General features: G+C 39.0%; 1 protein-coding gene and 1 non-coding gene across 3 annotated transcripts; both read left to right on the forward strand.

The window, feature by feature from the left end:
* The first annotated feature begins 3804 nt into the window (after positions 1 to 3804).
* Positions 3805 to 37020, forward strand: LOC131243069 (ornithine aminotransferase, mitochondrial). Of its 2 annotated transcripts, XM_058242150.1 has the most exons (10): positions 3805 to 4180; positions 10358 to 10466; positions 10889 to 11119; positions 13442 to 13601; positions 13741 to 13796; positions 15164 to 15316; positions 17709 to 17806; positions 21173 to 21253; positions 34885 to 35118; positions 36641 to 37020. In XM_058242150.1, the coding sequence occupies exons 1-10, from the start codon at positions 4029 to 4031 to the stop codon at positions 36801 to 36803; spliced, it is 1437 nt and encodes a 478-aa protein (XP_058098133.1). In that variant the 5' UTR covers positions 3805 to 4028; the 3' UTR covers positions 36804 to 37020. The 2 variants fall into 2 exon arrangements, with proteins under 2 accessions (XP_058098133.1, XP_058098138.1); XM_058242155.1 differs by lacking the exon at positions 10358 to 10466 and having other exon boundaries at positions 4044 to 4180.
* LOC131221747 (U2 spliceosomal RNA) lies at positions 4999 to 5188 on the forward strand. The gene has a single exon (XR_009159564.1). It is a non-coding gene; the product is annotated as a U2 spliceosomal RNA (small nuclear RNA).
* Positions 37021 to 72089: the final 35069 nt, after the last annotated feature.

Genomic DNA, 72089 nt, shown 5'->3' on the forward strand with positions numbered 1-72089 from the left:
TCTCAGATATGGCACACCATACATGTGTTTGTTACAATCCATGCCGACTAGTATTTCCATAAGAAAGATTAAGTCGTTCAATCCAAAAATGAAGCTTCCACCAGTACAAAGTGGATCACAACATAGAAAAGCCCATTATACGCCACTCCTACATCGCGAAACCGTCTAGGGTCAATCCATAAAATCAAAACATCTAGTGTGATGGAGGGTGCGGATCTCCTGTGTTGATCATGGTGGACCTCACGTGGAGCTTCGGAATACCCCAGGCAATATCAACGCGTGCACCGAGCCATTACATATGTGATTTACTTCAAGTGCGGATAACCACCACATCACTTCTTCAGGAAATCCCCCTTTAAATTTAAACAGCAGAAAATCCCTGACAGGGGTAATTTCGAGAATTTCACTCGTGCATTGTGAAATCAAACAGCCCCCACGTGAGTACATCTTGTACTTGCTTGTCAAGTGTCACCAACATATTTCATACCTACTTGTTATGTATCACCAGTAAAATGACCGACTCCAGAGCTTCTATCATGTGAATGTCTTTGATTTCCTAGCATTGCATGTCTCTAAGAGAGACATTTGGAATCCTCGCGATTCTCTATTTGAATTACTTAAGTAATTTGATATGCTTCAGCATAATTGTGTCAACACATGGTGACATCATATTAACTATAAAATGTCAACAATTACGAAATTATAATCAGCCCATCCATAACTTGGTAAATAGATGACGGTAGAAAATCATGTCAAAGAAAGAATGGATTGGATCATCCAATCAGCAAACTTTTTATCCGGTGGTGCAATGAATGTGTCCTGGACTTAATGAACAGTCCAGATGAACCAATTGACCTTTCAAAATGAAATGATACAAATAGGAGCATTGGCGCATCTCCTTCCTATATATATATATATATATATATATATATATATATATATATATATATATATATATAATGTTCTTAGAAAATTAATAATATCCGAACATTATAATATAATATCTCAATGACACGTTGGAATTTGGATAAGAAATATCCTTATCTTGCTCTGGCCCGGACTTGTTTGTTTAGACGTATTTATAATGTTTATGCTTTCAAGCACTGTAAGTTGCGGTGCTCCTAGTTGCATTGGCCCACTTGGACATTCTGATCGATCAATCTGAACCATCCATTAAGTTTGGAAGACATTTTGTGATGCAACCATTACAATGATAAGATGATCCAATCAATCCTTAATTTGCCCTTATTTTCCATGGCTATTATTTTTCCAAGCTAATGATGTGATAATTGTAATTGTGTAGAAAAAAAGTGATGCTTTAAAATCATAAGCAATCAGATGGATCATGGATCCTAACAAACAGATGGATCAAATGGTTGATTGCACCTAATTTTGTAAATGATCTCCACCGTCTATATTAAAATCCATTGATCCAATTGTTGATATTTATCATATTAGTGTAATGTTCATATGGTAGCACATGAACCACGTGTTGGACCTAATGAACAGCTTGGATCAATTCATTAGACTGTCTAACTCTTCCAGTACACTGAGAGCACTATAAGTTATAATGCTCCTAGTTGCATCCTAATGTGTGGACAGTCCACCCAATCGATCTGAGCTGTCCATTGCGTCTAAATGAATTTCATAGGCCATCAGGTAAAAATCACACCAATGAAACAATTTTAACCATTTGATCGATAGCCTATAAAATGGACGGTCAAAGATAATTTGTGAAAGACAAGTTTAATATAAAGTTTCAGCTATCTATTATTCATTGGGATCCATCATGGGTTGCTTATTGGCAAATAGCAAATTGGTCTTTTGATAAATGGTCTGGGAAAGCGATGGATCGTACGTTGTGTAATGTGGACGTGACTAGTTCGTTTGATGCTCTGGCAGTGCTTGATGTCCGTACAATCAATCTAAACCGTCCAAGTGATCCAAACGAGTCTTCATTAAGCTTAGAAAGGAAATTGATTCAGAAAACCTGATCTCCTATTAATGGACAAAACTCGTCGAAATCAGACCATGAATTACTACCGATCCTAGCCGTACGTTAGACGTCCAATCTGGACGCGGACTGTGCAGAGAGGTAGTGAGGTGTTCACCACCCTTTACCGTGATGTGAAGTCTCTGTTGGGTCCACCGTGATGTAGGTTTTATATCCGTGCCGTTGACCCGTTTTTTCAGATCATTTCAGGGTATCTGAACAAAATTGGAGTAGGTCTAAAGTTCAGGTGGACCACACCATACTACAGTGGGAATTGAATGCTTACCGTTGAAAACTTTATGAGGCCATTGAAGTTTTGGATCAAGCCGATATTTATATTTTCCTCTCATCCAGATCTGTGTGACCTTATGAGTTATGAACAGGTTGGATGACAAAAAAATATTACGGTGGGCCCTGGGGAGGTTTTCAACGGTGGACATTATTGTCTCCCCTGTTTTCTGTGGTGTGGTCCACTTGAGCTTCAGATATGCTTCAATTTTGGCCTATTATCCTCAAATGATCTGAAAAAATAAATGGACGGCGTGGATAGAACACAGACATCACGGTGGATCCCACAGTCTCCATATCACGGTACAACAGTGTGGTGACTGAGCGCCTTGCCACCCAATCCGCATCGCATACATCTTTCTACTTCAATTTAATGAACCACCCCCAAGCGGGGCCCACCCTTTGTATGGCATGGACTTGCATACTTTTGTGGGCCCACCTTGATGTATGTGTCTTATCCATGCCGTTCATCCGTTTTACGGGATCATTTAAGGGCATGATCTCAATCAAAACTGAAGCAACCTCAAAGCTCAAGTGGACCACACCATAGGAAGAAAAAAGTGTGAAGTGAACGGCTACCATTGAAAGCTTCCTGGGAGCCACAGAAATTTTGAATCAAGCTGAATCAATGTTTTCCCTTAATCCATATATGTGTGATAGGGGTGCACATGGAACCGGTAAAACCGTGGAACCAGATCGAAACTGACCAAACGGTCTGGTTTGGTCCGGCTCTAGAGTGCACCGGTTCCGGTTTTAAAAATCAAAGAACCGATTATATCAGTTCGGTTTTCGATTTTGGGGCATGTAGAACCGAACTGAACCGTGAACGATCCATAGAACCGAACCGTGGTTCTGAACTGTGAAACCGAATTGTGGAACCGAACTTGGAATCGAACTAGGAATTCTTTGATTGTTTCCATATTTGACTTATGATTTATGGTTTACAATGCACCATTTTATTGTTTTCATAGATGTATTTTTGCATACTTTATATAATATTTAAACTATTCATCAAATTAATTACAATACGAATGAACATGAGCTAGATCGTAAAATAAAACATGTAATTGGACTGGATTATAAAAAGTCCAGGACCATGGAATCGATCCGGAACTGATTGGTTTGAATGGTTCGGTTCCGGTTCGGTTTTAGGGTGCTAACCGTCTGGTTCTGATTCGGAATATCCTAAAATCGTTAAGAAAGATTTGGTTCTAGTTTCACCTTAGAACTGGACCAGACCGACCTGTGTGCACCCCTACCGTGTGCCCTTGTGAACAAGTTCGATTGACAAATAAACATCACTGTGGCCCTAGGAAGGTTTTAATGGTGTAAATCATTATCCCCGCTATTTCCTGTGGTGTGACCCACTTGATATTTTGATATGCTTCAATTTTGATTTCGTACCCTAAAATAATATGGAAAAACGGATGAACGGCGTGGATAAGACACTAACATACACTGTGGGCCCCGCATAGTTTACTCAGTACGGAACTGCTTCATGGGACACCTACGCCATTATCTCTTCTCCTCCGATTCGTGCCTTCCTTTCTCGGTTCCAGAGTCAGGGGCAATTCCGTAAATTAGTACATAACTTACGCTTTCTTCTTTCTTTTCGTTGCCTTTTCGACTCCATTCTCAGACATGAATATCCATTGAGAACTTTTGAATCGAACTCCATCCACCGACTGATCCAATCCTCAATATCAGATTTCCTCTCTTTGAAGAATCTATAAATACATTGATATCAATGGCTACTAGTATTAGAAGGCCTCTTCAATCTCTGTTGAGGAGGATTTGTAGTACTAGTAGAAGGGAAATGAGTGCAATTCCTCAAGGCAGCCAACCATCTTCCTCTTCTGAGGAGCTCATGAAGATGGAATCTGAATACAGTGCCCACAAGCAAGTTCCTTCTTGTTCTATCTTTTTTATTTTTATTTTTTTTTCCCTTTCATTTTGGGCTGTCTGGTTATCTTTATAGGATTTCTTTCACACCCATTTGGATTTTCTTGTTTAATTGCTCGAATTATTTGTTTTAATCCAATTACTTTCTTTCATTTTGGACTGTTTGGATGCTTTTTAGATAATTTCTTTCACACCCATTTGGACTTCCTTGTTTGATTTCATGTTTGATTGCTGGAATTGTTTGTTCTAATCCAGTTTTATTTTACAATTTATTTATTATTATAATTTTATTTTATTTTTTGCATACATGAATATATACATATGCATCTATATAAACAGAAAAATGCTCACATCCAAAAGGTTCGATGAGAATTTACCGTCCAACCAGTCTAAAAGGTCCAACCTTTCATGAATTTGTGAAATCCAACGCATCCAGTGTGTTGGTCCAACCACAAGGATCGTCTAGTGCAAAAATCAGCCCATTTCACTCATTAGGTGGGCCACACTATAGAAAAAAAATGTATAGCCGTTGATATAAAAAAGAAATATTGGTGTGGCCCTCCTAATGGGTTGGGGTGGATTAGGCTGATTTTTACGTAAGGTGACCCTCATGGTGTGGCTAACATTATGGGCAGGTTGGATGTTGCACAAACACGAGATGATGAAAAATATCTATAGACTGGATGAAAAATTAACAGTCCTGATTGGTTGGATCTCTCATATAAACAAACATATACATGTATATAGACAAGTATATACGATACTCAGATATCTACCTTTGTAGATAGATGATATACATATACATACACATATATATCGTTCTCGGCCTTCCGGCTAAGTTCAAGTGTAGTATCTGTTCTTATCGGTCTAATATCTGATACATGGTCCATTGGATCACACGATATTAAATTTATTTCTTGTGGGGTATGGCCCACCAGTCACATATGGGGCCCTCAAGCGTTGCCCGTGCATTGCACTACTACACGGGCCTGGCACGCACCCCTTTAACACAGGCACACACAGGTACATGTACATGCAAAGAGAAATGAAATACATCCACATGAACATGAATGCGCTTTTCTTATTGATGTTTCTATATTAGTTTGCTTCAGTATTTGATTTTGTATTCTTTTCTAGTATTTCTTCTCCAAATGGTTTCTGTTCACTGCATGTGTAGCCTTTCGTCTTGGTAGATTTGGGGATCATCGGGCATACATACATACGTGTATAAAATATGTGTACATGACGAATGCAAATATAAAATATATATGCATGTGAGGAATGCTAATATGTTGTTCTCACCATAGAGGTTCATTCCATCTTTTTCCTAAAGCTACACATGGCAAACATGCGTGGTGATTGGGACCATTGATCTGGTGGGCCACCAAATGGATAATATGTAGCGGAAAAATCGTAGTGATTGGATGAATCTAACAGTCCAGTTGTTGTAATTTTGATGGTTGAAAGTGGGCCATGCCTCCAACTGTTCCTTTTTCTGGCCACTGGTCAGATGGCTACCCTTGTCCAATCCCATATCAATATGGGATATCGCCTATCTGCTTGTTGGTTCACCAGATAACCAATCCTGATAATTACAAATGTTTCTCAGTGTACCATGAGGATGAAGCTGCACAAACCTTCCATTACAAGAGCTGTATATTAGCATTCCTCATGTGCAGATATAGATATATGTATAGATGTAGTTTTCTTATGGATGTTTTACATGGTTTCATTCAATATCTGATTGGTTTTTTTAATGGTTATTTGCTATTTGGCTTAGTTCATTGTTTGGTTTTGTAACCTTTACTCATTGTGGATTTGATTATAACATAAAAAATAACTTTCTTCTGCTATGATTCACAATCTCTTTAAGATCTTCCAAGGCAGTTAACAAAGTCTTTTCACGGATTAATCGATATTACTGGCGGCTGGTTGTTGAGATTTGGTATGCGTTTGGATGAACAGGTGGATTGCATTATGAAGATTCAGTTTAATGGAGAGGAAATACTGAAAATGAATGATTTTGCTAGAATGCACAGTGAGGAAGTAGCCATTAAACTGCAGATACGTAACTTCAAAGTAACGTAATGGCAATTTGGAGGCTCGATCCTCTTTATGAATGCTAAGGAAATTACAATCTGGTTATCTGCACTTTATTAGATACAATTGCAATTCAGGGGATTTTGTATCCATATGCGCCTTTGGAGATTTCAATTCAATGGTCATATGCGATACCCATGAGAAATTTCTTCTGAAGCACCCAACTCAAAGAAGGGTTATCGCATCTCTACACATACTAAACACAAATAGTTCGTTCTCCTTAGGTTGTTATCCTTATTTGCAATTTGGCTATGTGACTGATGATGCTGGGGCAATGTTTTAAATAGCTTGTTCTATATAGTGTAGTTTAGCCTTAATACCATGTAGCTCATGAAAATAGCTTGGTCCTCTGTAACATATGCTATACGCTAATTTACAAATGCCACATGCTACATACCCTGCGCTAAGCTTTATATAACTCACGCTAAAATTATTTTCATTAAAACATTAAAATCAATTAATGTTTTCAATGATTTGTTATATTTTTCTACTTTCAATAAAATCTGGTTAATTTTTCAATGATTTTAGCAAAATAGTATAAGTAACAGTATTAAATCAGTTCCATTGCTCTTTTCTTTATCTTTGTTCTTAATTGTCCTATTTTTCCTATTATTTTAGGTTGCATTTGGTTGCACCAAATATCATGAAATTTCATGATTAAGCAGTCTAATTTGGTTCAACCAAGCACAACCTTAGTTAAAATTGGAGTAGCATGTAGCTTATGCTACACTCAATGTTGCTTACACATTTTATTTATTTATTTTTCTCAAAGGATAATGTAGCTTACACGTCACGCTTTAGAGGGGCGAACACAATGTTACACACTATTCGCTATTGAAAACACTGCTGGGGTTATGGCTTTTTCTGCTAGTCTTGTCATTTTAGGGGTTCTTTCTTTCTTTTCTTTTTTTTGAACAGACACTCACACCCACCCACACACACCACAATGGTACTTGAACCCATGGTCTCTGTGTTGAAACTCTTGTGAGTTTACCACTTAGCCATGAGTAGGGACCCATTGTCATTTTAGGGGTTGTATGACCAGTTTTGGGGAGGAATTATACAATTCTTCACTGAAGGATATTTGCAATGTACTCAGTTTTTCAGCATGTACAACGGGGCCCATCGTTCTGTCATTCAGACATTTGGCCCCTTAGGGTCAGGGCACACCATGATTTGATTGACCATGCCACAAAAATCTCCTAGATAGGATGATGCTAACGTTTCGTTTTGAGAAATACAGCAACAATCCATCTTCAGCTGAAAAAAAGGAACAAGATTGATGTAGACTGCTGAGTCATGGGTTCCACTTGCACGGACTGAGAACTCGAGTATACCGTGGATATCCTCAGGTTGAGGATCCATTGTCCTCTTCTTTTGTATAGATTTATATTGTTGGTAAATAGGATTGATGAGAATCACGAGCCCAAGTCAGAGTAGTCAGCATAAACTGTTTTGGATTTGATTCAGATGAGTTTTATAGCTACTTCTGCGATTGCACAGAGGTGGCCTGTTCGGTCTGGTCATTGTAAGTCAATCCAAAAATGTTGATGCCTATAAGTCTGTAACAGTTAAATCCTGGTGCAGATAAGAATTTTGGAATCATTTTTTACATTTGTCAGATGTAATTCTCTCTATGCCTTCTCCCTAAAGCCATCCTCATAAATTTCTCTGTATTTCTGGATAGTCGTATGTATTTAGGTAACTATGTAGTTTCCATTTCCCTTAAAGCATGCTTTTCTCTGAATTAAAGAATCTGTACATTATATGGTAGGAATGATAATTTGATGCTTACAAACATGAAATCCTTTAGAGAAGTGTTATCAATATACACTATGCAGTCACCATCTCTACTATATAACACCAGTAGTTCTGCACAATTTTGCCCTTGTAATTAGTCTTCACATTATCGGTTAAGGGATGGTAAATGAACGGTTGAGATTTTAAGCACAAGGGACTTCATAGGTTGCACCTGATTCCTTTCACTTCTTTTAATGCATGTAGCCAGTTCCGACCTCTCCTCTTGTCTGTGTGCAGACCACACAAAATGTTTAATTAGGGCCTGTTTGGCCAAGTGGATTGGAAGGGATTGAATGGTATTAGGGTGGATGGCATGGATTTCTAGGTAATGATGGTGTTGTCAGTGGATTGTCTTAAGATCCATGGGATTGCTATTCCTGGGATTGCTATATTGAGTCTGTTTGTCACGCCCGGCCAATCCCGGGATTAAACCTTCCCATCCCTTCCAATCCCTCGAACCAAACACGTCCCAGGCAAATTTGAATGGATTAGGGTGGATTGGATGGGATTTAAAGGTAATGATGGTGTTGTCAGTGGATTGTCTTAAGATCCATTGGATTGGGATCAGATCACCCAGTCTGTTTGGCACGCTCGGCCAATCCCGGGATTTAACTTCCAATCCCTTCCGATGCCATTCAATCCCTTCCAATCCGCCCGGCCAAACGAGCCCTTAAGGAGTGTGCGGAAAAGGCTCTTTGGAGCCCACCCTGACGAGTGTGTGACATCCACTCCGTACAACTCTTGCGTCGGCTCATGTTAAGACATCAGCCCAAAAATTAAGCAGATTAGGGACTTTAGTAGCCCACAACAACGGAAACAATGAGGATGATCCCTTCTCTCTTTCTCCGTGTTGCACGCACTTGCGTCTAGTGCCTACCTTGCCCTCTCTCTCTCTCTCTTTCCATTTTCTCCTCCCTCCAAATCTCTCCTTTTTCTCTCTCTCTATCCCCTCTTAGCTCCACGTGCCATACCCCTAGGTTGAATATATGAAAGTTGTCTGTTCTTTGGTCTGTTATATTTAGTTAGGTGAAGTTAAATGCATTGCTTTAGTTCATCGTATATCGTCAAAGTCTTTGGTGTTTATGTATTAATAATTTGTTCCAATTACTTGATACTCTTTCTAGCTTGACTAGTGTGGTAGATTTATTTATTTATTTTGCTTACATAACCGAGCTGTGTCTGACTTGTGGCACGGCAAAAATAATTCATGATTTTTGGGATTTCTACTTTTAATAGAACTTGAATAAATCATGAAATGATATTAGTAGGGTGGATAGGAAATATCTCTTTCTTTCTGTTACGTCATAATCGAGCCTCATTTTGTGATTTTTGGAAATTATACCTAGACTAGAAATTCCAAAATCACAAATAATTTTTGCCGCTCAGGAAATGACCATGAACCAAAAACACCCTTTGTTTTTCTTTTTTCATTCTGGATGTTGTTGCAAAAGTTGAGATTGACAATCTTCATTGGGTTTATTTCCATGTTTTAATGCTCTCAAACAAGTCTAGGAGATCCTCAAAAAACTTGTTACCCTCCATGGGATTTTGAATGCTTTATTATCCATTGAAGGAATCAACCCTCGTAATCCAAGTATCCAACCAGCTGCACTGTAACCTATGTCCTCCAAGTGTCTTATACACATCTTCAACAAAGTCATGGAAAAGCCTCTAAAATCCAGCCAACCGTCATAATATAGGAGAAATGCTAATAATTCATGCTTCATAGAAGTTAGTGAAGTGTAGATTCCACTGTACATGTGGAAAACATGCACGGAGAACAGTACAGTTGATATGGTGGACCATTAGCTGAATGGGTAATAGCCTGAAAGTCATGGTCAATGGAAGATCCTAATTACCCAGTGGTTCTGAGTTTTGCCCATTGGATTTGGATGGGTGCTCATCTTTTGCACAGTTTTTTCTTAGTATGACTGTGTCCCTTCACATCTCATTTATCTGATCGGTTGTCCAACTGCCTCGATTTTGGGATGACCAAATGATGGATGGACCCACCAGATCGACAGTCTTGATTACTATGCACATGCGCCACGTATTTAGTGGAGATGTCTTTGTTGATTTTCCATGAGACAGCATGAAGCGTGCATATGATAATACCCTTGTGTTTTAATATATAAGGTTTGATCATATGGTTCTCTTGCCTTGCATACACCACTATTACATTTGTGATATACCATTATTGCTCTGGCCTTGATATGGAATTTGAAAACCTCAGTCTGGACAGCCTATTGAGTCAGCTTCTATGGTTAAATGCAGTTACCACCCGATTCCGATGGTATTTTCTCATGCCAAGGGTACATGTGTATGGGATCCGGAAGGTCACAAATACTTAGATTTTCTTTCTGCTTACTCGGCAGTCAATCAGGTTGGCACTATCCATTTAAGATGCTGGATTTTCTTATCTGAAATAGAAATGTGGTGGCTATTCACTATAGTATTTTGAATCCTATTCTCCCAAGCAAGTTGGTGCTGCTTGTGTGTGCAACATCTAGCTGTTTCTCAGTTGGGCCCAAATGCATGTGTTATGGCTGAAAAGTCAGGTCAGTCCTGTCATCAAGCAGGCTATATTTTTATGAAAAATGAATGGTTAAAACAGATTTGACTTCACCTGATTACCTGATGAGCGATATTTCAGGCCACAGAGTATAAATGGTGGGGCACACCTGATGGACAGCCTGGATCTTCCACACGGGAGAGTAACCATAGTGGGACTCTTTGAAGTGTCATTTTGGCACATTTTTTCATTTTGTGTTGGACATCTGTTTTAACTGCACTCCCTTGCTGCAGGGACATTGCCATCCAAAAATAATGAAAGCCTTAGCTGAACAAGCAGAAAGACTCACTCTCAGCTCGAGGGCTTTCTATAATGATAAATTCCCAATCTTTGCAGAGCGTCTGACTTGCATGTTTGGCTATGAAACGATGCTACCAATGAATACTGGTGCTGAAGGTGTTGAAACTGCTCTGAAACTGGCAAGGAAATGGGGTTATGAAAAGAAAAAAATTCCTAAGGATGAGGTAAGAAGTGGTCATAAAAGCTGCATCTCAAAAAAATAAAATAAAAATGCTAACTATATATAATTGTCTATAAAGCAGAGAAATCGAAAAAAACATGTTCCTGGTTCCTTTCTCTATTTTATCTGGTTATGGGCTAGTTCGCATGGAGATTCTTGAAAAACAGGTTCACATATCTTGCAGGCCCACACCATTAGCTCTATCAATTCTTGTTATTTTGCAGGACTACTCCCCCCAAAATGCTAAAGATTGGATTCTGAAAAATACTTTGAAAATCAATTATTATCATTTTGTGGGAACGAACCCCCCAAATTGACAGGGATTTACAAAGCTTGTGCTGAGCTGGCAATTGGACCCCACAAGATTTTACCATCCCCATTTTTCAGTAGTCGCCATCCAAACGGGCCCTGAGTAAATTTTTGGAGTTAGAGGAGAGTAATAGTTGTTTTTTTTTTTTTCCTTTTAAGATGATGAGATTAGGTTGTAGTTCAAGCCATTCATAACTTTTAACTGATTTTGCTTTGTTCCTTGGACAAAGATTCAACACTTTGGCTTTTAAGTCCTAACATCTAAAATATTCTATATAAAGGCTTTAAAACTCAAGACATTGTACTCCACGAGGGCCTAAAAACTTGGTTGAGTCCTCAACCAAGTTGTGCGAGTACTTTTTTCATTATTCTGATTTTACTTATTTATATCTTTATTTTTGACTATTTGGTTGAGTTTTCTAGATTCTAATGACAATCAACTTATTTCCTTGATCCATTAAAATCAATCTCATGAGTTATTTGGTTGTTAAGAGGAATAATCATGTTGTGACGCATCACGATGTGAACGTTGAGAATACAATCTCAAATGTTATATATTGTCTTATGGAATTGCCTCTGTTGTTTTCTCCCACATTGATTAGTTGTGGTAATGTGAGTCCTAATAGCTTTCTATAAAAGGTGTCAAGTCCTCTAGTTCAAGTGGAGTGTGAAAGTAGCACATTGTGCACTTGGGAGCTCTAATTTACTAAGATTGCCCTAGCTCTTATCTTAATATAAATCTTGTGTTTTCTCTTTATTTAGTTTGATTAACAGTGAATAGTGTTGAGATGGTTGCCTGTTCAGTACTAGTGTAGTCGATGGCTAGGGATCTATAATGGCGATCTAATTGGCCCAACAGTGGGTGGAGGATCCCTAGAAGTGTAATCCTCGACCTTTTCTATTGACCATTGTTTGTACTTTGTAGTGACTTTTTTTCCCCTTTGGCTGTATATTCATTGGTCGCTGATGGTTAGGATCTTCCAATTTCGAGATTTTTGGGGCATCTCCCATCCGAGGTGGAGCCTATCATATCATGGAACTGTGGGTCCCACAGCCATACACAATCGGCTCATCAGGAAATCCTTCGTCCTTCACATCCTACCAATCAGACCCAATAAACCCTCGAGTTATAGGTCTTAAAAAATTAAATTTCTAAGAGCTATTTAATGCATTTTTAAAATATATTCCTGACTGGTAGGCTTTCTTTGTGTCCATATCTTTTTGCTCACTTTAGGTATATGTCAATTTTGGGCTCCTATAGGCTCTTTCAGTATCTTATATTGCCCTTGAGGAACTCGTGGTTGTTTTCGGAATATCTTCCATTGGCTGAAAATGTACTATTTTCACTGCCATGCTAATGATTTGGATCACCAAAACATGGTTTCCATGTACAGTCTATTGGACAAAACAAATACCTAACTGAACATTGTATTTTTACTTGGACAAACAGGCCTTACCATCTCTTGCCCATACTAAGAAGCTAAAGAGTGTACCTTGAATATCTGCTAAAGAAATGCTTGTGAAAATTGATTTTTTTTCCCATTTTGAAAAGAACTTATTTGAAGGGAGATACTTTTTAAATTGAGGAATGTCACCAAAACATCTCTAAGAACATGTGGACTTTTCCACAGTGATCAGGAATGTTGATTTGGTGGGCCACCATGTGCATGGTCATGGCCCAAAAAACAATAGTAATCCTCAGTGGGCTGAAAAAGGCTTTGGAAAAAACAAAAAATGGAAAAAAAGAGAGCAGAAGTCCTAATTCAATGGGCAAAATGTCAACAACTGCACGGGCAAAGTTATCCAATAACTATGATTTTGGCCTATAGCCCATCCAAGTAGTGTCCCACCAGTTTGACAGTCGTGGCTATCACATGGACAGTAGGGAGTACTGTGTAGGATATCTATGAAGCACATTGTACATTTGTAATAGCATCTCTTCTCTTCTAGCGTTCACATGTTGCTATCTCGAAAGGGCATGTTTTATTAGCTTGGTTAAGGAGCCGTTCTCTTGCAGGCTATCATAGTTTCTTGTTGTGGATGTTTTCATGGACGTACCTTGGGTGCCATTTCAATGAGCTGTGACAATGATGCTACGCGTGGTTTTGGGCCCTTATTACCAGGCCATCTAAAGGTTGATTTTGGTGACGCTGACGCACTTGAAAAAATCTTCAAAGGTTTGTTAGAATATAAAGGATGATATATATTCAACCATGGTTGATGTTATATACTGTATTTGTATTAGTATGCAATGATAAAATGCTGTTCTTCCAGATCTTCTGATGCATAATTGGTTGAATCTCTTTGGAATTTCAGAACATGGAGATCGGATAGCTGGGTTTCTGTTTGAACCAATTCAAGGAGAGGCAGGAGTGAGTATGCTTAGTACCTTGTCTAATTTGTTTGAATCAAACCTTGCCGAGTTGTTTGGGACTCCACCAGGTTTATTGTAATGAACCAAACTCTAATTCCTTTTGTAAAATTGGAAAATTTTCATTGGATTATCAAGTAGAATTGTTTTCAGAATCAAGGTTTTGAATGTTAACTTGAATCTATTTAATGAGGACACTTTGATTGGTGAAAAACTGACCTTGTTAGACATGCGCTGGTCAGAACTTGTTTTGACACACATCAACATAGATGTTGGTAAATAGCCTCAATTTTTATTCTTTGATTGTGATCTAATATAATTTATGTACTGTTTATATTGTAATAATGTATCTATATTCATCCAGTCAATCTTTTTCCACATTGTATGCTTTAATAAAGTAACATTTGTATAGTATGGTAAATGCATCTGGTAACTGTACATGCGTATTATATTGTCAGGCTTTCTATTGTCGTTGCATCTAAAACTGTGTACTTATTCAACACCGAAAATGTGTCAATGTCTGACCACTTCAACACCAATTCTTGTATTAAGTTTGAACTCTGCAACTAGGTCATCTTGGATTGCAACTCTGTTCAACTGGGTTCCTAACTTACTGGTCAAAGGCTAGAAGCATCATATGTATGGAACTAAGACCTTTAATCGATGTTGTAAATTGTATAGAAGGGGTTGGAACTAAGACCTTTAATCATTTCTATAGAAGGGGTTGGATCATATTGAGTTGTAAATTGTAAATTTTTTTTTTTCCTGATTTTGTAAAAATGAAAAAACTCTTAAGAACATAAATAAATAAGAAAAAGAAAAAAAAAAAAAGAAGAAAAACTCATCAATCATCCATTTCCCATCAATATGGACCAATAAAAATAATACATATCATGATAGTGTTAAAGGATCGCTGTCTTTCCTTTATTGTTTTGTCTTTCAAGAAATTTACTTGAAAAAACATACAAGAATCCTTTAACAATTTATATTCTTTTTACCTTTCTTAAGTGTAGAATCACATTGGAACAAGCAACATTCGATTTTGTTTTCTAAGAACAAAGATATTTTGATATCTTTGTTTTGGGTTTTTTAATATCAAAATTCCTATATCCTCTCTCTCTCTCTCTCCAAAAACACTTTAAAAAAGAAGAAGAAGATTTTTAATAGGTACGGGTGTTTTACATGTTTTAAATCGTAGGATTTTGGTAATTATGCCTATAATACATTGGAAACATTGTTTCTATAAAAGTGGCTTTGGCGCTTTTGTCATATACTTGATAGATTCAGTGTTTGGTATGTCCAAGGTATATTTTCATAACTTGGGTATGCTATATTTTATATGCTCTTTTGGTATTTGTTTCTTTCCAGGTAATACTTCCACCCGATGGCTACTTGATAGCCGTTAGAGACCTCTGCTCGAAATACAACATTCTGATGATCGCAGATGAAATACAAACTGGAATAGCACGCACAGGGAGAATGCTAGCTTGTGACTGGGAAAACATCCGGCCTGATGTTGTGGTAAAGCCTTTTCCTCTACCTCAATTGGGGGTTGGCAATCAGCCATGTTGGATTGGTCCAGGCCAAGGCCGGTTCCACCCAATCATGGGATGAGAAATGGAAGAGGGAGGGATGTTGGGGCCGTTGGGTGTTTTATGACTGTTCCAAAAAACTAAAATAGAGGGAGGGAAGTTCAGGTTGTTAGGTAATTTAGGTTTTATATGAGTGTCTAAAAGACTAAAAATACTCTCACAAGCTTATGCAAGGGTGGGTTAGGTCACTAGGTTTTGCATGATTGTGGTAAAGACTGAAATATTTATGCAAGCTTATCCTAGCACCACTATGCATGATGGGCTAGATGATTTGTGAACATACTAGGGGCCTGATGGGCCTAGGGCAGTTCCATGCCCATCCCACTTTCCATTTGGGCCTCAAAAGCTAAGCTTCGGCTTGTCCCTTGACCCATGGGCCTACTGAGCAGGGCATTACTCAACCCTGGCCAAGATGGGCCCATTAAGGGCATGTTTGGTGCAGAGTATTAGAATGTATTAAGATGGATTGGATTGCAAATCCCACGGTTCCAATCCTATCCCTCGTTTGGGACTTCATTCGTCGGTGATGGTTCAAGGCATTAGAAACCACACTGGTTACAACGTCAAATTGAGAGGGTTTTCCCAATCCTACTTCAGTTTTCTAGATCTACTTTTGTATCCAGAGAAGCTCTCGACGGATTCAAGAGAGACAAAATCGGGAGTGGAATGCCTGTGACTTGTGCTCGTGGTTGTGTGGAGCCCACAACAATGTTCGTGACAAATCCACTTCATCCATCTGTTTTAAAAGACCATAATAGGATAGGAACATAAAAATCAAGCAAATCCAAAACTCAGGTGGGCCATGCAACACGAAAAAATGAGAGCGGAAGCGTCCACCGTTGAAACTTTCCTAGAGTTGACCATAATGTATATATGCCATCCAAACTGTTCATGGGGTTATTACCACTTAGATAAAACTATAGGCACAAGTATCATCCTGATACAAAATTTTCTTCACCCTCAGACATTCAATCCCCACATTCGATCTCCATTGTCGTCCTATTTTTTGCAATTCCAGCAAATGGGTATTTTGACGTCGGCAAGTTCTGTGGGTCCCACCATGATGTATGGTCTATATCCACACCATCCATCCATTTTTTGAGATCAATTTAGGGTATGGGCCAAAAAATCAGGCAGATCCAATGCTCAGGTGGACCACACCACAAAAAGCATTGGGGATTGAATGCCTACCATTAAAAACTTCTTGGGGGCCACACAAGTTTTAGATCAAGTTGATATTTGTATTTTCTCTTCATCCAAGTCTGTGTGACCTTATGAACAGGTTGGATGACAAATAGACATTACAGTGGGCCTTAGGAAGGTTTCAACAGTGGGTGTCACTATACCCATTGCTTTCTATGGTGTGGTCCATGTAAGCTCAGGATCTGTTTCATTTTTTGGCCCATGCCATAAAATGATCTCGCCAAACGGATGGATAGTGCGGATATAACACATACATCATGGTGGGGTCCGCATAACTTGGTGATGTCGACATGCTTCAGAGGGCGGTGGTGCTTTGCAACATTTCCAAACATACTACAGAGGAGGATGAGTTTTCGCTGCTTCCACAATTCAATCCAAACGCATCTCAAAGTAAAACTAGGGATGTACATTATCACCACCTTCCTTTCAAACATGGGATAGGATGACCTCCAAGCTATGGGAGTCAACGACAAACTTGCCACCATATAATCATTACACTAAAATCAATTCCATCCCACCCAATCCGACTCAATCCCATGCACCAAACCTGGCCTAAGTTGGGTGGGTACCGGTCCACCACCACCATATGTGAGAAGGGGATGATTCTATATGTTTTCTAGCCATCTCACTATGCGTCAACATAGACATGGGTCATCAACATTGGCAAGCGTCCATGTCTTAGGAGGAATTCTAATACCAAATGCAGCCCCACACCTCTATTCTGACACATGGCATACTAGCATGACATTCAGGCAGCTCGTGGGCCATAGGTCAATAATCACTGCAACCAGGCCATCCTAACCATTTGTATTGAAGGATGATTTAGGGAAAAGGGGAGGTTACAAAAAAGTTGACCAACTGTTCACAATCAATGAGCAGATTTCCTCCATTTGTGCAATTAGAATTGCCCAACTGGTGTGGTTTTTAGGCCATGGCCCATCCATGTTGGCCCTTTGGATGAGTGGCTCGAGTGGCATACAAGTGGGCCATGTGTTCCCAATCCCGTTTAGGTATGTGTGATATTAGCATTTATCATGTCTTCATATATAGATGCTTGCAATTATTTTAGCTTCTGACTTTGTTTTCTAATAATTTTGTTTTATGTTTTTAAAAACCAGATACTAGGAAAGGCATTAGGGGCTGGTGTCATACCCATAAGTGCAGTGCTCGCTGACAAGGACATCATGCTATGCATTCGACCAGGAGAGCATGGAAGGTTCAAAATTTGCCAATGTCGTCTAATTTTCATGAACCACATCTCGTCTACGCATAAAAAATTGCTACACCAGGCACATGGTAGCCAAATGTTGAGATGGTTATAAGGAAATATAAAACATCAATTTATCTCTTCTTTTTGTTAGAATTGTTTGTAAGCTTCGACATTATTGTTAGTTATCAAGCATCTTGTATCCCATAAGATCGTGAACATGTGCAAAATCCCAACAATTCTTCTCTTGTTGCCTACCCTGGATGGTTCACACCCACAAAAATCACATATTTCCAATGATTCTAGCCACCGATTGGAGGACCTAATGATGCTTTCAAATGGATTATTAGAAAAGAGACCAACCAATGTTAACTTTCACTGCCAGAGTTCTCCAAACAGCGGCTGCAATTCATCCAAGTGGGGCGTTTGTTTTGCATATGGCCCATCCGCAATAGGGCCATATATATGAGAACTTTAAATCTCATTTGTGTTTGCCACGTCAATGGGCCATATATAACTAACTTGTTTTTTGTTTCTTTTTTATTATTCTCAACATGGTAGCAGAGTGCCTTCTCATTTGAAGGCAATCTGATACCATGTCAGAATATTAGTTATATTCCTCATTTACTTGATAAGTAACTTAATTACAAGTATCTAACACTGAATCCTTTCCTATTATCATTTATTTGATTCCTTTTATCTGAAAATATGTTTATTGTGAACTGATATTTTATGATCGTACATCTTTCGGTGTTCTCTTATTATTGTTGGTTGTATCTACCATGGGTCCAACTTGGGTTAGGTTCAACCCAAACGCCATTGTTCTAACCCAATCTTCAAGTCAGGTTTGGTTGAGTTGGGTTGAAGTTGGGTTGGGTTCAGCCTGACCCCAGGTCAGGTTGGCCTTGCATTAAGACCTCGGGCAACCTGACACAACCTGAATATGACCCTATAAGTTTCGAATATGCTACATGCATAATTGCGTTTTTTTTTTTTTTAATATAAAAATTTGTGTTGTCTACTACTGTGATCTTTGCAATCGATTAGATTTCCATCAATAGATAAGTTATGCTAATACTTTCATTATACATTTTGGGATATAATCCATCTAGGATGGGTCCTGCCATTTGGATAGTTTAGGTTTAGGTACATGCAGTTTTTAGAGGATCGGTATCGTTGCATGTATCGATGACCGGGGATACAGAAACATATGTTGTATCACTCGTACCTGGAAAAAATCACAACTTGAGGGAAACATTGAGGAAACGTTGAGAAAAAGATAAATTTTTTTAGTAAAACCCCAAGAGACGTTAAAAACACGGGTATAAAATTTGTAGGCAATCAATAGATGGTCAACACTCATTAATATATAAAATTTCCACATCATTTAACCGTAAAAAACACATATATTCCATTCTAAAAATGGAAAAAATTAGGATTTCCCAATTTCCTCAAATTTTCACTTAGATGTTAATTTTTTTGGCACAAATTTATGTCAATGCATGGGAGTTGTGCATATAAATAGATTTTCATTGCAATCCATGTTAACATTTGAAAAAAGAAGAAGAAGAGAAGAAGTTTCTATGGATTTTTCATCACCTTTGTGTTCCGGCCTATCTTCATTTCGAGTTGAGATTTCTCCCCAAATCCCAACTTTGATTCAATAAAAACCATGAGTGATTGAAATCATGTAAGGAACAAAATTCCAAAATTTTTTGGAGATCTTTTGGGTTTTTGAAATTTTTTCCAATTTCTGTCAAATTTTGCCGATTTACGGATGTTACCCTGGTATAAAATGCTGCTGATATTGACAATATCACCAAATATCACCAATATTTTTGAAAATATTGGTGGTATTTGGAGATTTTTAAAATGTCAGCAATGTCGGTATCACTGGGTTGGAGATATGTATAATATTGGCAAATATTAATATTGCCAATATTTGGAACACTGGGTACATGGCACATGTGCACAGCTGGTCTCATATGTATCCTAACTATAGCATACTCGTGTCCTATGTCATAGCATGTATTGGACCTTCCTTTTTTTTTTTTTTTTTTTCCGAATCTCCTCGCACAATACTGATCACCTATTGCGTGTTGCATATGCTAACGTGCAACCACGTTCATCTCACTGGCATGTCGCTTGTGTGAGACATTTGACCAGTGCAAAAGGTCAGCCCCGCCATGAATATCGCTTGTCCAGATAATTGGGGCAATCCAATCATTGGACGGAGCTCACTCTTGCCTTCACTGACAACATTGCCTTTTCATCGGTTAAGATGGTTTGGCCCACCTTGTAATCTTCATGGTGGGGCCCACCAATTTTGCATGGCTCGGATGTCTTCCACAAGTGACACAAACAACCAAAAGGGTATTTATGGAACACACACATGTATATATGTATAATTAGAATGGTTGTTTTGTTATCTTTCACACACTTCCTAGTTTCCCCCCTTTTCCTCAGCCGTCCTGTTGGGAACATAAGTGGACCCAATCTGAGTTGATTTTGGGTTGAGTATCCAATATCTTTGGTTGGACTCGTCTTGGGTAGGTCCAGTTGGATCTCTGGTTGTCTCAAGCCTCAGGCTGACGTCCCTCAAGTCCGGTTAGGCTTGTCCTATGAAAAAGGTTGGGAACACAAGCCAACCCAATCCGAGATAATTTTGGGTAGATAATTCAATTCCTTTGGTTGGACTCGTCTTGGGTAGGTCCAGTTGGGCCTCTGGTTGTCTCGGGCCTCAGGCTGACATCCCTCAAGTCCGATTGGGCTTGCGTTGACCCTCAACCTGACTCGACCTGCCAAAGTTGCCCCTAATATCCAGACACTGGGTTTTTTCATGGATACAATGTTTGGTACCTCATGTCTATCTATGACTTGCATCCATGTCTACATTCAATAGGCTCTAATCTATATTCAACTTTGTGTAGTAAAGCTCAGCCATGTCTGAGTTGACCTGGCTGAGTTTCCAGGACAATGCCAATATGATCTTCATGCAGTCAGGATCAAATCATGGAAATATAGAATAAGTTGAGATTAAAACACACATGGTTCGGAATGAATCTCGAAGGGAATCTATTGAAATTATTAAGAGAAGTCTTTAGAAGGAAATAAATATTTAAACCCTGTATTTTTATGCATAGGCACATTTTATCTGCTTCTGGTATTAGAACAGTAAAAAAACTGTGACACTATAAAAAGGGGTGTATGCATAAGGAGAGCAAGTAAATAACAGTTCTCTCGTTTTTGTTCATTTTTATTCATTTGTGGCTGGAAGTATGCCATATTCTTTCTTTTCACTTCTTTCCAGTCTTTGTTATATTGTGACTTAATGTTGCGGGAGCTAACCTCTCTTCTCATTTTGATGATAATCAGTACCTTCGGTGGAAATCCTTTGGCAAGCGCGGTTGCAATTGCCTCACTGGATGTCATTAGAGACGAGAGACTAGCAGAGAGGTATGATATCTTTCAACCCAATTTACGACACAAAATTCCACATCTTATTGTAATTTGAAGGTGTGTTTGCTAATTATCTATGTTAATTATGTAACCTAAGCCAGGCATGTGTTTAGGTGTTATAGATAGGGCTGCCAACAGGCTGGGCCGGGTTTGGCTTGGGCTTGTATTTCAACTGATCAGGTTGGCCTATTTGGATTTTTTGCAGCCTGGTCCCAGCCCATTGATAGTTCTTGGGTTAGACTTGGATAGAAGGTGTCCTAAACAATTTGAAATTTTGATAAGCTACAAGTCCATGTAGTTATCGTTATGGTAAGATATGATATGCTAAAATATACTCAATGTCCATTGGTAAATTAAAACTAACTCATGTACTTGTATCCAAAAAAATCCTAACAGGGTGTGTTTGGATGCTCAATGGAATTGAGTTGCAATTCCTCCAGCTTGTTATAGAGGAAATGACCAAAGTGTGGTGGCACCATTTAAACTCGTAATGATGACCAAAACTGTAATCGCAACTCCATGCATTACAGGTTGGACTTGAAACGACAGTAAGTGCAATTTGGGTGCTAGTGACTAAATATATTGGAGTGGCCCCACTCAGTCAGTTAACGCTTTTTTCATCATCATCATCATCATCATCATCATCATCATCATCGTCCTGTCTGATCTGTTTGTGTTGGCTTTCAAGATTGCTTGGCAAAAGTTCAGCAATTGGCTTCCCTTTGACATCAACCCTCCTTTACCCAGGCTGGAAATGGCTGGTATTTACTATCAATAGAATTGAGTTATTGGAATTCAATTCCATTGACCATCCAAATGTAGCCTGAAATAATGAATATATTTCAATATGAAAGCTAAGCTGCTGGACTTAGCATGCGAGATATGAAAAGCCTCTTGTACATCATGTTTGGAGCTATCTTGTCTATTATTCTTAAACGGTGCTTACAGTGTGCTTAGAAGTTTTGCACTATTCGTCCTTCTCATAATTGATGTGTATGAGAAGATAAGAGGTTGTTAATCATCTGCTGCAGGAGTGTGTATGAAATGCTGCTTTGTTATGGTGTAAGATATGATAAGATATGGATACATGATACGATTCATCATTAGATTAATCAGTTTTGCAGTGCAAATACCTTGAAACAAGTTTCTATTAACATGTTTGATCAGGCAATTAGCTGAATTATAATATGAACTTTGGAGCTCTATTATTCATCACCATTATCATCTGAGGCTTTAAGCCTTACACCAACTACTTGGAGTCAACCACACAAATTCTGTTTTGCTTTTCCACTCTATTCAAATGACAGATCATAGGATTCATGATAACAGTGGTGGCGGAAGTTTGATACTGGCTGCCAACCTGATGCAGCCCCCCTCCTTCATCCAAGCTTGTTATGACAATGAGAGCAAAAACTCTGGCAGATTTTGGAGCCCCTGTTATTACTTTTTATAAATTTTGCGTCCATTTTATTTATATATCAAAGAAAGAAAAAAGGTTCATGTTCATCAGTTTAAATGGATTTCACGAGTAGTGAGCTTGTTTCTTGTTTGCATGCTCTAGGCCTAAACTATGCGCAAATTTCCCTTTTTGGATAACACACAATAATTAGGCCGAAGTGAGTTTCGTGCATGATTGCATTGGCATGTATGTTACTGGTGTTCGATGAACTTGTGTTGGTGGTGTTCCAAATATGAGGTCCTATCAATTTTCTATGTGTATCAAAATTTTGCTTCAGATGGGGAGAGAGTGTCGAATAAATTTCAGTCATTCTTCAAAACAAAGGGATTATTTTTACCATGTTCATGTCCTTACACACCACAACAGAATGGTATAGCTAAGGAAAACATCGAAATTTTTTGTGACAGTTTAAGCCTTCATGATCGCATCACTTGTTCCAGAATCATTTTTGGTTGATGCATCCTAGTTATGATCTTCTCCACACCATTCGATGCTTGTGCTTTGTCTTACTCCGTCCAAATGAATGCAGAAAACTCTCTGATCAATCTAAACATTGTGTGTCTCCTACATGTGGGTAATGGGTAAAATGGTTTTCTTTGTTATGACCCTACTGTCAATGGAAATTTGTCTCTCATAATATTATCTTCCTTAAACATTGTTTCTTTTTTCAAAATCCTTCACAAAATCTCTCTGATATGTCCTTGATGCCAACCTTTTTGGACCCTTCTCTCTGAGTTCCTGCAGACCAATTTTTACGAGGCCTTATCTATCAAGGGAAGATGAAGAGAGACACCCACTCTTATCCCCCTTTGCTGAAGAAGTTTCACTCAGTCAGCATGCAAATTCCCCTTCCAAGTATATCGAACTCTACACTCACCGAGCTTACTCCCCTATGTCATTCTTCTTGAGCTATTCATATTCCTGATTGTCTATCCCTATTTTCTGTCCTAGACTCAATTTCTGTTCCTACATTAGCAGGCCACAACACATTAATGTTGACAAAAGGCAATGGCTGAAGGATTAAAAGCCTTAGCAGATAATCGACCTGGCAGATGGTCTCATGTCCTCCAGATACTACTACAGTTGGTTCAAATGGGTGTATTCTGTTAAATTGAAGTATGATAATTTGCTGGATATGTACAAGGCTTGGTTAGTCACCTTGGGCTACCGACAAGAAGATGGGACTGGTAGAATGAAACTTTTTCACCACTGGCTAAGACAATTACAATTCGTTCTTTCCTCACAATTATGACATTCAGATCACGGCCCATTCTGCAAATGGATGTTTTCCTGCATGGGGATCTTAAAAAGACTGTCTATATGACTGTTCCACCGGGTTACCGTAAAGAAGCTATCGATCCTGTCTGATGGTTACATTGATCCCCTTATGTCCCCAAACCAGCCCTTGTGCTTGGTTTGAAAATTCTCTCGACGATCCTCGAAACAAAATTCACTCGATGTCAGCATGATCCTCGAAACAAATTTCACTCGAAGTCAGTATGATCCCCAAAACAAATTTCACTCGTAGTCAGTATGATCCCCAAAACAAATTTCACTCGAAGTCGGTATGATCACCCCATGTTTCTTCGAGAATCTACTCAAAGAATTACTACACTAGTACACTACTAGTCTATGTTGATGACATTTTGATGTAGGACATGAAATTAAATATGACATGCAAGATTTCAAGCTTTAGATCATACCAATTTTAAATAATAACAAACTTCCACGTCCCACATTCGATCAAACATTCAACAAGGGGAATCTACGGGGGTCCAAGCCTCCACAAGTTTAGGGTTGGATCAAATAAAATTATAAATCAAACAATGCCCAAAGGAATGTAAGATTCATCCAATCTTGCAAAGGATTGTTCCCCAATTCAAGAGATTCACCATGTTTTAATTCGGGAGAAAATCTAGGGTTTGCAAAAGTTGAAAATACTGGGAATTTGGGATTGTCTAGGGTTAGGGTTGGAGTTTTAAGACGAGAAAGGAGAGAAATAGAAGAAACCCAGAACTTGAGGCGATCCACGCGTGTGGACAACCACCTGGCCCAGGCGCACGTGCGTGAAGCCCTGTCTGCACGTGTGTGGGGCCCACGAAACTGGAGAGCGCTACCTAGGGTGTGGTCGGCCAGGGGTGGCCCATTCTCACACCAAATTTCGTGTCGATCCGCCGCTCGGTGTGTGCGTGGTGCTCCGCCGAAGTTTCAGCTCCTCTGGTGGGCCAGAATCTGAAAATCTGTTGCAGAGGAGAGCTTGGGCACAAAAAAAAAGGTGAATCTGAAGATGAGAGGGCTTTGGAAGATGATGGAGGTGAGGAGTTGGAGGTGGGATGATTTGGGATAGTTGTGGCTTCGCACCATGGTAGTTTGCCCTTCGAGGAAGGGAGGGTTTCGCACCCAATTAGCTTCTTCAACTCAGAGGGAAAGAGAAGACAAAAAAAACGCAGAATTTTATTCATAAACTTCAATGAAAAATACCTACACGGGGTTGCCTATTTACAAGAAAACCCTAAACCCCAAAAGCCGCGCCATGTGCGCACACTAATATTTAGAGATGAAGTAACAAAAATAACAACTAGTCTACGCAATCAAAACCATTCATGATGTTTCTAATAATGATAATAATCAAAACTCAAAATCCTAGATCATCTAGGGTAGTGGGCCACGATCATGAGATCTAATGGTGGGATCCACATGATGATCGGGTCCACTCCAATGCTCCATAGCACAGCCCCCTAACTAAGAGGTCCTCCATAGATGTCGTCATCAATCCAGATTGATAGTGGAGCCTTCCTCCTCCTTGAATACGTGTAGGATAGGGGGCGTGCACGTGCACATGATGTTCCCATCAACTCTCACCGGCTGCGAAGGTTTCACCACTGGCGAAACAAAACTCTAGAACCGCTCCAAGATGTTAGGATCAAGTCTCTGAAGTTCTTCCTTAGTGAGCCACGTACTGTCTGAAGTTGGGCGTGACTTCCACTTGACCAGGAACTTTTAAAATCCGCCATCCGACGTCGATACTATCTGATGGTCCAGAATATCCTCTATCTCCTCTCTGGGTGTGGGAAGGGTCAGTATGAGAGATAGAGGCTGGGAAGATGGGTCGGGAAGGGGCCATGGATCAAGAGAAAGGTTTGGGGAATCAGGATGGTTAGGTGAAATGTTGGACAATATATTAATGGTCCCCTGAAATGCAACTAGATCCTCTACATTGAATGTGGAACTAATTCTCATGGAAGGTGGAAGATCTACCACATACGTATTGAGGCTGTTTCGTTTTATAATTTTGAATGGTCCAGCACTACGCGCGTGTAATTTACGAATAACTCCCTGAGGGTACCGCTCTGGCCTGATGCGGACCATCACAGAGTCCCCTACATTGAATTCCTTGAATTGTTTATATTGATCTGCAGAAATTTTGTAATGTTCATTACTAGTATTGATCTTTCATCTGATTTCTTGATGTAATGAATGAATGTGATGTGCAAAGGATTTTGCAGATTCTGATGGCACATGGAACAGGGACATAGGGACAAGATCAATAGGCTTCCTAAGTTTATAACCAATAACGACTTCAAAAGGACTTAAAACCTGTGGATCCATTGACAAAATTATTAAATGTAAACTCGACGATAGGTAGTGCAGTGTCCCACGTCCTGGTGTGTTCCCCTACTAAACATATGAGCAAATTTCCTAGGCTCCTATTGACCACCTCAGTCTGATCATCGGTTTAAGGGTGGTAGGCAGAAGAAAATTGGAGCCTAGTACTCATCATATGCCATAGTGTCTTCTAAAAATAACTCATGAATCGCATGTCACGGTCAGACGCTATGGTTTTGGGTAACCCATGAAGCTTGACAACCTCATTAAAGAACAACTTGGCAACATGAGATGCGTCAGAGGTCTTCGAACAAGGGATGAAGTGGGCCATTTTAGAAAAATAGTCCACGACAACAAATATGGAATTGTGTTTCCGAATAGTCTTGGGGAGCCCAAGCACGAAGTCCATACTGATGTCCTGTCAAAGAGCGAATGGAACTAGCAAAGGTGTGTATAGCCCCGTATTCTGTTTTTTCTGCTTTTCCAGTTGACAAGTACAACACTATCCTATAATTTTGGCCACGTCTCGTTTGAGACTTGGCCAATAAAATCTATCCTCCACTAGGGCAATGGTCTTGTCTCAACCAAAATAACCCACGACCCCTCCTAAATGTAACTCCCAGACAACAAAATCATGGAGGGAGGTGTGAGGTATGCAGAAACGGTCACTCCTAAACAAATATACGTCTACTATCAAGTACTCACTGCTAGCTCTTGACGGACTCTCTAACAACGACGCGTAGACAACTCCAAAATCTGGGCACGCAGAATAATCCTCTTTGACACGCTCAAGCCCCGTGACTTTGACACTCATTGAATTGAGTAACGCGATTCGACGACTCAATGCGTCGGCAGACTTATTCTCTACACAGGCCTTGTGCTTAAGCACAAAAGTGTACTCTTGAAGGAACTGAACCCACTTGGCGTGCCTAGGGTTTAATTTCTTCTGAGAGTTCAGATATCTCAAGGCCTTGTGATCTGAGAACAAGACGAATTTTTGTGGCAATAGATAATGACGCTAGTGGCGCAACGACTGCACTACCGCATAGAATTTTTTGTCATAGGTGGAGTATTTTTCCTTTGCCTCATTCAGTTTCTCACTAAAAAAGGCGACAGGGTGCCCTTCCTGACTAAGTACTCATCCTATGCCGACTCCTAACGCGTCACATGTGACTTTAAAAACTTTCGAAAAATTCGGAAGTTACGTGACTGGAGCTTCGGTCATTCTGACCTTTATCTCCTTGAAGGCCTTTGAAGTTGCCTTCGTTCATTGAAACTCTCCTTTTTTTATACAATCCGTGATGAGAGCCATAATGGAACTGAAGCCTCGAATGAACTGTCTATAGAAGGTGGCCAAGCCGTGAAAGTTACGCACCTTGTGAATATTGCGAGGTTCAAGCCAATTGACAATAACTTTGACCTTCTTGGGATCCGTCGACACACCCTTAGCTGACACAACAAAACCTAAGAAGATAACACTACTAGACATAAACGAACACTTCTTTAGGTTGGCGTACAATTTCTCGGCTCTAAAGATCCCACAAACCTGCCTCAAATGGTTGAGGTATTGTTCCTTGGTCATGCTATAAATCAGGATATCATCAAAGTAGACAACCAGGGACTTCCCCATGAAGGGCCTTAACACTTGGGTCATCACACGCATGAAGGTACTTGGGGCATTAGTCAGCCCAAAAGGCATGACTAGCCACTTGTATAACCCATCCTTCGTCTTGAAGGCCGTCTTCCACTCATCACCAGGGCGTACACGGATTTGGTGATAACCACTTTTGAGGTCAATTTTCGAGAAGATAGTAGCGTTGGCCATCATATCCAACATGTCATCAAGACGCGGTATGGGAAACTGATACTTAATTGTGATTTTGTTGATGGCCCTACTAGCAACACACATTTTCCATGTGGCATCCTTCTTAGGTGTAAGAAGGGCAGGCATGACACATGGGCTCATGCTCTCTCGAATGAAACCCTTTTCTAGGAGCTCATCAATCTGTCTTTTCAATTCTACGTGCTCCTTTAGATTCATTCTGTAATGAGGTAGGTTTGGTAGAGTCACCCCAGGAACTAAATCAATGGTATACTGTATATCCCTCATAGGGGGAAGCTCATTCGGTAGATCATCAGGAAAGACATCACAAAACTCATCCACTACCGAAATGACCTCAGTGGGTAACTCTACACTAGCCTCTGGTGCACTTTCCCTAGCCACAAGGGCGTACACCATCGAATCCGACTCAGTCTCTCGCTCAAAGTCTTTGACATTTAGAATATGGAGAAGCTTAGACTTAGATTTCGATTCCTTCAATTCTTTTGAGCTGCTCACACCACTCTTTGTGGTGGACTCTTTTCCGGTCGTGTTCTTGGGTGGAAGTGGATTTAGCTTGACTTTCTTGCCCTCGAACCAGAATGTACACACATTCAAACGACCAAATATGGTGACATCCCTGTCATAGAGCCAGGGCCTACCCAAAATGATATGGCTAACATCCATGGAAACAACATCACACCAAAGTGTCTTTATATGATCCAAACTGAATAAGAACAAGACAACGGTGCGAGACTGGAATGAAAGTTTCATCAACCCAAGACACTCTATAGGGTTGAGGATGGGCTTCAAGCTTCAAGCTCAAACGGCTCATAGTGCTAGTCGATGCCACGTTGGCACAACTACCACTATCCACGATCATCTTGCAGCTCTTATCAACACATTTTGTGTACGTATAGAAGATCGTATTGCGGCGCCAATCGTCAATATTCTTGGCTTGTGCAAAGGCGCAACGCACAACCACAAGGGTCGCAGACTCTTGCACTCTCTCTTCCTCATCACTAGGGGTTTCTATTGGCTCATATTCTTCCTCCTCACCATCACTTTCTGGGGGCACTACTACTTGCCCATCAATAAGGAACACCTTGGTGCCCTCTTTCGTGCCACACTGGTGGCCAAAGTGACTAAACCCCTGACATCTAAAATACCTAGTCACATCACTTTTGTGCGTGCTAGACCCGACAACTCTTTTACTCTTATCATCCTTGGGCCTAGACTGAGAACTATTAGAAGGCTTGTATTGATATCCAGTGTTGGGTTTAGCCCCAAAAGGGTTGGCTTTAACGCCAGAATCATGAAACTCAAACCGCCTTCCCACAGATGCTTTGAGGTATTGCTTGACCTCCAACACTACTTGATACATCTGTTCAAGAGTGTTTATCTCCTTGGCGAGCAACTCTCTCCCAATGTCAAAATGAAGGCCCGTCTTGAATCGAGCAAGAGTGAGTACGGGATCCTTTTCAACTTCACATCGGGTCGAGTACTCTTCGAACTTCTCAATGTATTCAGCTACGCCCATGGAACCTTGTCGAAGAGACTGCCATTCCTCAACCAACCTCAAGTGATAAGAGAAAGGGAGGTGCTTTTCCTTAAGAGTTTCTTTCATTTCTCCCCAATGGATTATTGGGGGCTCTCTCGACCTTTCTTTCTTTCACTCCACAGTAGCTCAAAACCTCTTTGCTTGGCTCACAAGCTTCATCTTGACAAATCGGACTCGACAAACATCCGACATGTCATACCACTCAAAATAGTGGTCCATATTCGCCAACCAATATAGAAAAGTTTTAGGGTCCAAGTAGTCATCAAATATAGGGGTCTTTACTCTTAACTCCATTGAGGAGTTGCGCATCTGGGTCATAATGATCATGATACCCCTCGCGGTGTGAGTGCACAGGTGCGCACCCATGACCCATTCCTTGGCCACCCCCATTCCTTTGTCTATCCTCCTGATCACCTGCCTGAGATTGGACATCTTCTCTAATGGTGGGGTTTGCCCGGGTGGAGGTCTGTAGTTGGGTGACGCGCACAGTAAGTTGTTCAAAGCATTGGTCAATACGTTATTCCAAGCGCCTACCCAAAGACTCAAACTGCTGGGTTATGTTGTGAAAAGGCCGAGCAATATGTCTTTGGGTAGGGGGGGGGGTGTGAATAGGACTATGCCAAATAAAAATTAATAAGCAGAATATAAACAACAGATAGCCAAAAAGAATGCAAATAACAAAAGGAACTAACAACCTCAAAAATCACTTATTGAGTGGTTGATACAAACTTGGTTCTAAGGACAACCTAACACCAAAAACCAATGGTTTATGGCAGGACAACCTTACTAGAACGTGGGTGAGTATCAAAAACTCAAACTCAAGAGGATATAAAAGAAATAAAAACTAATCTATTACAATATTCACCACACAATGCTGAAATATAAAGATTACAATATTCACATCTACAAATAGATCCCACAATCTTAAACCATAAAAGATAAAGAAATAAATCACACATCCACCAAACACAGAGAATTATAGTGGTTCGCTTGTGTATACACCAACTGTTAATAAACAGCCACACAACTACTCCACTCCTAATATCCACTCCCTCGGGATATTAGCGTTCACTAATCAAAATAGGTTTTTCAAGGTTCACCTAAAACCTTCACAATTGTGTCTTTGGATGGGTTCACACAATTCAAAAACCCTTCACTCTGAGATTTTCTGGATCACCTCAGACAAAACTAAAATAGAGATTTTCTGGAACAATCTCACAAACCAGAAATGAATTGAATTACAGAAAAAGCAAAACTTATTTGTATAACGATTCTGAAGCAGTCTGGTAGAACCAACTTGATGATAACGTAGATATTCAAAGTTCAGTCTCACAAGTGTATAGGGTTTTAAGTCTAGATGTTTTTTAATTAAATCAGCAAGGGCTTTATATTGATTTTGATCTCAAGAAAGGGTAAATCAAATATCCCTTTTCAAAATGAGAATGGAATAGAGAATCAAAATCAAATTACAAGAGCTATTTTAAAGAATCTTAAATATGCACAAAATAGCTTAGAATGTACCCAAAATAATCTCAGAGTGATTACTTAAGAATGATAAGAATTGAATAGAAAACTTTGAAATTTGAGCACTATTTATAAGTGAAAAATTGGTTTGCACGACTGGCCTTTGGTTAGCTACAACTGGCCTTATCCAAACAGATTTTCAAAAATTCTAGCGCAATAAGATTTTTCAGTTACACGACTGGCCTTGTGGGTCCCACGACTGGTCGAGTGGTCTGCTCGACTAGTCGTGGACACCACACGACTGGTCATGTGAGTCCAGATTACACGTTGGAAAACGAGTCAAGCACTGCACGACTGGTCGAGCAGTTTCCAGGACCGGTCGTAGACCAACAGAAAATTCCAAAAATTCATAATAAATCCTGGACTGGTCGAGGAAATACTAGGACTGGTCGAGCCAGTGCTAGGGCTAGTCGAAAGAACAGAATTTTACACTTATAAAATGACCAAAATGACCGACCGAAAGTATGAAATGATCTAAGGTCAATTTAGGTCAATCATACCTTGTGAGATAGAACATATGAACACTTAATCTATCGATCACTTCAGTAGCTTTAAATCTTGCGATCTTCATAGCTTGAATTCGACATACCAAACATAATATTCAACTAGGTCTCGAGTTCTTGGACTTATCTGGTTCCAGATCTTGAACCGCAATGATCTTGAAAACTCCGTCTTTACTCAATATATGAAAGTCTTCACTTTCTTCTCGCTTGAAGATCTCAGTAAGTTCGTCGTAGATATCGGCAAGATAGATTCAGCACGAACAAAACGAACGTCGAAGATTCAATGTGAATTGATGCACAAGCTTGATACAAATCAAGATACAAGCTTGAATTGGTTTGTCACACCGAAATTTGACAATACTTAGGGTTTATCAACATAGCACTTTCAATTTGTTCATTGACTCTTGCAATTGCTCCATGTTTAGCGTAGGGTGCAAACCAAAACTACGACCAGTACGTGTGGGCATACAACCACTCACCAAACTCAAAGACCCTCTAATACAACTATATGCGTCTAAATGGGACTAAATGATCCTATAAGACTCTATGTGAGGGAAACTATACAACACTACTAAAATTCCAACAATATAACTGCCTAAATAATTTGTTAACAGAAAATTCAGCCATGAAATTTGGGGATTTTCTGATAACAAAAAATTCAGCAGCCCATATCGTGAATGATGGGTCCTAAATAGCCCTATATGAGGAGATTTGATGCAAAATAGATATAAATAAACTAAACCCTAAACATGCAATGTATTCTCCTATAAAAAACCTAATCTCTGATACCAAATTTGATGTAGGACATGAAATTATATATGACATGCAAGATTTCAAGCTTTAGATCATACCAATTTTAAACAATCACAAACTTCCACGTCTCACATATGATCAAACATTCAACAAGGGGAATCTACGGGGGTCCAAGCCTACACAAGTTTAGGGTTGGATCAAATAAAATTATAAACCAAACAATGCCCAAAGGAATGTAAGATTCATCCAATCTTGCAAATGATTGTTCCCCAATTCAAGAGATTCACCATGTTTTAATTCGGGAGAAAATCTAGGGTTTGCAAAAGTTAGAAACTACTGAGAATTTGGGATTGTCTAGGATTAGGGTTGGGGTTTTAAGACGAGAAAGGAGAGAAATAGAAGAAACCCAGAACTTGAGACAATCCACGCGTGTGGACAGCCACCTGGCCCAAGCGCACGTGCGTGAAGCCCTGTCCGCACGTGTGTGGGGCCCACGAAACTGGAAAACGCCACTTACGGTGTGGTCAGCCAGTGGTGGCCCACTCTCACTCCAAATTTCGTGTCGATCTGTCGCTCAATGTGTGCGTGGTGCTCCGCCGAAGTTTCAGCTCCTCTGGTGGGCCAGAATCCGAAAATCTGTTGTGGAGGAGAACTTGGGCAAAAAATAGAGAAAGAAGTGAATTTGAAGATGGGAGGGCTGTGGAAGATGATGGAGGTGGGGAGTAAGAGGTGGGATGATTTGGGATAGTTGTGGTTTCGCACCACGGTAGTTAGCCTTTCGAGGAAGGAAAGGTTTCGCACCCAATTAGCTTTTTCAACTCAGAGGGAAAGAGAAGAAGAAAAAAATAGAGAATTTTATTTATAAACTTCAATGAAAAATATCTACATGGGGTTACCTATTTATAAGAAAACCCTAAACCCTATAAGCCGTGCCATGTGCGCATACTAATACTTAGAGATGAAGTAACAAAAATAATAATTAATCTACGCAATCAAAACCGTTCATGATATTTCTAATAATGATAATAACCAAAACTCAAAACCTAGATCATCTAGGGTAGTGGGCCACAATCATGAGATCTAATGGTGGAATCCATATGATGATTGGGTCCACTCCAATGCTCCATAGCACAGCCCCCTAACTAAGAGGTCCTCCATAGATGTCGTCGTCGATCCATATCGATAGTGGGGCCTTCCTCCTCCTTGAGTACGTGCATAGGGTGGGGGGCGTGCGCGTGCGCATGATGTCCCCATCACATTCTTATATCAGGAAATGGCTCTCTTAGCATTCAACATTACAAGACTTTCTAAAATCATCCTTTCATATGAAGGATTCAGAACTTCTCACATACTTTTTGGACCCTGGCGTCGAATCTTCTCATTGAGGAATCTTCTTTTGTCAGTGCAAATATATGAGATGTCTCGTATCCGTTGCTTGACTCTCATTGCTAGGACAGTGGACACTCCCATGTAAATGAATGTCAAATGTCGACATAATGATGGGAAACATATCTCTGATCATTTTCTTAATTGTTGCCTTTTTGGTTGTCTCACATATCTTACTACAATCAGATTATCTCTTATTCTGTTGACATGGTTCACTAATCAATGACCAATCCTCGGCACCTTCACATGGAAGTTCTACACATTACTCAATAACTTCAGGGCACCATTGGATGTGGCATCTTCTTTCCCTCGACCTCATCATTAAAGCTATCTGCTTATGCAAATGCTGATTGGGTTATATCAGTTACAACATGAGTTTTAAGTCTGTAACTGAATGAGATCAGCGTAAATGCCAGTTGCAGCTCCTATTGTTTTGTATAAATAGTCCATTGATGCCAGTGAAAAGTGATAAAAAAGTGAGAGATACTCATTTTTCATTGTTTACCTTGTTAGTCCTGTGGACAGCTGATTGTAAAACATTTACCAATTATCATTTAGAGACCGACCCAGATTGCTGGAACAAGGCTATGATGACGACGGCGACAATGATGGTTCCCATAATAGGTCATATGAGAATTAATGCTAATCACACATGATATTTTACGGATGTTTCTGCTCATGAATTCCCATAGGACTCGTGATTGATGTGTACGAGCCTGGAGCTCACACTCCGTGGGTCCCACCAAATGCCTGGAATCAGGTCGTTAGGATGATTCTAACCACTTGATTTGAGGAAAGAAAAACAACCATTTCCCTGTTCTTGGGCCCTCTTCCAATCAAGCTGTTCAAATGATCCAATCAGCCTAATTTCCAGCCACGGCCCATTCATGGTGGAGCCTGCTAGATGAGTAGTAAGGACTTGTATTTGCCTGCCACATGTCCCAGTATGAACTTGTATGTGCATAGCATTGCTCATTGTAAACCCCCTTTTTTTTTCCCCTTGTTACTGTTATGCAGAGCTGCTACGATGGGGCAGGAATTCAGGCATCAGCTTATGCGAGTCCAACAGAAATTCCCTGACATAATAAAAAATATACGAGGAAGAGGATTGCTCAATGCAGTGGAGCTGAACAAGAAGGCTCTATCACCTGTCTCTGCTTATGATATCTGCCTGAAGTTGAAGGGGAGAGGGATTCTTGCCAAACCTACACATGACACCATAATCCGTTTGGCGCCTCCACTCTCCATAAGGTATGAATTTCAAGCTTTTCATGAAAATGGTGTTAGAGAAACTAGTAAAACCATCCTCCATGGGGAAAGCTAAATATGATATGCTGAACTGAACTGCTAGAGGAATTATTGAGCCTTGATGCATTCAGACTTACATATTGGCTTGATGATCTCAGTCAGTCAGTGGGCCCATGGTTCGGCGATCTGGACGATTGATCTGATTGGCCTATCCTTGATGGAAAATCCTAGACATCTAGTCTAGTAGAATTCCTTTTTTTTTTTTATAAAAAAAAAAAAAAAAAACATGGCTGTTTAATTTCTTAACCATCTATCTGGAGTCCATTGATCAAAGTATTAGGATCTTCCAATTCGGGACATATTTGGTGAATACCCATCATGGTGTGGCCTGTCACATCAACAGTCCTGATGCTGGATATCTAATCTATATAGATCTGATTTTTTAATTTGCGGCATCTCATCATGCATGCCTGCACCCAACACAGGTAAATAACCAGCAGCATCTCATCCACCCATGCATGTCATGCATATGTGCCAATCCAGATCATCCAAAATGTGGAGCCCGGTGTGGAAGTAGCCTATCCCAATAAGCACACTGGCTAGGGAATCTTAACTGCCTGATTTCCCCCTTTGAAATTTTCTTTTCAATCACCCATTTGTTGACTGCCAATTGAATACTTGGGATTGTCAGATCAGTGTGCTTTTCAGGCTGTTGCATGGTTGTCGTGCATAAGGTGGATGATTGCTACAATCTAGTGAATTGTGACAAACTTACGTAGTAATCTACCTCATTGGACGGGAAAACAAGATTACTTTGACCCATTTTGTGGTTATTTTAGTAGAATTACTGCATCCATGAGTTATCTAATGACAAAACCACCTCTATTACACAAGAATAGCACAAAACAACCCTTCAGTTTTTACAATACAAAACTTAAAAATCAATCTTTAATACGTGGATTGAAGACAGGACTCAGACAGAGTCGTCCGGTCCTGAGTCATTTCAGGACTCGGCTGAGTTGTTGGGTGACTCATCTGAGTCAATCTGAGTTGGGATTTTGTTTTTTTTTTTTTTTTGTTTTTTTCTTTAAATGCTGACTTGTGGTGTTTAATCAGATCAGACTCAACCGAGTCTGAGTCAACTCTGTCGAGTTGCATCCAACTCGGTCCTGTTGGTAATCCATGCTTCAATATGATCAATTCTGCCATTTTCTGTGACTCATGCAACCCACAGCTGCCTACCATTTCGTATTAAGCATTTTGCTCTGTTCTATCGACATCGTTTCTGTTGTTTGTGCAATCTCACACCTCAGTTACTGGAATTTCTTGGGACTCCAATACCATCCAAATGAATTCCTTTCTTCATTTTGTAACATTTCGCCGGTTGCATTGAGATTGATGGCTCAAATTAAGAAAAACAAATGAACAGACAGATTTAGTCGTGTATTTCTGTCATGAGTAATGTCTTCTTCTTAGTTCTTCTATGATTGGGTTTAGTGTTTATTTTGTGGTGGGCTGCTTTCAGTTTGGAGGAGCTTCATGAAGCATCAAAGGCATTGAGTGATGTTCTAGAGCTCGATTTACCAAAGATGCAGAGACAGATGCCCAAAACAGTCTCCTCAACAGTTCCTGAAGCATGCGACCGGTGTGGGCGACATATGTATGCTTCTCCTGATACAGATGCCTAAATTTCATTCCAGTTGTAACGTGTAGGCGTATCATCACATGGAAATATACACTATTGAAGTTTTTAATAAAATCAGAAGTGGGTCCTGTCACAAATCCACTTGAAATTCGGTAGACATCGGAACAGTCCTCACAAAGAGTCCCCCAAGCATGTGGCTGATGCTGTTGATATAAGACATCCTGAATCTTTTTGATGAATTGAAATGAATCTGAAATGCTGACTGCACATTCCAAATCACCAACATGAAGAAATCTCAATCTTATGAACTTGGCCAAAATCAATGTCATGAATCCCTTGCATCCGATGCCATGACCTGAACAAATGACACTACTACAGAACCCAATTGCCCATGAATTACAAACTATGAACCAAATCTGAATGTAGGAGTTGACAAGAAACAAATTTCCGGATCACATCTCAGCCATTCAAAACCATAGTTCAAAAGTGTGAAAGCTCGACTCGACTCGAATTGGGTTGACTCGACCCAACTCGACTCGATATTTAATTATTACAAATTGAATATTTTAATAGATATTTAAGATGGTTAGATTTAATATAAGTAATACATAACGTAGCACAATGCAACAACATTATTCATACCTCACTAGTTAATGTCGTTGCTTTCCTTGGTTGATACTCGAGTCATGCCGAAACGTGTTAGAGTCGACTTGAAGCCGATCGAGTTCCCTAGCAACTCAGCTCGAAATCTCACCTAGTTGACTCAGCTGAGTTTTGGGTCGAGTCTGCAACTTCAGAACTATTATTCAAATCAAACAAAAGATAAAGGACTCTTAACTGAATAAATAAAATTAAAATGCCAGCGAAACAAGAATCAATGGGTATTTGGAATATATAGAAAAAAATGAATTATATCAACGACTTAGAATCTTTAATCCATTCATTACACGTGATGAAGTATTAATCAAAAGACAAACTTCACAACTGTCAGAATCCAAGTATTTATTTATATTCGCAAGATTGAATTCCTCTCCAAGAATTACTTTTATACTTTACTCGTTGAACGTGGAGGAATTACATAATATGTGGCCGGCATCTTCGCAAACCGTACACAGGTTTCCATGTCTGAAAACTGGGGCCCATGGTTCTATCATCCAGATCACTCGACTGTTGTGTTCCATTGTGAATGAACAATCCTAACCATTTGATTTGTGGCCTACAGACTGATGCTTATGAAGAGAAAATACAATACTGTCTACATTCAACGGAAAAAGGTTCTAATATTGTTCACCGCGATCTTCCAAGCTTGGATTTTTATTTTATTTTTTTGGGAACCATGGGTTCAAAATGGGGAAATAATTTCAACGTATGTGTGCGTGCATGCATGTATGAGAGGAGAGAGCTTCTACAGTTTATGGAGATGGTTGATGGATGGGACATGGTATTGTGAAATAGGATTTTTCACCTACAAGCAATGATAAACATGCACCTTAGGTAGAATATCAGTACCATGAAAATGATAGGTCCTAACCAGTGTTTGAAGTATCGGGATCGCTACAAGTTTCGCTAGCCAGGGATACGAAAACAATATCGATATTGCTGATAATATCACTGATAATCGGAAATGCGGGGAAACATGAGAAAAAGGATGAAATTTTCAACAAAACTTAAAATGTACATATTTGTATATTTAGATTTTTTTTTTTAAATAAAAAAAAAATTACAAAAAAGAATGCATATATAACAAGTTTCCATTTAATGAGGCCTTAAAAGCATGTGATGTTGTAAGAAATCGGTCCAACCATCCCATCCGACCTATTTAACCATCCAACCTTCTATCTAAATATCTATTGATATTGCAAAATCTCAATAACACATGATATTTCACCAAGAAATCATCAATAATTGAAAAGGAAACGAAAGATTGTAACCTCGATATCGCACATGTTGCAATATTGATAAGATCGGGATATTATCAATATTATCAATGACAAATTAAATACTACATACAACCATGTGTCCATGAAAAAATTTTAAAATAATTTTTTTTCTAATAAATAATTTTAATAATATCAATACATTGGCGATATTATTGAAATATTGTCGAAACACTTATGATACAAGCATTACTTAAAATTTATATGGTTAAAAATATTGGCAATACATTGGCAATACAAGGTACACTTAAAATTTACATAGTTGAAAATATTGACGATTTTATTAGTGATATTGATACGTTGGCAATATTTACTAATACATTGCTAATACCTGGATTTTCTGATACTACCAGTGTTATCGGTATTGCTGAGCTAGAGATAAAGATAATATCAAAGATATTTCGATAATATCGGAGATAATTCAAACACTAGTCCTAACCATGCAATTCATGGTGGGCTGATCCATTCACTAGGTGGGCTGCACCTGTTCGGTGAGTTAGACGATTGGTTGTCCATTGTTTCCAACGGCATGGCCAGAGCGGTGGCTTGTTGGTGGGGAAAGATGGGACTATACCCAAGTTGGGGTACCTTGCCTGTAAGTGATTAGTTCTATGTGAAAATCTTAGCTGTCCCAATTATTGTACCTTGAAGCTATCCAATTTCTTTTATAATATTATACCTTGAAGCTATCCAATTCCTTTTATAATATTGTACCTTAGCATAGGTGAGAAATGGTCACAAAAACTCCACTCTGTTGGTCTCAACACGTGCCAGCTGTCCGACGCATGCGGAAATTTTGAGGTGGGCCACCTGTATGTTGAACTAAGACTCAAATAGGTCTGATTTAAATCAAGTACTACTTTCATACTAGGTGGTCCACTGGACGAGTGGATTATTTTTCCTGCATCATGATGTTCATGGCGGTGGGGCGCAACTTTCGCATGGTCTCAGATATGCAGTGTACCGTGACACATCTATGCGTGTGGGGCGGTGATGGACCATAAATACTGGTGCATTTTTATCATTCTTCAATGACAAGGTATTTATATAAAGTATTGGTGATGAAATTTATTAGGAAGTATATTTTTTTAAAGCTTCTTTAGTGTTGGGGTAACACATTCCAGGCAATGTTTTAAAAAATACTGGCAGCATTTTCATTTTCCATTAGTTGTGCATGTGGGAAGAGGAGCGTCGGTAGGCGTAAAACAGTAAATTTTATTTTCTATTGTTTGGTTATTTTAGGAATAAATGGTGTTGCAGATTTGAAATGTAATAGAACCTTTTGAGGGGCATTTAAGGTTATATTAAATAAAATAAATAAAGTTAAAGCTATGATATTGTTTTGCACTGGTCTGAATCACAGTTGGCAAATGGTACTATGAGTTCGACCTCATGGGAAGTTCCCATGAGGTCAAGCTGTGTGGACCCTGTCGAAAATCTACCCCATTAGTCAGATGCACCATTCAATGGTGGGCCACAGCCTTAAAAATCAAGTCAATCCATTGCTTGGGTGGGCCACACCACATAAAACAGTTGAGAGGAGTTACCTTCCCATTAAAACATTCATAATCATTTACTGGGCCACCGAGATGTGGTTCACAAATCCAGACCATCCACTGTGTGTGTACCACTTGGATGAGGGGTCAGACCAAATTTCAGCTGCATCCAAAACTCAGGTGGGCCCCATCAAGTTCCTTTATATGTTTTAGGAATGTTTTCACATGGTTTTAGATGGTATGGCCCACCTGAGTTCTGTATACCGTTGATTTTTGGGATATCCCATAACCTAAAGGGGACTCATCAAATGCATGGTGTTGATGTTCTACACACATCACAGTGGGGCCCACACAGCTCGACCTCTTGGGAAGTTCCCATGAGGTGGACCTTATAGTACCATTATATATATATATAGACAAAGGTAAAATTACTTGAAGACTTGGGGCTAATTTGGTAGATGCCTAAAAATAAGTTCTCACCTCATTTTAGTTAATCGTTAACTATGTGTTAGAGATCATATTTCTTATTGGTAAGGACTAAAAATAATCCTAATAACTAACAACCTTCATCTATAATACGTAATTATTATTAACTAAAATGAGATGTACTTGTATTTTAAGCATTTACCAAACAAGCTCTAAGTTTGTATTTTTGGATGTAGTAATTTTGGCTCTAGTACATTATGGATGTAGAATTGTTTAAACCCATTCACCAATTACAAAGGAAATGATGTTGATGTTGACTAATGGGAAATGACACAATAAAATCACATATAGTGACATGTCTCATTGTTACCCTTCAATGTCCACAAACTAGGGAGACATAAATGATACAATAAAATCATATAAAGTGACACGTCTCATTGTTACCCTAATGCTCATAACTAGGGATGTTCCTATCATTTGGACCCCACGGTTTTACAAATAACTGGAACTTTTCTTTTAGTTTTTTGTGGCTTTTTTTTTTCTCAAGCATGTTTGGACCTTTTTCTCTTCTCTTCTTTTCTTTTTCTTTTTTTAGATTGTGGAAGTAATTTTGTGTGAACCCAAATGCTTTGTCGGTTTACAACCATTGGTTTTCCGACTCAGTGACTCGGACCAACTCGTCTTGTCCTGAGTCGAGTTGGGACTTGGGCAAGTTGGGCCAAGTGGGGAATATTAGGGGGTTGACCTATGATACCAAACCGGATTGGACTTGAGTGAGTCCGAGTCAATGAGTCGACTCAGATGAGTACGCTATATATCCATGTTCACAGCACTACTGGAGGGATGATCCTGCTGTCAGATAATGGGCAAATAGAACCAATGTTTCACATTTCATGAGGCCAAATCGTACGGTGAGGATCATCTGATAGGGGAGAATTGCAAGGTTACTTGTAATCTATCATGGCCCACTGCAAGAATGATTTCGATATCTCGAAGGTGGATGCATATGTACTATGTTTGGCCAAACAAAAGCTCAAAGTGGGATTTGATAAATGTAAAACTGCATACCAGTGTTGAAGCCATAGGTTTTTTAAACACGAAAAACTTGGACTAAGACTGTAAACCTGGTTGAGTCGAACCTCAGACAGGTTTCTTGAAAACTCATATAAGTTTCCTTCCGTTTTTCAGCAATGTTTATGCATTGACTATATATATATATATATATATTCCAATGCTCAGCTGCACACGAGTTTTCACAAGTTCTTGCGAGAACGTTTTGAAAACTCATCACATGTGATGTGTGCCCAAAATATAAACGGTCCACGTGATACAACACCTCATGAAACCTTAAGGGCCCAACTTTTACCCTGATTCAAAACTGTTAGTGGGCCATGGCAAAAGAAAACATTTTCCTCCATTGATTTGCATCTCACATTGCTATGGCTCACCAGAGTTTTGGATCAGGGTGAGAATTGGTCCCGGGGGGTTTCCGCATCACATGGACTGTTCAGATTCTAGGCTCATATATATATAAATGTGTGTGTGTGTGTGTGTGTGTGTTGAGTTGTGTTGAGTTAAGTTTTATCTTAATGTTTTTGAGTTTTACTAAGTTTTTTTTTTTGAAGTTGAGTCATGTTTTGCGTGAGCCATAGCCAAGTTGAGTTTTTCTTGAGTCTTGGCAGAACCTGGTCGAGTTGTGTTTTTTTGAAAGAGAAAATAGTTTGAAGATTGTTTGATTCAAGGAGAAACTTGAGAATGTTCGCCTACAACCCATTGCATAGTAATTTACTCTCGTTCAAACATTAAGGGGACTTTTGGTTCACAAGTTTCTTAAGATAAGCTACTCATGACATAAGTAGCTTATCTTAGTTTCTACTTATGTCATGAGTAGCTTATCTTAGTTTCTACTTATTAAAAAGATAAGTATGTTTGGTAAACAATTTATTAGCTTCTCTTTTCTCTCTCCCCTAACAACTTTTCAGCAACTTATGAAAAGTAGAAAAGTTAAAAAATATTAACTAAAATGATTAAGTACTTTAAAATAAAAAAAGGTTACTTATAACTAATCATAAATGAAGCTTACTTATCTGAAATTAAGTTACTAACCTACTGCTATAAGTAGAAAAAATAACTTATTTGGTGGTATCCAAACGAGCGACAAGTGAGCAATGTTTTATGGTGAGAATTTAGAGTACTAAGGAAGATGCAATCATGGTAGTAGCAAATCCTAGAATCACCTGAAGATGCAATCATGGCAATAGCAAATCCTAGATTGATGATTCTTGGATTGACTAATCTTTTGTTTGGTAAACATTTTAGATTGGTCCGCACAAGGATCCAAACAAAAGGGTGTGTTTGGATGTGCTATGAAAATATTTTGTGAGATTATGAAATTGCAATTTCACCTGAATTTTGTATTACTTTTAAAAGATTTAACCAATGCGATATATGAAAAAGAAAGAACTGGAATTTAATTCAACTATATCAATTTCAGAATTCCATTTCTAAGAACTGATCACCTGCATGCACCTGTACTATTAATTGTGGTACAGGGCTTTCTTAGCCAAAAAGGTTTGTACTATTTCAATGCATCTTGTGGCCAAAACAAAAAAGAGAAAAAAAAAAGAAAAAAGAAAAAAAAAGAAAAAGAAAAAAAAAAAGACCCGTACAAATAGCGGTGCATCTGCTGTAGGTGGCATTTTCTTAATTTCTTTGTTACCGGTCATGTACAAACCTTTTTGAGTGATATTTTAAATTGTCTTGATCTAGAAAAATCCTACCAACCATATCTTTCTATATGTTTCCCATATCTTCTGATTACGGTGCCAATGCAATCTATGGAAGCAACCACATGTTTGATGGGAGTTTCTAGAAAATCAGTTAATTTATGATGTGGATGCAAAAACAACATTGGATTGCTTTTCTTGGGCCTTTAGTTTGTGGGACTGAATCTATAATCCGGCTGCGCCTATTTAGAATTTCGATTCGCTCTGTTGCCCCAGCTTATACCTTTTTATCTCTAGTATATATTTATATATTGTTTTAGACATTGGTCTTCGTAACATTAGTTAAAAGAGGGTAAATTTGTTAAAAAATAAATAAACTCAAACGGTTGATATCATATTGCACAAGGGATGGCATGGATTACATCCGTTTCATTTCACTTATTATAATATGTGTAACTTGCATTGATCTCTCATCTTCCTTAATTAAATGCTAGAGGGAGATCTTGAGATGAAGGCTCTTTGGGCTCATCTAGATAATTGTGTGAAATGTACTATATACATTTGTTGTATTGACTTATGTTAGGATGTGAGCCTATGAACATGTAGATCGATTACTTGATTAGGCCATGGCAAGGGAAAAGATGATGATGGGTCCCACTGTTTCCTTCTCTTGATCTCTGTGTAAATAGCCTCACTTTTACCTCTGGCTCTCTCAATTTTACTCTACCCTCCAAGTCTCTCTCTTTATTTTGCAAGGCACACGTCTCATACCCCTAGTGTCTTTTACATTGACAAATTTTCATTTTCTAAACTTTCTTAGAAGTATAATTATGGAGATAAGATTAGTCTTTGTAATAGCATATAGATTGTAGATTGATCTTGAAATTTAATTAAGAGGGAGAAGAAAGGGCCTTTGAGAGAGGGAAGGGGCATGGGAGAGCTTTTGAGAAAAACTTTGATACTCTGGTAGAGTGAGATGGTTGATACACATGCATTAATAAATCATACACGTTACATATGAGTTAGTCCAATTCAACCATTCAAATCATGGGACCTAATTTAGATGTGTCAGAGAAACTACAACAATTGTGTTGAAAAATATTAATAGCATAATTTCAACAAATAAATGTCTAATCAGAGTTTAGTATCCTTCATTCCATCTGATCTTGAGGTGATGTGCTATTAATGGTAGTTCGGACAATTTGGATGATTTTATTTTGTGGAAATATATGACATCTATTTATAAGTTGAAGTGCATCTGCCAGAGCATCAATAAACTCCCCAAGCTTCTATGGGTATGAGAGACATGGGTGAGACAAAATATTTTATTAAAAGCAAGGTTTCTTTTCCATTAATGTATTGGAAAGACAACCTATTCTCTTTAAAATAGAGAGAGAGAGAGAGAGAGAGAGAGAGAGAGAGAGAGAGAGAGAGAGAGAGTATTTTAGAAATACAAGCTTGGGAGACATGGTCCAGACAATGTTGTGAAGATTTTAGTTGTTTACAGATTGTATGGTGAAGACAGCCCATGCTCTTTATAGCACTATATATATAGAGAGAGAGAGAGGTCTCAAGTTCAACCGGTTGGACCATAGTGTAAGGTCCACCTGGCAAATAACTCTCAATCTATAAGTTGTGAGCGAAATCCAACCTTTCCAACAGATGGGCCCCATCATGATGATCTCCTTATGAAAAAATCAGCCGTATGCACTCATCAGGTGTGCCACACTTGTATCATTTATTTATTAATGCCTATGCATTTTCTATTGTGTAGCTCACCTGATGAGTGGGTGTGGCTGATTTTTGCATGAGGCAATCTCATGATGGAGCCAACCTATTGGATGGTTGGATGTCACACTCACATGATAGGTTGGAAGTTAGCGGTGCGTGGATGGTTATTTGTGGTCCAACTGGTTGCACTTGGACCTCCTTATATAAAGAATATACTACCTAAGTTTATTATAAAGCACATGCATCTTATGAGGAATGCTAAGTACATCACCTCTCACTCTGGTGGGTCCCTTCATGTGAAAACCCACTCACTTTTTTGCCTATTTAGATATCATCCAAAATAAATTTTAAAAAAGAAAGAGGTCGACACATTTTATCTTGGATTTGGCTTTATTTTATCACCTTCTGTTAGTTTTTTTCTAACATCCGTCTTCAAATTTTGTTTAAGTGATAAAACTAGCCTATGGCATTCAAAATTATAGAAGTATCTTCTCTTCTATTGAAATGATATAAATCTCATTTGTACACATTAGATATTTCAATAAAACATATGAAATGTATTAAATGTTACCAAGTCATAAGGATTGTCCAATAATATTGAATAACAATCTAGACCATTCGAAAGCTCATGGACTATGATTTAGACCGTCTAATAATAATAGACAACAATTTAGACTTTTCAAAAGTTCAAAAGTTCGCATTGGGTCGAAGAGAGAGAGAGAGAGAGAGAGAGAGAGAGAGAGAGAGAGAGGTGGCTAGGTAGCCCACCTGACCTAGCTTTAGGCTGGGATTGAGCCTCGCAATCATTGCCCAATCAATTTTTGGGTTAGGATTGGGCTCATGTTATTTTAGCCTTCTCATGCCATACATACACCATATCCTATAAATATGCTAATCAAATACTTAGGGAACCATCTATCTTGAATGCAAGGACTATTGGTTCCATTCTTCTAAAATGTTTAATCTTTTTGTGCATGCATGGTCAACCAATAAATTAGAAAAATCAATTGGGAAATATGGATTTTATCAAATTTCGGGCTGGGTCAAATTGGATCAAATCAAGCCCGGGCTCAACTAATTTTTTCGAATCAGACTTAGGCCTGTTATGCTAAGTTCATGCCAGGTTCGACTGGACTTGGGCCTTTGGTTTTAATGTTGGGTCCCGCCCAAACCCAGCCCATTGTCGTTCCCAAGTCGCGATGGAGGAGAGAGAAAGCGGGGTTAGCCTTCAGTGCTCCGCCAATTAATACACATATTCAGAAGTTATTTAGGGTTGTTTCGTAGGCTAGATTTGTGAGTGTTCGAGCGTATGCCAAATCCTGGCGGCCAAGTTTTTTTTTCTTTTTTCTTTTCTGGGTTAGATTGTTTGTACACACCGATGTCAGTACACACACTCCATGTTAGCCACCCCCTCTAGGGATCGATACCAAGACCTCAAGTGTTGAAACGAGATATTTCCACTCAGTCTATTAATTGAGCCAAATCCTAGCAGCCGAGTACTTGAAAGTAAGGGCCTGTTTGGGCATTTGCGTTATGGTGGATTACAATGGATGAAATTGAGCCGACAACAGCATTTATGGACGTTAGTGGACTATCTTGGGATAGAAGTATACAACTCTATCCCAGAATGGTCCGACTTTCTGTTTGGAAATTAGGGGATTTGTTTCATCCCATGAGATATCACGGTGTGGGTTGTTTGGATTGCCATGGGATACAACACTTTTCCATCTCTCCAGCACCGACAACTTCTCTTTACACATAATGGAACATCAAACCCAAAATAGGTTGATTTACAGTCATGCCAGAAGCATCAGATGAGCGATTACTGCGAATACAAGATATCTGATGAAAACGGCAATAGCCTTTACATATGAGGGATCAGAAGCAAAAAACCTCCTTCCAGCTCACAGACCCAACCATCTTCATATGCAAAATCTCCTTCATGCTTTTGAAATAGATCGTAAGCCTGAGAAACAAATGGGAGAAAAAAAAGACCTACAAGATAACCAAAAACTATAAGGAAAAAGTACAAGAACAGACACAAAACCTTCGCTAAATCGTAAATCGGCGACATATTAGATTTCCGAAGAGAGGGAGGTAAGATCTCGTCAAGAATCCATCGATCTGCAGATGAAGTAGCTAGATCTGTAGAGAGGACGAAATCAGAAAGAAATGATAAAAAAATAGGAGGAAAAACGCCTATCAGGACGTAGATCTACGAGAGATCTAAACGAAAATAAAGAAAGGATAAAAGAAGAGAATAGATGAAGAGATCTAAGAAAGAAGGCGTAAGAGGATTTTGGGCTCGAGAAGTCGTCCAAAACCTTTTGAATCCCGCCTGCGGGATTGCCCGAATCCCGCGCCTCTGATAGAGGATTTTGGAAGTGAAAGTTGGGACGGTCGCTTGGTTGCCCAAACGTACATGTGATGGAATAGGGAAGGATTTTACAATCCTACCCCTCATAAACCACCGTAAATCAAATGCCCAAACAGGCCCTAAAGGGAATTGAAGGTGTTTGAAATACACAATTTTAGTGTCTTTTGAAATCTCACATTTTCCTACAATTGAAGTATAATCTCTGTGTTTTTTTGCTAACCTTAAAGGCAAGAGAGTTGCACTCTTAACAAAAGTGTCGCTAGACTACTGATCCATTGTACACATGGTGCACCAATGATATAAAAAATAATAATCAATGATCCACTATAACACTAAAGTTGCATCAGTTGAATGATCCGAACTCTCCAAACATAAGCCATTTAAATGGATGGTTAAAAAACGTCAGTGAGTCACTTATTTGTGGTGTACTCAAGGATTGAGATTTTCTCATTTTTGGCCAAAGTATATATTTCAAAGGGCTTATTACGATCATTCTTTCAAATATCACATATGTATGCTAATTTGAGATATTAAAATTGATTTCATTAATCCAATTCAGGTCCCATGAATGTGTTAGAGAATTACACGGCAGTCCAAATACAAGCTGTCAAATAGAAGATTTGATTCCAGGATTTGGAATCACCTTGATTTGATTGTAATTGTCATTTGGATTCCAATGCATTAACTCTTAAATTGGCCATTAGAAATTGCATACGAGTCATATAAGTGGTCAAAATCAACCTCCAAATTATGGAACATAGTGAAGATATATTATTAACTGAAAATTAAGATTATTTAATTGTTTGATTATTGGATTAGTTGACATTTATTGGATGTTTAAAACTAAAATATCTAATGATCCGATTTTCACAAACAAGTGTCGACTAATTAGAGGTTAGGATTGTTGAATCAATCTGATTGTGGGACTGAGTTGGTGACAGTGGGATGCACAATTTAGTAGGTTTTATTTGAGTCAAAATATGCCACGCGTGCAGTTTATGATGCTTGCATATGAAGCTTCATAGGTGACCTGAGTATCGTATAATTCTTCTCAGCATATGAACTTATCGGTTACCTTCACTAACATAGTAAAAACAACTCAACCTGCATGAAATCTAAACCATCCATCAAGTAGATAACCTCTTAGTTTGGCCTTGATCCTAAAAATGAGGTTGATTCAACACATGTGGGCCACTCCATAAAATTATACCTAAAACCTTTAATTTACATTTATGGCCCACCTAAGTTTGGGATATTACAATTTTTGGGACTTATTTCATCCTAATGAAGCACATTAGATGAATGAATTAGATGTCATATAAATACCGCAGTGGGTCCTAAAAAAGCTAATTGTGGGCATCATGTCCCAACTATTTCTTGTGTTGTGGCCTACCTGAGATTTCTGATTATCATGAATTTTGGATTTAATTGTTAGAATGAATGCATCTCATGAAAGCTCCACCCACATAGTGTGAAAGTAAATCCCGTAGATGTTGCAGTCATTCAATTAATCTGGGCCACTCATGTGAACGAGGACATATATTCAGTTTTCATGTGTGGGTAAGATGCAGGGGTGTGCTAGAGTTTACTCGACTTAATGTTTAACTGAATCACTAGTATTCCCCCACGTTGAGACAGACAGATTAGAGACTGGAAACATGATCCAATTATCCTCTCGACCACCAATTGCACTCAGTGTTCAGGCGATTTGTGAAAGCGTAGGGTTTAGCCCTTCCAAATGGATTCTTTTTTCCCTGTGACAATACATGAGACTCTACAGACTTAAAGACTTTTTCTTTCACCAATACTTTCAGCTCAATATTTGTCAAAGGAATAAAAATGTACATATGAATAAAAGAAGGCTAATAATGCCAATATTATTAATGTTTAAATGTATGACCCTTTACAATCAACAAAGTATTGAACAATAGAATGAAATAAACAAAAAAGAAATATAAATACTTGAGTCATCCATCGAAATAGATTATCGAAGCGGGTGGTCAGCAGGATGTGACCGAATGGGTAATATGCTAAATCGGAACTTAGTTGAGCATAACTTAAGGTTGCAGATATTTAATCTACCCCTAAGGTACTGTAGCGGAAGCCTTTAGGCAATAGCGATTTATGTTAAAACTAAGCTAGGCTATGGTAAAATAAATGTTTAGCAGATAGATATGTTTGGAGTGGGGCACCAAGATCTTCTTTTTGTGCTCATTTTATAGCTTATCGGGGTGCAAAGCCCTTGCTGGGTTTCTTTGATGATCCTAGATCTTCAACACTTTTTGGATATGAGAATCTCCTAGGTGAATACGAAACTAGTGATTTCTCAAATCTTTTTCTCGTAGCCCATCCTTTCGATGGGAGATCAATGATCATGGCCCACTAATCAAATTTAGTCTTCAAGCCTAGGAACGTCAAGATTCCTTTGATGAAGCTAACCAGACCAATATCACGATCGTTCATCTGGTGGCCCACTTCCTCCACTTTGAGGTGTTAGATGGTCTAGATCAAACTTCCTCCTACATTCTCACGATTCACTACAAGATGACTTGGAGTACTGGAGGTATCTGACACTAGAATGGGTCCAATCGATTCTTCTATCTAGTTCTCCCATTCCCTTTATTCTGATTGAACCACTGGTTGGGACAGGATCATCCAACTGATGTGTTCGTATCTCTGGACTTGGCTCTAATCCATAGTTGAATTCACTTGGATATCGACTCGATCCTTCGATACTGGGAACCATCTCGAACATTGCAGAGTTTCTGAACCTCTTGAGGAAGATATCTCATTTTGGAAGGGTTGTAGGAGATGGCTTTGCTCAGGGTGTTATTGCCAGATACGTGATAAGATCTATTCTCTTAGTGGGTCTCTTATAGTCGTGCTGGTTACACTGCCTCATTAATTAGCATGATAATCATAGCCACGTAGCATCTGTTGATTCATTCTCCTAACAATGGGTGTAAGGGCTTATGCCTTTGCATTAATAACCAAATGCATAATGCTAAAGGAAGATTAAACGAAGATACTCTCGGGCGAGAGTAGGATTTTTGTTGGTATTAACCTTGTAGTTTCAACATGTGGCAGCCATTCATTGGTCCACGTTGAGGCATCGAAAATGGGTGTAAACAGTAGGTATAGAGTAATTAGCATGGTTCGTTTATAGCCCATTCGGCTGCCTAAATTGTATTTGAGTGTATTTCCAAATCTAAAACCTACCTTTTTTCGTTTGACAACAAAATGGTTATGGAGGATTTGGATTCTAATGCATTTCAAATCTTCGAAAAGAAAGGATTTGAAATCACGGCAAGGTATTATGATTCCAAACTCATGGAAAATCTCTCTAACCATTAGACACCTTTAACACTAAGATGGAGAATCACACACGCACATGGGTCAGCAACACACATGGGCCCCAATATGATGTTTATGTGAAATTCACTCTAACCGCCAGCACTTCACCCCATGTAAGGCTCAGGGCCTAGAAATTAGCTCCATTCATGATAAGGTGGTCATGATTGGAAATAGTGTACAGGTAAGGTGGACCCTCCAAATTGTTTTACTCGGTGTGGCCCACCTCAATCATGGATGGGCCTAATTTTTGTTGACTTAGGCCTAAATTTTTGTACTACATCTAATGGTTGGTGTGGATTTCATATAACTAATCGTGGTGGGCGTTGTAAACATCATTGGTGGACATTTCTCTCCCAACTATTTCTTTTGTGTGGCCCATCTGAATCACTAGTCAACTTGAATTTTTTGTCATGGGTATCACGTTGGATGACCCATTTAATTGTGAGAGTGGATTTCACATACATGTCAATGGGACCCCTAGATGGATTGTCTTTGACCTAGAACCTATTGAAACTATTGAAAAGTAAACAATTGCATGTTTGTGGGCCTACTTTTGTGGCCCAACTCAAGGTTGAAATTATCTCAATTTTAACTAAAGTGTATATTTTGATGGACTTTGTTATGATCTAGAAGAAAAAGAATGGAAGGAAGAGAGAGAGTGAGAGAGTGAGAGAGAAAGCATCAGAAGCTTCACACACACCCCCTCACCTTTTGTTTTATTTCTAGGGCTTTTACTTAAGAGTTAAAATTACAAGAATACCCTTATATAAAGAAACACAAAGAAACATGCTACTAAAGACTCGAAGACTCATGCATACTCAACCCAAATGCATAAAGATTGAACCCCTTCAGGATGACATGTCACAGTGTGGACACGTCACACACGTGTGACTATTCTGACACTACCTCTCAAGATGATATATATATATATATATATATATATATATATATATATATATATATATATATATATATATCATAAATGCCTAGCTTGTCAAAAAATATGTCTAGATGTGCTCAACTTAAAGCTTTTGCAGCAACTTAATCTTTAAATTTGATGAACAACATGGATATTTCCTTGTTTGCGATCCTTTCTCTGATGAAGTGGCAATGCACTTCAAAAAAATATAGTCCTCTCATGATAAATTAGATTATTGGCGATATATGATACAACTTGATTATCACAATATAGATTCATGGGAGTATCAATCACAAAACCTAACTCACACATCAACATCTTCAATCACTTAAGTTCACACGTGGTATGTGTCATAACTCTATACTTTGCTTCTGCACTAGAATGGGCAACAACTTGTTGTATGTTGCTTCTGTAGATAATAAGATTACCCCCTACAAAGGTACATTAACCTATGGTGAATCACCTATCTGAAGGAGATCTAGCCAGTTTGTATCAGAGAATCCTTCCACTATAATATGTCCATTTTTCTTGTAGAGTATTCCACGGCTTGGAGCTCTCTTCAAATATTTAAGTATGCAGACCACGACTTCCATATGAAATACATGAGGAGCTTACATTAACTGACTAATTACACTAATTGGATAAGTAATATCTGGTTATGTAATAGTTAATAAATCAATTTACCAACCAACTGATGATATCTGCTTGGATCATCAAACGGGTCTCCTTCACATGTATTTAACTTAGAGTTTGCATCCATGGGAGATGTAACCGGCTTAGCCTCCAATAAACATGTCTCTTCTAATAAGTCCATAACATATTTCCTTTGTGACAAATTAATTCCCAACTTTGATCGAACGACCTCAATACCTAGAAAATATCAAAGATAGCCCAAATCCTTTGTATAGAAGTATTACTGCAAGAACTTCTTCAACTCAGACATGCCTCTACCATCATTTCTAGTAATGATGATGTCATCCACATAAACAACAAGAACCTGAGTGTTAGTCTCACTCTAACTAACAAAAACTGAGTGATCAGCATGACCGTGTTTCATCTCAAATTGCATTATCACTTTACTAAATTTGTCAAACCATACACATGGAAACTGGTTTAACCCATAAATCGATTTTCTTAGTTAGCAAACTTTATCAGACTCACCCCTAGCAACAAAGTTAGGCGGTTACTCCATCTACACTTTTTCAAGTAAATCACCATGAAGAAACACGTTCTTTATATCTAATTGATATATGGGCCAATCCAAATTTACAGCAATAGAGATCACCACACGAATTGAATGAACCTTGGCCACCGAGAAAAAAAGGTTTTAGAGTAGTCAACTCCAAAAGTTTGAGTAAATCCTTTTGCCGCCAAATGAGCCTTTAAACGATTCACAGTACCATCCAATTTATACTACACGGTATATACCCATATGAATTCTACTGTATGTTTTCTTACAGGCAACTGAACCAAAGTCCAAGTTTAATTTTGATGAAGCACAACCATTTCTTTTTTCCATAGCTCTTTTCCACCCATCAAAATGTAGAGCCTCTTGAAACGATCGATGGATAGACACAAACGACAAGGACAAAGTAAAATGCCAAAATGAAGGTGATAGATCATTTAAGGAAACAAAATTGAAATTAAGATATAGAGTACAAGAGTGTATACCATTTCGAACAACAATAGGTTGATTGACTTCATTCAGCAAGTCTGGTGGAGACCCGTTAGTAGGCGAATCTTAAAACGGATTGGTAGAACTGGCAGATGGCACATTATTAGGCACTTCACTACTTCTCATGGGACATCTGAAGCAGACCTATAATGATGGAGGATTTGGATGTGACTCTGTGGCCTGCTCTCCAAGTAAATTTGTGTCTGTCACCACAGGAAGGGTGTTAGAGTTTTTAGAATATTGCAATGTCTTCCCATCATCTAAGAAATATGTAGTCTAAAAAAATGTGACATGTATGGATACATTTTCATCTACAGGTGATAGGATTATAGGATTTGTAGTCATGTTGAGTATTTAAGTGCCCTAGAAATATACCCTTTACCGCTTTGGGTTCGAACTTATTAGAGACATGATCAAATTGACATACAAAACATACGCATCAAAAAACTTTAAGAGGAAAAGAAAAAAGGACACTAGAGATACAAGACAGACAAAGGAGTCTGACCTCCTAATATTGACGAGGGCATTCAATTTATAAGATAACATGCAGCTAAAACGGCATCACCCTGAAAACTCTTTAGAACCTTCATGTCTAATAATAATGACCTAGATACTTCAAGCAAATGATGATTTTTATGTTCGGCAACTCCATTTTGTTGCGGTATATGTGCACAAGACATTTGATGAATGATGCCATGAGATAAGATATATGAGTGAAAAGGATTCGATCTGTACTCATTGGCATTATCTGATCTTAGAACGCATACTTTAGCATCAAATTGAGTTCGGATTTGAGCATGAAACTCTTTAAAACACATAAACACCTTAGAATGATTTTTCATCAAATATAACCATGTCATTCTAGAGAAACCATCCACAAAAATGATGAAATATTTAAAGTCAGTTTAATTAGAAATATGAATGGGTCCCCAAACATTTGAATTATCAAATAAAATGATTTATCACTAACTTTATCTTCACGGGAAAGAAAAGACAATCTATAATGCTTGCTTAGATCATTAGCTTCACATTCTAACTTAGACACATAAGATAAAGATGGAACAAGACTCTTCAAATTAGCTAAGGATGGGTGCCCCAAGTCTGGAATGCCATTGATGTGGAGAGATATTAGCTTACAATGTAGCTCTAGCTTTAGTTGTTTCACTCTTGAGATAATAGAGTCTATTGGATTCATGCCCCCCACAAATCATCCTCCAAGTTTTTAAATCCTGAAACTCACAATAAGAGAAAAAATTTTGACAAAGAAATTCAAAGATTTGGTTAGTTTGCTTACAGATAATTGGCTCAATGGAAACTTTAGAATATACAAACTTGATAACAAAGAAAGATCTGATATAAGACCTATATTGTCTTCATTAGATACACTAGTTGAAGTGCCATCAGCCAAGGTGATAGATGAAATGGATGAAGACTTGACTAACTTGAACAAAAAATTACGTTTACTAATCATATGATCAAAAGCACCAAAATCAATAATCCATGAAGTACACTCAGAAATTGTAAGACAAGATGTACCTGACTGAGCAATGGTAGCAGTGGAGGAAGATACATGAGTGGAATGGTTTTTCAAAAGTTTAGCATAATCTTCCTTGGACATAGTGACTATGTCACCTGAAGTACTTGTCTCAATAAGAGTGGTAGGATTGGATACATAACCTTTTAAATTATCTTCTAGAGAGTTAACTTGATTAGCTTAGGTAAACTTTTTTAAATCCCAACATGAATCAATATTATAATTGTTGAGGCCACAATGGGTATAATGATGATTATCGTGACCACGACCATGATCACCTCCAAATGTAGCACATTTTCAAACACCTCGACTTCCCCCATCATTTCTGCCTGCTGTAGAGATAAAAGATGAATGATCTGATGAAGTGGAACTCTGAGTAGATATGCCAGTCATCCTCTAAAGTCTGGTAAACGCTTCTATCATTGAGGAAATTTCATTACCTCTAGGAATCTGGGATCTCAAAGGTTCAAACTCAATTAAAAGGCTAGAGAGAAATTTAGCACCACGAAATTCTTCCATTTACCTAAGTATAACCTCAAAATCTATTAACAATGGTTGATATTGAAAAGGCCGAGCTATATGTCCTTGGGGGGGGGGGGAATAGGACTATACCAAATAAAAATTAATAAGCAAAATATAAACAAAAAATAGCCAAAAAGAATGCAAATAACAAAAGGAAATAACAACCTCAAAAATTAAGTATTTAGAGGTTGATACAAACTTAGTTCTAAGGACAACCTAACACTAAAAACCAATGGCTTATGGCAGGACAACCTTACTAGAACTTGGGTGAGTATCAAAAACTCAAACTCAAGAGGATATGAAAGAAATAGAAACTAATCTATTACAACATTCAACACACAATGTTGAAATATAAAGATTATAATATTCACATCCATAAATACATCCCACAATCTTAAACCATAAAAGATAAAGAAATAAATCACACATCCACCAAACATAGAAAATTAGCGGTTCACTTGTGTGTACACCAACTGTTAATAAACAGCCACACAACTACTCCACTCCTATTATCCACTCCCTCGAGATATTAGCGTTCACTAATCAAAATAGAATTTTCAAGGTTCACCTAAAACCTTCACAATTGTGTCTTTAGATAGGCTTATACAATTAAAAAACCCCTCGCTCTGAGATTTTCTAGATCACCTCAGACAAAACCAAAATAGAGATTTTCTGGAACAATCTCACAAACCAGAAATGAATTGAATTACAGAAAAAGCAAAAATTTACCTATATGACGATTCTGAAGCAGCCCGGTAGAACCAACTTGATGATGACGTAGATGTTCAACGTTCAGTCTTACAAGTGTATATGGTTCTAAGTTTAGATAATTTTTAATTAAATCAGCAAGGGCTTTGTATTGATTTTGATCTCAAGGAAGAGTAAATTAACTATCCATTTTCAAAATAATAATGGAATAGAGAATCAAAATAAAAAACAAGAGCTACTTTAATGAATCTTAAATATGCACAAAATATCTTAGAATGTACTCAAAATTATCTTAGAATGATTGCTTAAGAATGATAAGAATTGAATAGAAAACTCTGAAATTCGAGCACTATTTATAGGTGAAAAATCGGTTTGCACGACTGGCCTTTGGTTAGCTATGACTGGCCTTATGCAAACAAATTTTTAAAAATTCTGGTATGATAAGATTTTTCATTTACACGACTGGCTTTGTGGGTCCCACGAATGGTCGAGTGGCCTGCTCAACTGGTCGTGTGAGTCCAGATTACTCACTAGAAAACGAGTCAAGCACTGCATGACTGGTCGAGCAGTTTCCAAGACTGGTCGTAGACCAATAGAAAATTTTTAAAAATTCATAACAAATCCTAGACTGGTCGAGGAAATACTAGGACTGGTTGAGCCAGTGCTAGGGCTAGTCGAAATAATAAAATTTTACACTTATAAAATGACCAAAATGACCAACCGAAAGTATGAAATGATCTAATCATGATCTAAGGTCAATCTAGGTCAATCATACCTTACTTATAAGATAGAATATATGAACACTTAATCTATCGATCACTTTAGTAGCTTTAATTCTTGCAATCTTTAAAGCTTAAACTCGACATACCAAACATAATCTTCAATTAGGTCTTGAGTTCTTGGACTTTCCTAGTTCCAGATCTTGAACCATAACGTTCTTGAAAACTTTGTCTTCACTCAATATATGAAAGTCTTCACTTTCTTCCAGTTTGAAGATCTCGGTAAGTTCGTCATAGATATCGGCAAGATAAATTCAGCACGAACAAAACAAACATCAAAGATTCAATGTGAACAGATGCACAAGCTTGATACAAATTAAGATACAAACTTAAATTGATTTGTCACACTAAAATTTGACAATACTTAGGGTTTATCAACATAACACTTTTAGATATACATTCTGTAAGACCCATGTCCTAGTCCGTACCGTTCTGCTGGCTTCCACGGTCCTTCCGGTCGAATTTCGGCAATCATCGACCCGTATCTGACGTTTGCGCTCGATCCTAAGCCGGGTCCCACATACCAATGTCGGCTCGATTCAAAACTTATACCTTAGCGACCGCCCCGTCGTCGCGGTTTTAACGCCATGACCTGCGCACCGAACCGATACCTAGTCAGAAGATGTGGGCCCGCGTTAATTTGAAGAAAATGCCGTGCGTGGTGAATATCGAGAGAATCTCTACGATATGTCCCATCAATTAATGTCAAGTTCAAGCCATACCCCAAGTACAATAACCCATCCCTACCTTTTCAAAAGTCAACTCTCTCCCCTCACCATTCCTCTTTTTCCCCATTTTCAACCACAACCATACCTCCTATCACCCTTTCCTTACAACCACTACATCACCCCATCCCTTAAGCCACCACTTCTCTTTCTCTCTCTCATTTCATCTCTTCACTTCCCAAGCAACACACCATCCCACGTCCAAGCTCTCCCCCTTCCAAACAACAAGTGCGGCCCACTTTCCCTACCCTCTCATCTCACATCTCAACCGTTCATTCATCATCTACCACCATCAAACTTGAAGGCAAGGAGCTAAGGAAGCTAGGGGAGCAAGGAGAAGGCCTAGAGGTGGGTGATCCACCGTTGATTTCAACTTTTGGGCCCCACTTGTTGGTGGGACCCATCATGATGTATGAGTTGTATCATGTGGGGCCCATAGTGGCAGGGCCCCACCATCACCGTCTCTCTCTCTCTCTCTCTCTCTCTCTCTCTCCCCTTTGCTATGGGTGTGGTCCACTAGATCCACACCGATCGTGGACCCACCATGATGGATGTATTTTATCGACGCCGTCCATCTGCCTTATCCATGCCATCTAGTAGGCTTGGATGATGAGAAATCACAAATATCATGTTGATCCAATAGGTGGGCCATGTCCATGTGGGACCCACCATGATGTCTGTGACTACCCACGTCGTCCAGCGTCCCTGGACGCTGGACGTAGGTAGTGGCAAGCATGGAATGCGTGTATTGACATGGGTGTGTACTAATGGCTAGCAAAAAAAAATATTTAGCTTTTTTTTTGAGTGGGCCGCTCCTACAGGCCCCACCTTGATGAATGTTTATAATCCAAGCCGTCCATCCTATTTCCCAGATCATTTTAGGCGTTGAGCCGAAAAATGAAGTTGATCCCATTTTTTGGCGGGCCATACCATAGGAAATAACGGTGTTTACCATTGAAAACCACCTGGATCTTTTTACTCGCCAAAAATAAGCTGCATATTGGTCTCATTCGGTCGATCATGGGCCATAGAATCCAATGGCTGGGTCATATCGATCTGATGTGGGCCTTACCACGAAAAAACTGCAGAAAAACAGTTAAAAAAAAAAAAAGCAGCAGCAGCGTCTGCTGTTACCATCCTGAGGACAGCGTCCTCTGCGCGCATGGACGAGGAGGAATGGACTCACGGTCCCAGCTGTGGGCCCCACCATGATGAGTGTCGATCATCAACACCGTGCATTTGATAGGTCCCCTTCAGGACAGTGGGCCCCCCAAAAATCAGCCCCATGAGAAGCTCAAGTGACCCACATTACAGGAAACAGTTGGGTGGGACGTTTGCCATTGAAACTCTTTTGGGGCAGGAGTTTTGGATCAATATGAAATTTGTTTTTCCTCCTCAACCCAGGTCCACGTGACCTCATCAACCGGTTGGGTGGAAAATAAACAGCACGGTGGGCCCTTGGTCCACATGACCTTATGAACAGTTTGGATGGCAGATAAACAGTACGGTGGGCCCCTGGTCCACGTGACCTTATGAACAGTTTGGATGGCAGATAAACATTACAGTGGGCCCCAGGTCCACGTGACCTTATGAATAGTTTGGATGTCATATAAACAGTACGGTGGGCCCCCAGGTCTGCGTGACCTTATCCATGGGTCAGATGGAAAGTAAACATTATGGTGGGCCCCACATGGGACCCACTGACGTATGTACTGTAATCCACACCTTCCGTAGTGTGGGCCCCACCATGAGGTATGTACCTCCTCTATGCCATCCATCATTTTCATCCCTATGGGATCCATTATGATGCATATGTTTCATCCAAACCATCCAATCATTTTGGAGATTATTTTAAGGCCTGTGATGGAATAAATATATATATATATATATATATATATATATATATATATATATATATATATATATAAAGTCAGATTTAGGATCAGGTGGACCACATTTCAGGAAAGCAATGGGTTTGAACGTCTACCATTAAACCCTTGGGAATTCTAATGGTGGAAATCCTTATCATCACTCATTTTTGGGTGTGGCTCATTTGATATACGTGTGGCCCATGTGATGTGGCCCACTTACCTTGATATATATATATATATAAGGCCCATGTATGAGGCCCATTTGATGTACTGGAGGCCTATGGGTCAAGGCCCAATAGGGTGTACGTAAGGCCCATTGTAGTGTGATTCCACCATGGTGTATGTGTTGACCTTTATAACTGGCTATGCCTTGGGAGTAATGATGGTTTGACGTCCACATTGTAAGGATAATGTTGGTTAAATGTCCACATTATAACTCTCCCTAGGGCCCATTGATAGGCCCATACTTGTAGCACGTAGGCTGTCTAGGCCCATCTTTGTTATGATAGAGCTCATCACCACATAACATGTTTAGTATAGATTAATGATTCATGATCATACGCATCATATGTATGCTTGATATGAGGAGTGACTGATCATAACATATGCCTTCGGGCAGATTGTTTATGGGCTTCCTAATAGGCGGAGTTACCCTTCATGAGCGCACGGTACGTACAAGATTGATGTATGATTGGTAGTGTGATTCATGCACTTTGCATTTGTATGACATGATTTCTATACGCCCTAGCGACATAAGGGTTATGACCTCCACAGACACATCGTGGATGGCAGGATCGGATACTGAAAATATTGTTACTAAGCATCGAGGCGCCATAGATGTCCCTGGGTGAAAATCTCTAAACCCGATGGTACCAGAGGATGACTCCAACGTCGACACCGAGTGGATATATGAGCGTACAAGGGCTAAATACCAGGAGGTCGCATCTCCCATTGTGTCGTGGTCGGTTGGAAAGGGGTGTGGCCTTACTCGCCCGAGAGTAGGGGCAATACTAGGCTGAGTTTGACTAGCTCGTGAATGGGTCTGCTATCGACGTGCCGGATAAGTATTGACAGACTATTGACCATTGATAACAAAGAAAGATCTGATATAAGACTTATATTGTCTTCATTAAATACACTAGTTGAAGTGCTATCAGCTAAGGTGATAGATGAAATGGATGAAGACTTGACTAACTTGAACAAAAAATTACACTTACTAATCATATAATCAAAAGCACCAAAATCAATAATCCATGAAGTACACTCAGAAAATGTAAGACAAGATGTACCTGACTGAGAAATGGTAGCAATGGAGGAAGATACATGAGTGGAATGGTTTTTCAGAAGTTTAGCATAATCTTCCTTGGACATATTGACTATATCACCTGAAATACTTGTCTCAATAAGAGTGGTAGGATTGGATATATAACGTTTTAAATTATTTTCTAGAGAGTTAACTTGATTAGCTTAGGTAAACTTTTGTAAATCCCAACATGAATCAATATTATAATTGTTGAGGCCACAATGGGTATAATGACGATTATTGTGACCACGACCATGATCACCTCCAAATCTAGCACATTTTCAACCACCTCGACTTCCCCCGTCATTTCTACCTGTTGTAGAAATAAAAGATGAATGATCTGATGAAGTGAAACTCTAAGTAGATATGCCAGTCATCCTCTGAAGTCTAGCAAACGCTTCTGTCATTGAGGGAATTTCATTAACTCTAGGAATCTGGGATCTTAAAGGTTCAATCTCAATTCAAAGGCTAGAGAGAAATTTAGCAACACAAAATTCTTCCATTTACCTAAGTATAACCTCAAAATCAGTTAATAATGGTTGATATTGAAAAGGCCGAGCTATATGCCCTAAAGAGGGGGGGGGGGGGGCGTTGAGCAGCCTGCTCGACTGGTTGTTGACACCACACGACTGGTCGTGTGAGTCCAGATTACTCGCTGGAAAACGAGTCGAGCACTGCACGACTGGTCGAGCAGTTTGCAGGACTGGTCATAGACCAACAGAAAAATTTTAAAAATTCATAACAAATCCTGAACTGGTCGAGAAAATACTAGGACTAGTTGAGCCAGTGCTAGGGTTAGTCGAAAGAACAAAATTTTACACTTATAAAATAACCAAATGACCGACCGAAAGTATGAAATGATCTAATCATGATCTAAGGTCAATCTAGGTCAATCATACCTTACTTATGAGATAGAACATATGAACACTTAATCTATTGATCACTTTAGTAGCTTTAATTCTTGCAATCTTCAAGAGATAGAACATATGAACACTTAATCTATTGATCACTTTAGTAGCTTTAATTCTTGCAATCTTCAAAGCTTGAACTCGACATACCAAACATAATCTTCAACTAGGTCTTGAGTTCTTGCACTTTTCTGGTTCCAGATCTTGAACCACAACATTTTTGAAAACTCTGTCTTCACTCAATATATGAAAGTCTTCACTTTCTTATAGTTTGAAGATCTCGGTAAGTTCGTCGTAGATATCGGCAAGATAGATTAAGCACGAACAAAACAAACATCAAAAATTCAATGTGAACAGATGCACAAGCTTAATACAAATCAAGATACAAACTTGAATTGGTTTGTCACACTAAAATTTGATAATACTTAGGGTTTATGAATATAGCACTTTCAGATATACATTCAACTCTTCTCACATGCCGCGTAGGGTAGAATAATATTCTCCCACACTTTTATCACACTGCTGGAATGCAAATATATTTTTTAGGAGTTCATAAATATGAATTAAGTTTTTCTCATTAGAATACATTTCCTTCAAGGTGCCCCATGTTACTGACAGATGCCTTAAATCTGTATATGTTGGTTTGATGACATTGAACTAGCTTTGATGTCATCAAGGCAAACTCGATGAAATCGAATTTTTTCACATTTTTCAACCCTGGTCGTTGGACAGTTTTTGTCCTTCTTCGATAACATCAAAGCTGGTTCGATGTCATCGAAGGTTTACGCAGATTCGTTTGCAGAAATGCAGATCTGCGATTTTATTTCCTATTTCGTTTCCACTTGTTTCTAAGTCTATAAATAGGGGTGGATATGGGACTAGGAGGCCTTCTAAGAGGTCTAAGTATTTCTAAAAGGGTTTTAGGGTTTCTAAAGGGGCTCTAGGGTTTAAGGGGTGGAGAAAAGGTGAGGTTTGAGGATTGCTCAAGTCGGGTAAGTCCTCTATTTTTGTAATCTGTGCTTTTATAGTGAAATTTTCTGTCGCTTTATGTCATGGTTTTTTCTCGCAAGAGTTTTCTACATTAAATCTTTGTGTTTCTTGTGATTGCTTAGTGCTCTTGGATTGCTATCCTGGATCCATATTTATGTGATTCCGCAAGCCGAACCCCAACAAGTGGTATCAAAGCTATCGTTGGGGCACAGATCTGAATCTGTAGGATTAACAATATGAGAAATACCAAGTTTGATATTGAGAAGTACTTAGGTAAGAATAATTTTGAGTTATGAAAGATTAAGATGATTAGTCTATTAACCAAGCAAGGCGAAGTTAAGGCTCTTGAGGAGCGAAAATCGATTATGAAAGATGAAGAATGGGAGACTCTTGATAGTAATGCTTTAGCCTCCATCAATTTATGTCTCACAGATGAGGTTCTCTACAATGTCATGAGGGAGAAAACTGTGGCTACGTTGTGAGCAAAGTTAGAGGATGTCTATGCAAAAAAATCCTCTGAAAATCGCATACACTTGAAGTCACAGTGGTATACCTTCAAGATGGCAGAGGGTGGAGATTTAGAGGTCCATATCAGCAACTTTAATAAATTGATTTACAAATTGCTGGATATGGAGAAAGTGATCAAGGATGAAGAACAAGCATGTATGTTGTTGAATTCTCTTCCAACATCGTATGAGTCATTCAAGGACACAATGTGCACCGTAAATAAAATCCTGAGTGTCAACACCGTTATCTCAGCTCTTCAAGTGAAGGCCATGAGAAAGCGTAACAACAACATGGGGACATCTTCCGATGCACTGATTACGAGGGGCAGGGATACTGATTGAGGTACAGGATCTTTAAGACCTAAATCTAAATCTAATGGCAAAGGCAAAGGAAAACTGAAGTGCTGGAACTATGAGATGACCGAACACATGAAGAAGGAATGTACCAATTCTAAAGCAAAGAAAGAAAATTCAACAGCTTCTTCTAAGGAAGCCAATGTTGTCACATCTGATGAAGAGACAAGTAGTGGTGAAGTTCTGTCTATGTCCATGGTCGAACATGTGCACGACAATCATGTAGATGAGTGGATCTTAGACACAGGAGCGTCATATCACATAACTCCTCATAGGATTTGGTTCGCCAGTTACAAGGAATGCGATGGTGGGCATGTTTTTATGAAAAATGACAATGCCTGTAATGTTATGGTTATTGGTACTGTGAGCATCAAGATGTTTGATAGAATAGAGCGTACCTTGATTGATGTCAGCACGTTCCTGATATAAAGAAAAATATGATTTCTCTCGGTGCATTCGAGGCTAAAGGGTGCAAGTTCACTAGTATTGATGGTGTCCTTAAAGTTTCAAAAGGGGCATTCATAATTATGAGAGAGAAAAGGCATAGTAACCTTTACAGGTTGTTTGGGAGCACTTCAGCAGGTAGAGCAGCAGTAGCTGTTGCAGATTTCATGTCTGTACATATGTAGCATGCTCATCTGGGCCACATGAGTAAGAGGGGCATGAAGTTACTTTCTGATCGATGTTTGATTCCAGCTTTTAAGAATTTTGATTTAGATATATGCGAACATTGTATATATGGTAAACAATCTAGACTATCTTTTAAATCTGAAAAAAATGTATGTAAAAGAATACTTGATTATGTGCGCTCTGACATATGGGGGCCATCACTAGAGGTTTCCATTGGGGAGTCGTCATGGTTTGTTTCATTCATTGACGACTACTCGAGGAAAGTTTGAGTTTACTTTATGAAACGTAAATTCGAAGTTTTTACCATATTCAAACAATGGGAGGCAATGCTAGAAAAATAGTTAGGGCGAAAAATAAAGGTTTTAGGGACTGACAATGGTGGAGAATTTACTTCCACTCAGTTTAATGAATATTATAAGGATTAATGGATCATCAGGCACAACACAGTGCACTACACACCTGAATAAAATGGTGTGGTTGAGTGGATGACTGGGACTCTCTTAGAAAGGGCACGATGCATGTTAAGTAATGCTGCATTGGGCAAGGACTTATGGACTGAGGCCGTTAACACGGCTTGTTATTTAGTGAACCAGTCTCCTTCTATGGCAATCGATTGTAAAATTTTAGAGGAAGTATGGAGTGGTCATAAGCTGGACTACTCAAATTTGCGCATATTTGGTTGTGAAGTTTACTCTCATGTACTATCAGTTGAGAGAGATAAGCTATATTTATCATAGAATCAAAAAGTATATTTTTGTTGGCTATGGTATTGGTATGAAAGCTTACAGGTTATTCGACAAGGTCACACATAAGGTCATCACTAGCCGTGACGTCAGATTCGATGAAAGTTCTCTATTCAGCAAGAATGATCAAGAGGAACCAGAAAGGTTGATTGTAGACGTCCAGATTGACACAAATGATACTCAGGCAGAGACAGATGCCTAGACAGAGGTACATGATCAGGTGGAGTAGCCACCTATGAGAAGAAACTCACTGCGTGATCGTACGTTACCGAAAATATACAGGGACGACTTCAATATTACATACGCCCTCATTACAAATGAGGAGGACCCGTCTACTATTCAGGAGGCTCTTGATGAGCCTGATCCAGAAAAGTGGAAGGCGGTTATGGACAATGAAATGGATTCGTTGCACGAAAACTACACATGGGAGCTGGTGGAGCTTCTAGTGGAGTGAAAAGCGATCGGATGCAAGTGATTATTCAAAAAGAAACAGGATAGATACAAAGTAAGGTTGGTAGCGAAGGGTTATGCTCAGAGAGAAGCAATTGACTTCACAGAGATATTTGCACCAGTAGTTAAGCAGGTGTCTATCATATTCATGTTGGCGCTGGTTGCCTAATATGATCTTGAGTTGGAATAAATGAATTCAAGTTTGCATTCCTACACGGGTAGTTAGAAGAGTAATGTACATGAAACAACTAGAGGGCTACGAAGTTAAAGGGTCAGAGAAAAAAGTTTGTAGGTTAATGAAGTCATTGTACGACCTAAAACAGTCGCCTAGGCAATGGTATTAAAATTTTGATTCTTTCATGTTGAGTTAGAAATTTACTCAGAGTGAATACGATCACTGTGTCTATTACAAGACACTGGGTGATAGCAAATTCATCATCCTAATATTGTATGTTGATGATATATTGATCACCTATCATGATATGTCTGAAATCAATGTACTGAAACTCAGTTATCAAGGACATTCGAGATGAAAGATCTGGGGGCTGCAAAGAAGGTTTTTGGCATAGATATTCATAGAGCCAGGAAGAGGAGCAGGCTTTGGTTATTACAGGCAGAATACCTTGAAAAGGTGCTGATCAAGTATGAGATGGACCAAGCAAAGCTAGTGAGCGTTCCCCACGTAACTCACTTCAAACTTTCCTCATAACAATGTCCTAAATCAAATGAGGAAAAGCAAGTTATGTCTCATGTGCCTTATTCGAATGTGGTTGGCAGTTTAATGTATGTTATGGTCTGTACGAGACTAGATATTTCACAGGCAATCAATGTTGTGAGCAGATACATGTCAAACCTCAGCAAGCAACATTAAGAAGAGGTGAAATCGCTATTTCGGTACATTCGAGGTACAAAAGACTACGTCTTAACTTTTGAAAAAATAAGGACAAAACTGGTAGGTATGTGGACTCAGACTACGCAGGCAATTTGGATTCCAGAAAGTCGACTTCAGGTTACTCGTTTGTACTAGCGGGTGGAGTAATCAGTTAGATGTTGAAACTTTAGTCCGTGGTGGATCTTTCCACGACCAAAGAAGAATATATGGTAGTGACGAAAGCGTTTAAAGGAGTTTGGATCAGAGGCATGATAAATCAATTGGGACTATAGAAGGAGGCTGTGCCGGTTAACTGTGGTAGTGAGAGTGCTATCAATTTGGCTAAAAATTTTGTTTATCACTCATGTACTAAACACATTGATGTTCGTCACCATTTTATCCGACAGGTGCTTGAGGAAGGAGGAGTAACACTGGAGAAAATTCACACCAGTGTGAATCCAGCAGACATGCTCATTAAGATTATTCATACAGAGAAGTTCAAGTTTTATGCAACTTCTCTGGGCTTGGCGATGGCGTAAAAGAAGAATGTAGTATGCACGAGAAGCGTTGATGAAGCTATGATGTGAGGCAGAGATAAGAGAATGGGACAAGAAGCTATACGTTTGCAGATTGAAGACACGATGGAGATTGTTACTGACAGATGCCTTAAATATGTATATGCTGGTTCGATGACATCGAACCAACTTCGATATCATTGAAGCAAACTCGATGAAATCAAATTTTTTCACGTTTTCTAGCACTGGTCGCTGGATAGTTTTTGTCCTTCTTCGATGACATTGAAGCTGGTTCGATGTCATCAAAGTTTTACGCAGATTCGTTTGTGGAAACGCAAATTCTGCGATTTTTGTTTCCTATTTCGTTTCCACTTGTTTCTAAGTCTATAAATTGGGGTGGATACGGGACTAGAATGCATTCTAAGAGGTCTAAGTATTTCTAAAAGGGTTCTAGGGTTTCTAAAGGGGCTCTAGGGTTTTAAGGGGTAGAAAAAAGGTGAGGTTTGAGGATTGCTCAAGCCGGGTAAGTCCTCTATCTTTGTAATTTGTGCTTTCATAGTGAAATTTTCTGTCGCTTTATGCCGTGGTGTTTTTCCGCAAGGGTTTTCCATGTTAAATCTCTGTGTTTCTTACGATTGCTATCCTAGATCCATATCTGTGTGATTTCGTAGGCCGAACCCCAACATCCTAGACATCTTTTGTGGTCATGAGGAAGATTACATTGGCACTGATATGCAGTTCCATACTATTCCTCAACAATGCCCTAATTTGGGCATCCTTTGACACCAATCATCATAGTCCGTCACAGTGATATTAGGTTTGGGGGATGTCAAATATTTAGTTTTTCTCCTTCCAGTTAGGAAAACTTCTACAGATGCGGCCCAGTACTATAGATAGTTTGTGTCATTCAATTTCATTGATATTATTTGGAGAAGCACCAAATCCGATGAGGATAAAATATTGCTCTTGGAATCATTTTTGAAATTCATCTGAATAATAATAATAATTTTTCTTGAACACAAATCCTCCAACAAACTAGCATACTAAGTTAATACTTGATTCCGAGCTTCAACTTGTTTCGATCAACACAATAAAGGAGGGGCTTCATGAACTTCTAAATTTTCAGCCTTCAAATATGATTTCATGCTTAAAACAAATAAACGTAAATTGCATATTGGATGAACGATGACCCACTTTATCCCATCATGTAAGTATAATGCAAAAACAGGCCTTACACACATTCATTAAACACATTTTCACTACCAATCATGTGGGGGTATAACAACTAGAAGAGATTAAGTTAGATCAGTCCCAAACACATTAGGGTTTCCCACTAGAGAGAATGAAAAGAAAATAAATAAGAAAGGAAGTAAGATAAAGAAGAGAGATCAAGAAGCAAAAACAAATCAATGTCACTTTGATACCATGTTGTGATCTATAAGAAAGAAAGAATGGAATGAAGAGAGATTAAGAAGCAAAAACAAATCAATGTCACTTTGATACCATGTTATGATCTATAAGAAAGAAAGAATGGAATGAAGAGAGAGAGAGAGAGAGAGAGAGAGAGAGAGAGAGAGAGCATCAAAAGCTCCACATTCTCTCCCTCTTTTGTTTCATTATTAGGGCTTTCACTTAGGAATTGAAATTACAAGAATACCCTTATAGAAAGAAACACAAAGAAACACACTACTAAAGACTAGATCCTTACTCTTACTCGGGTGGTAGGCTCTCAAGAGTTTCAACACCTGGCCAAGGGTTCGAGTATCCATAGGTGGTGAAATTCCACCAGCATGAGCATGTGGGGTGTGTGTGCATGTGTTTTAAAAAAAAACACTACTACAGACTCAACGACTGTTCACTCCCCAAGTATAGGGTTGTGATGTAGTAATAAACTCGGTAAGAATGAGGTCGAATCCCAAAGGACTGATACCTGTACGTTATCTGAAACCAAGTAGAATTAGAACTAAACTAAGATGTGGTCTAAACCAAATAAAATTTAGGGAATAATTGTGGAATAATTATCTAAAACTTAAGTAATCAGAGGAAGGAAACTAGGGATTCAGAGGATCCACTTGTAGGGATCAGGGAGATCTTATGCCTACATCAAGAATTATGAAATTTAAGCTGAACTTACTTGATCTGGTTTTCAAGAGATGAAAGGTATATGAATTAGAATGGATTCCATCATCTAACCATGCCCAGGAGACAAAGCAAACAACAAGATTAAACTAATTACCAACCAATCAACAATGCATGAAAGTTAGGAAATGTACCATCATCCAATCATGCCCAGGAGACGATGGTGAACAACAGGGCTTCCTGGCATCATAAACATCAAAAAGGGGAAAAGAAATATTTAAAGCCATTGCAGACCCATTGTAATTTCAGTCACAACAGACCATTAAAGACTAAGAAAACATTCCTTTAATAATAAACAGAAATCAAATTCAGTTCATGAATTTAAATTAAAAGTATGAAATAGTATCTCCCATCTCGCTACAGGCTTCACCTCTTAGCCCTAGCTAAGAGGTTTAGCCACACATAGGCATGATGCGGCTGGATTTAAAATAAAAAGAGAAAGAATAGAAGAAGAACCAGATCTCTTTCTCTCAGCTCATGTGCAGCTACGTCCAGCCCTGTCCAACTCCATGTCCAGCTTCCTTCTTTTTCTTGCCAAAAAAAAACCAAGCCGATCCTTCCTCTAAGTTCACGTGCAGCCCCCTTGCCTCAGCCGTGCTCTCTCCCTTATATCCTCTTCTCTGGTCCGCTCCGTCGTGAAGACTTCATGCCGAAGTCTAAGTTGCTGCGTAAGGGGAGGAAGGACAGCTGTTTACGCAATAGCGTTTGCGTGCGCAGTGAAAGCGTAAAACATCTTGCGTTTGGAGTGTAATTCCGGCGCAATATCAATCTATCCGTCATTTCTGAAATCTTGGCTAGGTTATTGGCCTCCCTGTGGACACATTGGACGGTCTGGATTACTCAAAATATTAATGATTGTGGCCCACTACCCCCCGCAAATCCCGGGCTCGACCGGATGCGGAAACAGGGCCTGCGCACGCAGGGATCGCTGTCGAAGTTGGTGGGCCCACTTTGATGTTGTTTTTGAGAAATCCATTCCGTCCACCGAGTTTTTCATGAAAATCCAGTAGATCATAATCGGTTTTGGGTCAGGTTCGTGATGACTCACGGAAGTTTTCTTGGTGCCGTCCATCCTGCAACGAAACCTTCATGTAAATGTAGCATCTGAAAAAAATTAGAAAACAGATCAGGGTACGGTCAGTTTGACCTCCTGATTTCAATGAACGGAGCGGATCGTTGAACTGAGGAGCGAGTGGGGCCCACAGCGATCACCCATCGAAACAGCGTCGGACGCTGTTTCCTTTAAAAAACGGACTTCGGGTCAGTCCGTTGTTTGACCGGACTCTCTGTCCGGTGCACTTATCGTGCACATGTACCCTATGTACATGCAATGTACATATGGGTTCATCGTGATGTTCGAGAGAAATCTGTGCCGTCCATCCATTTTTTCGCCTCAGTTAAGGCGTTGAGTCCAAAATTGACGCATTTTCAAATACCAGGCGGGCCCCAAATCACTGATTTATGGGCTGATCTGTCCGTTGGGACACTTCTAGAAGGATCCAATGGCTGAAATTTGACATGTATGGTTAGTTTTTGGTCCTCGAGCCATGTATAAAGTTTCAAGCTGAACAGATGGTGGAAACCTAGTGATCTTGCATTCTGGCTGACTTTCAGGCCGTTTGAGCTTCAGTTTCTCGATTTTTCCTGGTCCCTAGTGTGTAATTCTGTCGATCTTGGTTCTCTGGAGTCCGTTCCATGCTCTGGTGTCATCAGAACGTTAAATTCATACTTTAAGCACCCTTTTCGGTCCAGGCTCGTAGATTCACCTTGCATCACAATCATGATTAAAAATAAAGCGTTAAACAGTATCATGCTCGTAAATTCAGCTAATCAATGGGGTCTAATATACAATATTTGACCCTCAACACAACCCCCAACCAGCATCTTGCTAGTCCCGAGCAAGGTATGCAAAAAAATAAGTTTAAGAAATTATGAGCCAATTCTTGTGAAACCGAGTGATATTTATGAACACATAGTTGAGATGTGAAAATTCTTAAGATTCATGAATGTTGGGCATAATTCTCTCCTAGACTCAAGCACACAATAAATTTCATAATCAAGTTCAAAATATTAGTCCATCAATTAGAACAATTCTAAACATTGAATTCGATGGATGTATAGTCTAATCTCGACTTATCAACATTAAGATTCACCTCTCTATTTAAGGATATCATTGGTAACCAATAAGAGAATTTATGATAACCAGAACTTGCCTCACACATTATAGTTTTATTCTTTTAATTTTTGACTTTTTCATTAGAAGTAACACCAAGAAGAAGGATCAAATCCTCACCTTATAGAGAGCAAACCTAAGGTAAAGACTGTACACCCAACTCTTTCTCAAATATCATCCATGGGGAATCGAATCCTCACCTATAGGGAGCAGACCTATGGTAAAGACTGTTCGCCTAATCCATTCAATTTCCCAAGTTGGTTCCTTTCATGTTTAGTGATTACCAAGTTAATCCTTCAATATCGAACTGAAACCTTAATATGCAAACGAGATGTGACCTGTGAATTCATGACTCAATCGATGTCTACAACTTCTAACGATGGATTAACAATTCAAACTTAGCTGTGAAATTTTAACAGATAACTGAATCCAAGAGTCGTAAATTACCAACATCATGTATTTTGCAATTCCCAGTGTCTCAGATGGCCATCAAAATCACTTTGAATTCATACGAAATTTCAGAAAAATTTAAAATTTTCACAATTTTCGCTCAAGACTAAGAAAACACTGATTAGGAAACCTAATCTCCCACCCCCAACCTAAGATCTATATTGTCCTCAATGTAAAAGATATGAGCATGCAATGCACTTGGGACAACGAAAAGTAAATATGAAGTGATGGGAAGATAGTCCCTGGATGATGAGTCGAGAGACACTTTTCAAGAGATCACAGCATGGGCGTCGGTCAGCACAAGAGAGAAGGCAACACAAAAATAACAAAAATAAAATCCTACCTATACCACTTTCGTAGGTGCTCTCGATTGTATTTAGCGTATGCAACAAGCCTTTAAACCCCTAGGTTGCCCCTAGTGGACGAGTTGTAGTCTCGTGAGGGTTTGCAGTAATGGTACCCACAAACATTGAACTAATTAATGATAAAAACAAAAAGAAATGAAGAGCTGGGTTGC

The sequence above is a fragment of the Magnolia sinica genome, chromosome 1 (genome assembly GCF_029962835.1).
Source record: "Magnolia sinica isolate HGM2019 chromosome 1, MsV1, whole genome shotgun sequence".
In the NCBI taxonomy this organism is placed as follows: domain Eukaryota; kingdom Viridiplantae; phylum Streptophyta; class Magnoliopsida; order Magnoliales; family Magnoliaceae; genus Magnolia; species Magnolia sinica.

What these genes read in the sequence shown, in the direction of transcription:
- LOC131243069 (XM_058242150.1), top strand. Translation starts at nt 4,029, where the DNA reads ATGGCTACTAGTATTAGAAGGCCTCTTCAATCTCTGTTGAGGAGGATT. An exon ending in GACGAGAGACTAGCAGAGAG is followed by an intron (nt 21,254 to 34,884) that starts GTATGATATCTT and finishes ACTGTTATGCAG; the next exon opens with AGCTGCTACGATGGGGCAGG. An exon ending in GCGCCTCCACTCTCCATAAG is followed by an intron (nt 35,119 to 36,640) that starts GTATGAATTTCA and finishes GGCTGCTTTCAG; the next exon opens with TTTGGAGGAGCTTCATGAAG.